Here is a 60,948-nt window from a genome sequence, read left to right as displayed (position 1 = left end):
TTATCAATATCCCGCTGTAACCTCTGACAGCCCTCCACACTATCCACAACACCTCCAACCTTTGTGTCATCAGCAAACTTACTAACCCATCCCTCCACTTCCTCATTCAGGTCATTTATAAAAATCACAAAGAGTAAGGGTCACAGAACAATTCCCTGAGGCACCCCACTGGTGACCGACCTCCATACAGAATATGACCCATCTACAACCACTCTTTGCATTCTGTGGGCAAGCCAGTTCTGGATCCACAAAATAATGTCCCCTTGGATCCCATGCCACTTTACTTTCTCAGTAAGCCTTTCATGGGATACCTTATTAAATGCCTTGCTGAAATCCATATACACTACATCTACTGCTCTTCCTTCATCAATGTGTTTAGTCACATCCTCAAAAAAAATTCAATCAGGCTGATAAGGCACGACCTGCCCTTGACAAAGCTATGCTGACCACTCCCAATCATATACCTCTCTAAATGTTCATAAACCCTGCCTCTCAGGATCTTCTCCATCAAATTACCAACCACTGAGGTAAGACTCACTGGTCTATAATTTCCTGGGCTATCTCTACTCCCTTTCTTGAATAAAGGAACAACATTCGCAACCCTCCAATCCTCCGGAACCTCTCCCATCCCCATTGATGATGCAAAGCTCTTTGCCGGAGGCCCAGCAATCTCCTCCCTTACCTCCCACAGTAGCCTGAGGTACATCTCATCCAGACCCAGCAACTTATCCAACTTGATGCTTTCCAAAAGCTCCAGCACATCCTCTTAATATCTACATGTTCAAGCTTTTCAGTCTGCTGCAAGTCATCACTACAATCACCAAGATCCTTTTCCATAGTGAATACTGAAGTATAGTATTCATTAAGTACCTCTACTATTTCCTCCAGTTCCATACACACTTTCCCATTGTCACACTTGAAGATGCCCTATTATATTAAAAAATACAAACGTAAAAAGACTGGGATTTTCACTTCTACTAGCCTGGGCAAGGTTGTATGGAAGACCAGCAGTTGCCTATGCTGCAATCCATGCCACCAATGTTGTCCAAGGGAAGGGCATTAGGACCCATAGAGCTTGGCACCGGTGTCATCGCAGAGCTATGTGTGGTTAAGTGCCTTGCACACACACGCTGCCTCAGCCAAGGCTCAAACTAGCGACCTTCAAATCACTAAATGAACACCTTAACCACTTGGCTACGCAATTAAATAGAATGAAAATCATCAGGTTCCAATGATATTGGCCAGTCTACTTTTAATCACTGTACAGGCCAAAATGAATTAAATCCCCCTCTGAGATTTACCAGAACTTTAGAAAGTTTACTGATTAAAGTAAACTCGTCTTTTCTCTTAGAAAGAGTTTGCAACTTTATCCTCTCAACTCTACCAGTACACTATATATTGGCAGTTTTCAATAATCATGTCAGTACAGAATTTGCCATGAAAGCCCAAGTTTCCTACATGTGAACAGGGATTTGCATAATAGTATCACCCGCCAACTAGCAGTAACTGTAATGACAAAGTCAATCAAATCAGTGGCTTTGTTCCAGACAGAACTGACCACTAGTTACATCTCCCTTACTCCTTAAATCAAGTGGAAAAATTAACAAAAATTCTACACTATCATATTAAACTGCAATGAGAGCTTATGCATTTGAAATTGGGGAAGTATTTCTCATCACGTTCTTGTACAGGCAAGTCAGTTTCTGAGGATATATTAAGTTTCTTTTATGTCCAAGAATGGGTTCTTCAACAGATGTCTGAAAAGTTCACGTTAGTTTCATTTCAGAATCAGGTTATACTAGCATACATTGTGACATTTCATATGTGGCAGCAGTACATAGTAACAAAAGCTATAAATTACAATAATAGATAAAAACAGTGCAAAGAGGAAATACTTTGAGGGTTCATTTTCAAATCAAAATTCTGATGGCAAGAGGAAAAAGCTGTTCCTGAAATGCTGAGTATGTCTTCAGGGGCCTGTACCTTCTCTTTGATAGTAGCAATGAGAAGAGGGGATGTCCTGTATGACTGAGATCCTTAATGATGGATGCCACCTTTTGAAGGATGCTGCTGAGGCTAGTGCCCATGGAGCTGGCACCATGCAGTGGCACTGCCATTGGAGCCGGTAATACAACCAGTCAGAATGCTAAGGTACATCTGTGGAAATTTGAGAGTGCCTTTGCTGGCATACCAACGCTCTTCAAACTCTAACTGAAATATGGCTACTTGTTCCTTCTCTGTAATTGTATATGTTGAACCTAGGATAGATCCTCAGACGTCAAAACCCAGGAACTTGAAACTGCTTGGGTTCACCACTGACTAAGGAGTTTGTACATTCATTCCATGACACATGGGTTTCCTCCCACAGTTCAAAGACGTCATTGTAAATTGTCCCGTGATTAGGATAAGATTAAATCGGTGGAATTGCCAGGCAGCGTGCTGTATGTCAATAATAAATAAAGAAAACACTTTTTGCTTACGTGAATAATTGCCACTTCACTAAGACTGCCTGCTTGACTAGCATCCACTCACCATCCTACACATTCATTCCCTCCATCTGCACACAACCAGGAAATCAGCAATAGACAACAAATTGTCAATGACACCCAAATCCTCAAAAATGGAATAAATTAAAAAACACCATTCTGCAGTTAATCTGATTGCAAGTTGAAAACAAAAGTTGCCATACTTTTGCTTTAAATAATCATAAAGGAAACCTAAAACAAATTGAAACAATAGCATCAAAAGTTGAGTAAATGTCTTAGCTGCTCCAACTATCACAATAGCTGCAACACAAATGCCATTCGGCCTTGTATATCCAAAGTGGGCTTGCACAAGAACTATCCAGTTAGACCCACTCCATTTTCCCCAGAGATGGTGAATAATCAGTTCCTTTTGGAATACTAAAATTAAATTTGCTTCTACTACCACCCTACAAGTACATTCTGAATCTTAATCAGTGCTATGTGATCCTGTAACACATTTAGCTCTATGTGAATAACCTGTATTCAACCTCCTTTACCACTCCAAAAAAATTTCATTATACAGGTGGTCCCCATTTTCTGAACATTCACTTTACGACACCTCGCTGTTATGAAAGACCTCCATTAGTTACCTGTTTTCGTTAACAGGTGTTTTCACTGTTACAAAAAAAAGGCAGCGTGCGCACGAACAGCCAAGCTCCTTCCCCGGAACTGCATTCTAGCTGCCATTGCTTAACAAGTGCTTTATCTCGATTAATTTTGTGCATCCGAGCAAGATAAGTTCTATGGTATTGGAAAAGCCTAAAAAAGCTCCTAAGGGTGTTACACTTAGCGTAAAACTAGACATAATTAAGCATTTCAATTGTGGTGAATGAAGTAAGGACATGGTCTGTGCATTCAACTTGCCTGCGTCCATTTCACACTATTTATATGCAGAGAGAATTTTGAAAGCTGCCGATGGTACTGTAGGTTCTGCTCATAGCAAAGTGGTCTCTCTTAGTCAGCATCCAATAATGGATAAAATGTGAAGTCTATTGCTTGAGTGGATTGATGGGTGTACAAAGTGTGGTGTTCCATTAAATTTTCTTATATTTAAGGAGAAATCAGTCAAATCAGTCAGTCTTTTTAATAAGCTGAAACAGAAAGCACTGGATGATGGTGATGAAAGTGTTGCAAAAGTGGAATTTAAAGGTAGTCATGGGTGATTTGAATCGGTTTCTGAGGCGAGGGCAGTTTCATTGTTCAATGTTTACCGGAGAGAGCGCTTCAGCTGGTACTGAAGCTGCCAAAAAGTTCCCAGCAGAACTGAAGAAAATAATTACAGAAGGTGGTTATTCTTGTAAGTGCTTAACTGTGACAAAACTGCAATTTATTGGAAAAAATTGCCAAGCAAGACATTTATTTCAATAGAAGAAAAGCAGGCTAAGGGACACAAGGCATCGAAGGACAGGTTTCCCCTAATGCCTATTATTAACAGCACTGGTGATGCTGCCCTTAAGCCTCTATTAGTTATCATTCAGAAAATCCAAGGCCACTTAAAGGCACTGATAAGAAAATACTTCCCATTGTGTTCCATTCACATCCAAGTGGTTGGAATAACCAAGTGTTTTTTCCTGAGTACCTGAGTGGATAGGTTAGTCCTTTTGTTGAAAAATACTATAGAGAAAACAACCTCAATAATAGGTGTCCTGTGATTGTCGATAATTGTGCTGCTCATCCCCCTGGCATTACCGAGTATGGCGGTAACATTCGTGTTGCATTCTTACCGCCGAATATGATATTGTTGCTGCAACCATGCAAACAAGGCCTAATAGCCAGAATTAAGGCTTACTATACACAAAATGTGATGCGTTTTATTTTAAGTACCATTGCCAGACAGGGCAGCTCCAAAGCATCTGAGAGAGATCTGGAAAGAATACAATATAAAATTGGCAATCACCAACATTGGAGATGCTCTCGATAGGCTAACAGTCTCAATGAGAAATGATGTTTGGAGGAAACTATGTCCTGAAGCAGTGAATGATTTTAAAGGCTTCGAACCATCAACAATACAGCAATAGAGAGTTTGGCTACCGTACACACAATATTTCTACTTTATATAGGCCGTGTATTTTTGTGTTATTTGGTATGATATGGCAGCTTCATAGCTTAAAGGTTACTGGAGAGAGTGTTTCTGCCAAGAGCGCTTCCGCCAAGTGTGCTGCTGTGAGATTTTCGCTGCGCTAGACAGTGCAGAAAAGTATTTCTACTTTATATAGGTTGTGTATTTATCATATAATTCCTGCTTTTACTATATGTTACTGTTATTTTAGGTTTTGTTATTTGGCATGATTTTGTAAGTTTTTTTTGGGTTTGGGAAAACTCAAAAATTTCCCCATATTAATAAATGGTAATTGCTTATTCACTTTACAACATTCTCACTTAAACTGTTTCATAGTAACGCTCTACCTTCAGATAGCGGGGGAAACCTGGATACGGAAAACAAATTACAAAGTGATATACAAGTAACATGTTTGAAATAAAACATTTGGAACATTGCTCAAAGCCAAAGACACATACAAAAACCATTTGCAAAATATCAAGAGTTCTGACATGAACAAAGGGAAAAGTTAGGAAGTATAAAAGAGGTTGAAATTTCAACTACTACTGTGAAATTAAGGGCGTATTTGTCAAATAAGGAATAATCAAAGAGTTTTGTTTGCAAGGAAATTGATCATTTTAGTTACAGAATAAAAACACCTGGAACTTATTTAGTACAACACTGCAGTGCAACTTTCATTAGCCCTCAAGCGTGGATAAATAAGCTTTTATTTGTCACTTTAATTGAACATTTGTAAAAACACGTGCAGTGTACAGGTATTTTGATGCTGAGTGTTGCAGACATTCCTTTATATTTTAGGCCAAAGTTGACTTGCATTATAATCCATCATTTAGAATTTGTAAAAAGGATTTTTTCCAGAAATTCTGGGTAATTACTTTTCTTGGCTGTAATATACATACAGAAACAATTTAAAGGCATTGACATTCTTGAATACTGATCAGGTTTTGGCAAGATTTTCGGTATTCACTATCTGCTTTACAGATTTTTAATACTTAAGTTTCTGTTCATCCCTATAGATGAAATGTGCTATTTTTCCAACAGACTGATACCAGCAGTAATCTATCAATTGCACGCAACAGGCTGTATATCCATCAGTAAGTCTCTTGCTCTTTCCCTTACTCACAAGCATTTTCATGTTCGTGAAAAGTAAAAAAAACTGCTATATCAAGTGAACTGAATGCATGTTTGAATCCCAAACTTAAACGTTCCATAGGATGAAATAGATTAATCTCTTTTCTAGTTTCCTAATCAACTATGTCAAAAAGTACCAGAGCAGTATTTGGTTTCATTTGACTACAGCATCCTTTACTTTTTAAAATGAGTAGAGCCATACCAGAGAGTAAATGAAAAATACTACTTATTTACCAGTATTGTAACTGTAGTATTTTAACAAAAACTTCAGAAGCAGGAATCATTATTTGTTTGTATCTTCCTTCAAGACTGATAACCATTAATGGAGTAAATCCACAGATTTGCCTTCTACTTTGATATAGACATTAGCTTCCAAATTTGTGTCAGGCGAATTCTCAAACATTTTCTGCTGCCAAGAGTGTAGCAAAAGGAATCCATCGAAGTCTGGGTTTTTAATCGTCAAAGTGCTCAAGCAATGCAACATCCGATTTAGTGGAAGAAAACACATCTGTAACTTCAGTACTGGTGCCATGGATCAATTGTTCTTCGTCCAGCTGAATGACAGTCTTAGAAGGCACAGTTTGACCATCAACTTCCTCACAATTAACTTCAGAGACAACCATTTCTTTCTCAGAGACACGAGTACTGTAATTAGAGGAGCTTGACTTTGTGTCCTGATGTTCATTCTCATATTGATGCAAATGGTGTGATAATTCAGATTCAGGCTGAAGGATCAATGAAGATGATTCTAAGTTCAAAAAACAAGGCATTAGCAGGAGAACAGAACCTTATTTCAACAAAAATAATAATCAGCAAATCAGGCAGCATCTGTGGAGAGGACAGTTAATGTCCATCAGAACTGGAAAAGAAACCAAATTACTTTAAAGCTAGAGAAGTTGGAGGGACATGGATAGGACAATCTCTAATAATTTGAGGCCAGGGATGCTGTGGAACGGTTATAGAGGTCTGCTGGTCGACAGGGGAGTTACAAAACAGAAAAGAGCAAACGCAATGAAATGTAAGCAGAGAGGGAAAAAGGAATAGAAATGTTACAAAATTGCAAAATGCACTGTACAAGGGAGAGGAAAGCTGAGATAATACCACACTAAAATGCTCAATTCCAAAACAGATAACTGGGAATTAACTGATGTTGTGCAATTATTACTGAGCCTATTATACTGCAATACAGCCATATGGAAGATGGTGTTGCTCCTTAAAACTATAATTCAGCCTTATTTTAAACAAATCTAGAGGCCACAATGAGAGTGAAATGGAAAGTTTAAGTGGCAGACAACAAGCTCCAAATCACTCCCACACACCATACACTGCAAGCTTTTAAAGAGTAAAAACACATTGCTCCAAATACAGTGCTCCAGAGTGGAAGTGTAAGTGCAAGTGCAAGTGAATCACTGCTTTGGTAACGACTCTGGATCCCTTATGGCAGGAAGTAATAGTAAAGGGAACAAGAGTTCATGATGGAAAGCACCAAAAGGTGAGTGATTTGTGGAACACTACGTACGAGCATAGAACAGTATAAGCACAGAACAGACCCTTCAGCCCACATTGTGCCGAACCAAATTAATTAAAATTCAAATGGCCAACTTATCTAATCCCATTTTCTTACACAATGTCCTTATCCTTCCGTTTTCCTCACATTCACTTGCCCATCTAAACGTCTCTTTAAAAATCTCTCATGTATCTGCCTCTATCAATACCCCCAGCAGCACACTCCACGCACCCGTCACTTTAAAAAAAAACACAACTTGCCTCTCACATCTTTGAAATTACACCTTCATCTTAAATGCATGCCCTCTGGTATTCAAACTTCAGAAGATACTGTCTACTCTATTTATGTCTCTCATAATCTTACAAGTATCAGATTTCCCATCAACCTCCGCTGCTGCAGAGAAACAGTCTAGGTATGTCTGGCTTGGGATACCACATGCCCTCTAAATCCAGGCAACATCCTGGTAAAACCTCTTTGGCACTACCTCCAAAGCCTCAACATCCTTCCTGTAATGGGGTGACCAGAATTGTATGCAATACTCCAGATGTGGCCCAACTAGTTTTATAAAGCTGCAACACAAATTCCTGGCTTTTTAGCTCCGCCTCAACTAATAAAAACAAGCATGTCATATGCTGCCTTAATCCCCTTAACAACCTGTGAAGCCATTTTCATGGCGCTATGAACTTAGGACAAAGAACCACCAGCTCATCATCACTGTTAAGCGTCCTCCTGCCTTTAAGTGTAGTGTCTCTTTACATTTGACCAAGTTACAACACATTTGGCTGGGTTAAACTCCACTCCACCTGTCATTTCTCTGCCCATCATCAGCAACGATCTTTGTCAGTCATTTACTCTATCTGCAACACCAATCTCCATATGATCTGTAAACATAAGACCTCCAGTTGGAATAAGTCTCCTCAACCACCACCCTCTGGCCTCTATGGGCAAACCAGTTCCCATGCATCTGAATCTTCTGGATGAGCCTCCCATGAGGGACCTTCTCAAACACCTTACTAAAAATGTTGGAAGATGGCTGGAAAAATGGTGATGAAATCACTCAAGTTGGCAAAAACTGAAGGATAAATCACTGGATGGGGAAGAAGTAGAAGATGAGGAGACAGGTAAATTCTATCCTTGCTTACAGGTGATGCAGAGAAAAATGATAATTGACAATTTTCCACAAGAAAAACCAAATGTATTACAAGTGATCCAAAGTACAAGTAAAAATTATGCAAGGCTTTAAGATCTGAACTGGGAATGCTTTTCTTTATCCAAAGTAATGCTGGGGTTAGAGGGTTCAATCTTCAATGGATCGATTCTAGACAATCAAATTTTTGAGAGCACACATGGAATGGGGCTTCATATTAGAAGATTTTTCATTAAACAGTTTTAAAATAGGTGTATAAAATCTAAGTGGGAAACACTGACAATGAAGCTTAATTTGGACAAGTGAGAGATGTTGTATTTAGTCAGACAAATCAGCATTGTACTTTCAGTGAATGGTAGGACCTTGGGACTATTCTGTTAATTACTACAAAAACAAGATAGAACCATAGCACAATAAAACATGGAGACAAGACCTTCAGTCCAACTCATCCAGTACTACAGACAGCATGTTAAAATGATTATGTTGTTACTGGGCCTATAAGGCTTAGGTTATTCAGAAACACTAAATAAGTGCAAGATGACCTTCGGTTTCTGAGGGGCATAGATAGGGCAATTAGCCAAAGCATCTTCCTTGGGTTCTTCATCATGTGCCATGCCCAGTTTGAGCTTTGACTATCTAAAGATCTATTTGAGATCTACAGTTTCCTTAGGTTAGAGGAGCTCAAAACTTGTGCAATAGGTTCAAAGGGAAAGGCCAAAGATTTAAGAGAATCCAAGAGTAAAGTTCTTTTACAGAAGGGGTTCCCAACCCTTCTTTATGCCACGGACCCCTACCAATAACCAAGGGGCCCTGGACCTCAGGCTGGGAACCCCTGTACAGGGAGATGATTATATCAAACTACCAGAGGAAGTGGTAGATCCAGATACAATTACATTTTAAAAACTACATGGGTATAGAAAAGGTTTAGGGACTAGCTCAGTTAGGCTACTTGTCAGCTTTATTGCACCAAGTATTTAGTAATAATTAAACAATTATAATCAATTTGAAATACAGCTCACAGTGAATGTTCAAAGTATCAAATGCTTCAGCATGTCAATAAAATCAGGGTTATGATTCAATAGTACAATTACAGAAACCCAACCAAAGCTTCAATTTCTCAAAAATCCTTAGCTAAGACTTGCAATTCATTACATTATATATCCAATCAATTTCATACTAGTCCTTCCAGAACATTTTAGCTTTTCCTTTACAGCTACTCAAACAGATCAATAAGATAGCTCTTATCTAGCAGTGATGACCAGCCAGTCACAGTTTCAAAGAGAAGCTAGCATTCAACCATATTTTTCAATCCTAATTCTACAAGAGGCAAAACTAAACTTCCAACAAGCTGGTGACAAGTGCCTGCTCCTTCAGTGGTTTCCATTTGAAATTCAGCAGCAAATCTGGCTAGGCCCAAATTCCCTACATTTTGTTGTTGCCATTCAACAATAGCCAAGTCTAGTATACAATAGAAGTCCATGAAAATTCCTGTAGGAGAAAATACCAATTTTGTGTTTTATAAATCTATGATGCTAATTAAAACATTGAAAAACTCCAATACAGTTCCATTAAATTGGCAGATGTAACCAATAACATAGGTTAGGAAGGAAGTTGAGAAGCAGGGCCTCAAAGGTAGTAATCTCAGGATTACTGCCTGTGCCACATGACAGTGAGATGGAGGATAAATGTGTGGCTGAGGAATTGGAGCAGGGGGCAGGGATTCAGATTTCTGCATCATTGGGAGCTCTTTTGGGGCAGGTGTGACCTATACAAAAAGGACAGGTTGCACTTGAATCTCAGGGGGACCAATATCATAGAAACATAGAAACATAGAAACATAGAAAATATCCTTGCAAGGAGGTTTGCTACAGCTATTGGGGAAACTTTAGGTAGTCTAGTGTAGTTTTGTGTTGTTTCATGTAGCACCATGGTCCTGGAGGATTGTTGTTTTGTTTTTACTGTGTACTGTACCAGCAGTTATGGTTGAAATGACAATAAAAGCAACTTGACCTTAAACTGGAATTGTGGGGGGGGGTTGGGAACAGAACTGAAACTGAAGAGATTGAGGACGAGGCGGTAGGCTCACAAGTAGAGAAAGCTTGTAGACAGTGCCAGAGAGGGGCTAGGCAGGTAATAGAGAAGGGATGCACTCAGACCGATGGTTTGAGATGTGTCTATTTTAATGTAAGCGGTATTATGAACAGAGGATGAGCTTAGAGTGTGGATCAGTACTTGGAGCTATGATGTTGTGGCCATTACAGAGACTTGGATAGCTCAGGGGCAGAAATGGTTACTTAGACGGAGGCAGAAGTGGGGGTGCACTGATGATCAGGGATAGTGTCACAGCGGCAGAAAAGGAGGAAGTCATGGAGGGATTGTCTACAGAGTCTCTGTGGATGGAAGTTAGGAACAGGAAGGGGGTCAATAACTCTACTAGGTGTTTTTTTTTTAAATATATAAATGGACCACCCAATAGTACTAGGGACATCGAGGAGCAGTTAGGGAGACAGATTCTGGAAAGGTGTAATATTAACAGGGTTGTCGTGATGGGAGATTTTAATTTCCTAAATATGGATTAGCACCTCCCGAGAGCGAGGGGTTTAGATGGCATGGAGTTTGTCAGGTGTGTTCAGGAAGGTTTTTTGACACAATATGTAGATAAACCTACAAGAAGAGAGGCTGTACTTGATCTGGTATTGGGAAATGAACCTGGTCAGGTGTCAGATCTCTCAGTGGGAAAGCATTTTGGAGATAGAATTATGATCACTATCTCCTTTACCATAGCATTGGAGAGAGCTAGGAAAAGCCAAGTTAGGAAAGTGTTTAATTGGAGTAAGGGGAAATGAGGCCATCAGGCAGGAACTTGGAAGCATAAATTGGGAACAGATGTTCTCAATGAAATGTACGGCAGAAATGTGGCAAATTTTCAGGGGATATTTGCGTGTAGTTCTGCAGAGGTACATTCCAATAAGACAGGGAAAGGATGGTACGGTACAGGAACCGTGGCATACAAAGGCTATTGTAAATCTAGTCAAGAAGAAAAGCTTACAAAATGTTCAAAAAACTAGGTGATGATAGAGATCTTGAAGTTTAGAAGGCTAGCAGGAAGGATCTTAAGAATTAGTACGCCAGAAGGGGCCATGAGAAGGCCTTGGCAAACAGGATTAAGGAAAACTCCAAGGCATTCTACAAGTATGTGAAGAGCAAGAGGTGAGAGAATAGAAGCAATCAAGTGTGACAGTGGGAAAGTGTGTATGGAACCAGAGGAGATAGCTGAGGTACTTAATGAATACTTTGCTTCAGTATTCACTACGGAAAAGAATCTTGGCGATTGTAGTGCACTAAAAAGCTTGAGCATATAGATATTAAGAAAGAGGATGTGCTGGAGCTTTTGGAAAGCATCAAGTTGGATAAGTCACCGGGAGCAGAGGAGATGTACCCCAAGCTACTGTGGGAGCCTCTGGCGATGATCTTTGCATCATCAGTGGGGACAGGACAGGTTCTGGAGGATTGGAGGGCTGCAGATGTTGTTTCCTTAGTCAAGAAAGGGAACAGAGATAGCCCCGGACATTACAGACCAGTGAGTCTTACTTCAGTGGTTGTTAAGCTGAAGGAAAAGATTCTGAGAGGCAGGATTTATGAACATTTGGAGAGGTATAATATTAGGAATAGCCAGTTTGGCTTTGTAAAGCCTTATGAGCCTGATTGAATTTTTTGAGGATGTGACTAAACATATTGATGAGGGTAGAACAGTACATTTAGTGTAGATGGATTTCAGCAAGGTACCCCATGCAAGGCTTATTGAGAAAGGTACCCCATGCAAGGCTTATTGAGAAAGTAATGAGGCATGGGATCCAAGGGGACATTGCTTTGTGGATCCAAAATTGGCTTGCTTTGTGGATCCAAAAGGCAAAGAGTGGCTGTAGACGGGTCATATTCTACATGGAGGTCAATGACCACTGGTGTGCCTCAGGGATCTATTCTAGGACCCTTACTCTTCATGATTTTTATAAATGGCTTGGATGAGAGTGCAGGGATGGGTTAGTAAATTTGCTGATGACACAAAGGTTGGGGGTGTGGAGGGCTGTTAGCAGGACATTGATAGGATGCAATACTAGGCTGAGAAGTAGCAGATGGAGTTCAACCCAGATAAGTGTGAGATGGTTCATTATGGTACGTCAAATATGATGGCAAAATATAGTATTACTGGTAAGACTCTTGGCAGTGTGGAGGATCAGAGGGATCTTGGGGTCTGAGTGCATAGGACACTCAAAACTACTACACAGGTTGACTATGGTTAAGAAAGCGTACAGTGCTTTGACCTTCATCAATCTGGGGTTTGAGTTTAGGAGCAGAGAGTTAATGTTGCAGCTATACAGGACCCTGGTCAGACCCCACTTGGAGTACCGTGCTCAGTTCTGGTCACCTCACTGCAGGAAGGATATGGAAACCATAGAATGGGTGCAGAGGAGATTCACGAGGATGTAGCCTGGATTAGGGAGCATGACTTATGAGAATAGGTTGAGTGAGCTTGGCCTTTTCTCCTTGGAGCGACAGAGGATGACAGGTGACCTGATAGAGGTGTACAAGATGATGAGGCATTGATCATGTGGATAGCCAGAGGCTTTTCCCCAGGGCTGAAATGGCTAACACTAGGGGGCACAGGCTTAAGGTGCTTGGAAGTAGGTACAGAGGAAATGTCTGGGGTAAGTGTTTTTTTTTGTTTTTTTTTTAAAAAAAAGAGTGGTGAGTGTGTGAAATGGGTTGCCGGCAGCGGTGGTGGAGGCAGATACGATAGGGTCTTTTAAGAATCTCCTGGACAGGTACAAGGAGCTTAGAAAAATAAAGGGCTATGGGTAACCCTAAGTAATTTCTATAGTAAGGACATGTTCGGCACAGCTTCGTGGGTCAAAGGGCCTGTATTGTGCTGTAGGCTTTCTATGTTTCTATAACAAAAAGATATGGGAGAATACAGTTGAAATGTCCTTGTCTCTACCAGAAATATTGAAACACACAGGTTTTTTTTTTAAATCAGCATTTTGTAGCTAACTGAATTATTAATCTTCTCACACAATGTCAACACTGGTTATGGAAACAGCCAAGATTAATTTCTTTGAGAAAATTTGAATAATGAAATTAACCATACAGACCTTTCCTGAACAGAAGTACTGCCAAATCCAGGCAGAATGGATGCAATTATCTCACCAAATCATTTTCCAACTTCAACAGCTATCTCAAATATCACATCAGAACAGGATCTAGTTTCCTACCTTCTCTGCCAAACAAAGGTCTCTTTTGCAATATTTGGAAAAAATTTAGAAGATTAAGGTATAATGAAAGCTGGAATGGAAAAACACTTAAAAATTCCTTAATATTTAAAACCAATTTTCAAATAAGATCACAAGCAACGTATAATTTACCAAAATATACATACAATACCATGACAAATTACATTTCATTACAAAACATACAAGAAATGTTTCATACCTTGTACTGTGTTGCTATCAGCTGTCACAGATAGTGGATCATCTAACAGAATACTTTTGTTCTCATTATTTTCTTCAAAATCTTTGTGTTTTCCTGCAAAAAAAAAGCACCATTATGTGAACAAGTACCCATGTACTCTACAACATGAATAGATCCTTGAGAATGTCTTAAATAAATTTTACAAACTTTACAATAAATGTTGCATGCCCAAAACACAACTGTGGTATAAACACAAGCTTAAAAGTTAACTGCAGTGCAAAATATCTCCAGTGATGTTGTCAACAAAATGGACAAAGACAAACTGCCCAGCTCCATTACTCTCACCAAGTCTAAAATCCTAACAACCATCTCTTAACAATTAATCTGATTCAGTAAATATGAGGCAATTTATTCATGCTTTTACCAGATCTGACTTGTACTTTATTTTTAAACTGTCTTTAAATAGCACTTGTACTTTATTTTAAACTGTCATATCTTCATATACCTTCATTCACCACTTCAAGACTTTCATCAGATAGAATTTTGCTTTCTTCTTCCAAGCAGATATTCATCCCAATGTCTGTTAAAATGATGAAGAATTGAACTGAATTGACTACTTTTTACATCCCTTCACATACCAGTAAAAATCTTTATATTACATCTCTAAATGTACAATCATAGTAATTTATAAAGTCATAACAATAGAATACACTCAATTCAGCATGGGTTAATCAGAATGATGGCCGTGGAAGATGCTGTCCCAGAGCCTGCCGGTCTTGGCTTTTATGCTGTGGTACTGTTTGCAAGATAGTAGCAGCTGGACTAGATTGTGGTTGGGGTGATGTGGGTCCCCACGATCAGGCCCTTTTTACACATCTGTCTTTGTGAATGTCCCGAATCATGGAAGTTCACAACTACAGATGTGTTGGGCTGTCCGCACCACTCTCTGCAGAATCCTACGATTAGGGGAGGTACAGTTCCCATACTAGGCAGTGATGCAGCCAGTCAGGTATTTTCAATTCAGTAATCCATTTGTGTAAACCAAAGTGGTACTAAGTTTGACAACTTGAACCTCTCTAGCACGGTTTCAGATCTTCAAACTGCACACACTTCAGTACAGTCAACTAGAAATTTCAAGGAAACCAAGTTGGAGAAACAAAAAAACAACTGGTTAAGGTAAAGATGATGATGAGAGGCATTGATCGTGTGGATAGTCAGAGGCTTTTTCCCGGGGCGGAAATGACTGTCACGAGAGGGCACAGTTTTAAGGTGCTTGGAGGTAGATACACAGGAGATGTCAGTGGTAAGTTGTTTTTCCCCCCCCAGAGTGGTGAGTGCATGGAATGGGCTGCCAGCAGATAGGGTCTTTTAAGAGACTTACGGATAGATACATGGAGCTTAGAAAAGTAGAGAAAATAGAGGGCTATGGGTAACCCTAGGTAAGTTCTGAAGTACATGTTCAGCACAGCACTGTGGGCCAAAGGGCCTGGTCTGTGCAGTAGTTTTTCCTGTTTCGATGTAAACAGAAGATGGATTGAAGTGCTATTTAAAGACAACAGGGCTTATATGGCAATGAGCTAAAAAGCAAAATCTAAGTCTTTTGTTATCTGTTAACATCAGATCAAGTGACTGACACAAGTCAAATATTAGTTCAACCAAACAAAAACTGCATGTTTAATTTTAAAGGTAATTGTCACAATCAACACAGCAATTGATAGTGCCTTGTACAATAGGGGAGATTTCTACTATGGTAGAACCCAAAATACCATGACCTCAATGTTTTTTTAAAATAGTGGGTGGGATTAAGGAAGGAAATTGAGAAATGGCAGGATTTCTTCATCACATGGAACTTTGAAAATCAGTTTCCCAAGAATTCCTAATTAGATGACTTAACTGATTAGGAAACCAACAACCCTGAACTCTGACTGACCTAATTCCTGATAGAATGTCTTTGGCCAAATTTTAAAATGTTAGTATTAGCAATATCACCTACCTTTGCATGAAAGCTCTATATACTGAATATTAAATTCTAAACTATAATCAACGTTCATAGAACAGTGCAGACCCTTCAACCCACAATTTTATGTCAACCTTTAACCTACACCATGATCAATCTAATCCTTCCCTTCCACATACACCCATCTAAGGTTCTCTTAAATGTCCTAATGTGTCTGTCCATACCATCACCCCGGCATATACCACCCACAAAATAGTTGCACACTGATATTCTCCCCCAGCCCTATACATTCCACCAATTAGGCCCACCCTCATTAGCCATCTCCACCCAGAAAAATCTCAGGCTGACCACTATCTATGCCTTTTCTCATCTTGTACACCTCTATTAAACTACCTCTCATTCACCTTCACTCCAAACAGAAAATCCTAGCTCACTCAACTTTGCTCAAGTCACGCACTCTGATGCGGCGAGTATCCTGGTTAATCGCCGCTGTACTCTTTCTAAAGTTTTCACATCCTTCAGGCAATGAGTTGACCAGAATTGAACAATATGCCTAGTGAGGTCTAAACCAGAGCTAAAAGAACTCTACATCCAGAATTGGCTTGCCCACAGAAGGCAAAGAGTGGTTGTAAACGAGTCATATTCTGCATGGAGGTCGGTGACCACTGGTGTGCCCCAGGGATCTGTTCTGGGACCCTTACTCTGATTTTTTTTTTTATAAATGACCTGGATGAGGAAGTGGAGGGATGGGTTAGTAAGTTTGCTGATGACAAAGGTTGGAGATGTTGTGGATAGTGTGGAGGGCTGTCAGAGGTTACAGCGGGACATCGATAGAATACAAAACTGGGCTGAGAAGTGGCAGACAGAGTTCAACCCAGACAAGTGAGGTGGTTCATTTTAGTAGGTCAAACATGATGGCAGAATTTAGTGTTAATGGTAAGACTCTTGGCAGTGTGGAGGATCAGAGGGATCTTGGGGTCCAAGTCAATAGGACACTCAAGGCTGCTATGCAGGTTGACTCTGTAGTTAAGGCGGCATAGGGTGCACTGGCCTTCAACAATTGTGGGATTGAGTTTAAGAGGCGAGAGGTAATGTTACAACTATATAGGACACTGGTCAGACCCCACTTGGAGTACTGTGCTCAGTTCTGCTTGCCTCACTACAGGAAGGATGTGGAAACTATAGAAAGGGTGCAGAGGAGATTTACCAGGATGTTGCCTGGATTGGGGAGCATGCCTTATGAGAATAGGTTGAGTGAACTCTTTTTTTCTCCTTGGAGCAACAGAGGATGAGAAGTGACCTGATAGAGGTGCATAAGATGATGAGAGGCATTGATCGTGTGGATAGTCAGAGGCTTTTTCCCCAGGGCTGGAACGGCTAATGAGACCGCACAGTTTTAAAGGTGCTTGGAAGTAGGTACAGAGATGTCAGGGGTAAGTTGTTGTTGTACGCAGAGAGTGGTGAGTGCTTGGTATGGGCTGCAAGCAACGGTGGTGGAGGCAGATATGATAGGGTCTTTTAAGAGACTCCTGGATAGGTACATGGAGCTTTAAAAAAAAAGGGCTATGGGTAACCCTAGGTAATTTCTATAGTAAGGACATACTCGGCACAGCTTTGTGGGCCGAAGGTCCTGTATTGTGCTGTAGGCTTTCTATGTTTCTACAGGTGCAACATGTTTCTCATGGTCAAACACAATTCCCTGATTAATGAAGGCTAACACATCATACTGCTTCTTAATCAATCTTCCAACTTGCACGGCAACTCTGAGGGATCTATTAATGTGAACCCCAATATTCCTTTGTTCCTACGCTTAAAAAAAAAATTCTGCCCTTAACCCTGTATTGTCTTCAAATTTGGCCTTCCAAAGTGTATCGCTTCATTCTTCTAGATTGAACTCCAATAGCTGTTTCTCCGCCCAGCTCTGAATCCTATCAATATTTTATTACCAAGACAATCAGGATTGCCTCAGGGATGAGTTGTAGAGATCATTAATTATAGAATTCTATTTTCCACCAGCTTTCAGTCACATCTTCCAATTCCCTTTCAGCGTTTCAAAAGGCACTTTCATTTGTAACTCCCTTGTCCGTGAGCTACAACTACTGTCCTTCTGGCACTTTCACCATGCAACTGAAAACGTAACACCAATCTTTATACCTCCTCCCTTCCTCCTCAAACTGTCCTTCCCGGTTCGTGGACCCCAGGTTGGGAACCCTTGATCTAAAGGAGTAAAGTTACCTATACATGCAAGTAATTCTCATTCTTAGTTTTACATTTCCAGCTCTGCTCTGTAGAATTGCTCCCACTGCCACCTTCAGAATTTTAGTGAAGTCACATATTACGTTTAAGTTTTAAAGTCATACTTCTAAGCTTTATAATCCAGTCCGAAATTGCCCTTTCTTACCCACCTGTCACAAACTGGTCCTCTATTAAACTGCTGTTGACTTGGGCTTCTGGCAAGTTTTGATCTTCATAGTAGTCCTCGTCATCATCATGGGATATGAGAATACGGGTCATAGAATCATCACCAATCTCCTCAGTAAGAGGCTGATCACTATGGCATTTAAAAATCTCTTCATACAGATCAATACACTGCATTGAACCCTGCAAATCTTCACACACTTTGATTGGTTCTTGTTCTGAGAGCGGCTTAAGATCTGCATCTTCAGGTTGCAGGTTTGAAGCGTTTCCATTCACACAATTCTGCACCGAAGATACTTCATTGGTAGACCTTAAATGGACATTTTTAGTATTGTCCTCAGCAAGAACTGAACTCTGCTCAACAGGTTCATTCATCTTTGACGTATGTAACACTTCTATTCCATTGGTCACACTATCCACTACTGGAGACAAATCAATACACTGAACATTAATTATGCATTCTCCCTCCTTTATGAGTACAGGTGGAATTTTAGTGTTAACTTTTTCCTCATTTTCATTTTGCATAAAAATGATAGAGCTCCCTTCATTTGATCCCTTCAAACGTGTAGGCCGCATGAGGTTATCTTCGTCATTCTGGATCCCAGCACTTGACAGCACAGGAGTTAACTGCTCGGCACTTAATGAATTGTCACATACCTGATCGCTTCCATGATGAGGAATCCACAAGTCTCTCACAACATCATTAATTGTACCACCAGCATACTGGACCTGGACATGTGATAAAAATGGAGCATTTCCTTTTCCATGTTCATTCTCTATCACAGAAATATTTAACAACTGATCTGAAAATTCAACAAGTACATCCACTGCACCATCTTTCCAAGAGCCTTTTGACAAATCATACCCAAAAAGGGAACATGGAAAACACTGGGTAGGAATCTTCAGCAGCTCCTTGGGTATCCTTTTAACTTGCTCTAGTCCAACATTATCTTCATTCCCATAGTCAACATATTGCAATGTTACCATGTTGCCATTTATATTTTTTACTTCAGCCCTGTACCAGAGGTCATCTTCAGAATATTTACAAGCACAACTGTCACCAATTGAAATGGTGGAAAGTAATTCTTTATCTGTAATACCAAATATTCCAACTTCACACATCTTTTTAGAAAGCATCTGAATTTCAGGCATTGAAAATTGGCACCAGAAATAGCTAGGACTTTCCACTGCTGTGATATATCCTTCAACAGCTTGTCCCATTAAAGGCATTTTTCTGATGTAACGTCCAAAGTTGATTGTGTTAGGCAAACTCTCATTCAATTTCTCAACACCTAGCCCTGAAGCAGTTAATTTGTTTCTCATGATATTTTCCAAGTTCTCGTATATAGCAACTTCTAATATATTATCCTCTGAAACACTGATTACTTTCACAGTGACAGTTTTGTGCAAAACTGAAGCTTTAAAGAGTTCAGTGGCTTGTTCAGACCAGCTATTCCCATCAACTGGAACCAAACCATACAATTTACATTCATAAGTCAATGCAAATTTAGGTGTTATTTCTCTCAGGTCTTCATTTTTCATAACTTCCTTAATGCCCTCCTTCAGAAAGAGTACTTCAACACTACCAGCAAGAACTTGCACTATTTCACAAGTAGACCAGTTATGGTGATTTTTAGTTTTTACCATACATAGATTACCAGCCTTGAGAGCCAAGTCATTTTTTAATTGATATTCACATTCATATTTGTTTCTTTCAAGTGATTCAATAAAAACACCATCCTCTGTTGTCTTAAACTGACACCAAAATTGCTGGGGAGACTTAACTGAAAGGACATATGCCTTGAACTTTGAAGCAGGCCTTACATCAAATACAGGACATTCAGTCAACTGCTGAGTGTATTGTAATTCACTTTTATATAAAGAATCTTTCAAACCATCAGCCAACAATCCCTGGTTGTCATAGAGGTGAATCTCCCACAATTCTCCAAACTGCTGGACAAATTCACATTGTAGCAGTGTTTTATTTGTTCTCTTTTTAAATTCAGAAAGAATAATTTTGTTTTCTCTAAAATTTGCATTCCGAAATCCAGCAAGAGAGCAAGGTATGCTAAGTCGCTGAACTTCCAAGCAATCAGCTGGAAGAGGGAAGATTTTTGAAGCATCAACAGTTGCTGTGTTACCATAATCTATATATTCCACTGTAAACAAATCATTGTGAGCTTCAGTTATTATAGCTCTATATGGAGAGCCATCTTCAGGGAACTCTGCACACACAACATCTCCCATCTTAAAGCTTCCAACATTTCTACAATTTATAACACATTCATTCAACTTTTTTTCCATTATTTTTATCTTATCTTCATTTTGGGAAAGCTGAACAAAAAAATGAGATGGATTGATAATGTGTGAAACAGATACTTCACTTTTAAATCCAGGATTCAGTAATGGAGGAACATGTATCACCTTAGGCCATGTTGTGATTAAGTTAGTGCTTTCAACAGATGTATTTTTTCCCATTTCTCCACTGGACCCTATATCTGAAGATTCTTTTGTCTGCATTGCACCTATTTTGTTGGGAATACATCTTTTTAATCTGGTTTCGTCAGTCTGTGAAGTGACTTCAGCCCTATTCTTCCATCTGTCCTGCTTGCAAACAGATCCAGTTAACTTTTCAATTTCACAGTCTTCACTTTGATCTTCAACTATGCAGCTTTTGAGAGCCAATGACTCATGATCACTCTTTGCCAAACAAGGAAAGCTCGACTTTTCACTCTTATGCTTTTGCCTTCCTGAATTACCATTTACTTTTCTTTCATTACGACCCTGCAGGCAAAGCTGTTCTCTAATTTTTGCATTAATTTGCATGTTCCCATCATATAGCTCAACAATCAGTTTTCCATCTGTCTCCTTTGCAACTACTACAGCTTTTAAAGGTTTATCCATCACAGCTTTTTTAAACCACATAACTTCAAGGGATAAGTCAGCTGGTATATCTGATAAACCACACTTAATTGCTTGCATGGGTAAGAATTTAACATCTTTTGCACTGTTGGGTATAGGAAGCAAGTCATTCTTATCAACATCTAGTTTGTTCCCATAGTCCACGAATGAAACCCGAATTCGGTTCTGTACAGGCCACGCTAAAGCACGATACCACCGATTATCAGTGTATTTTGCAAGACAGATAGGGTCTATTCCATGTGTAAAATTATATCCTTGCATCTTAGCAGAGAGTTTATTAACTTTGTCTGTAAGTTTATCTAGAACACCCAGGTTTCTACCAAGAAGACAGTAGAACTTTGTTGGATTTACAACATGACTCACATACATTTCTTCTTCACTACCAATTTTCACATCATGAGTTGAATAATAGTAAGTGTAAAGGCTTACAGAAGGGGCAAGAATGCTAGGTGATCCTACAAACTTGGCTAAGCCACGCTCGATTAATAATTGACAAGCACTTTGGAATGGAGTGTTCAAATCCACAATATTACAGAGTCCTTTATCCTCCACAATAGTCAATGCATACACTGTGCATTTCAGCTCCATGTACAAGCTTAAAGCATTATCAATAAATTCATGGAATGCAGCAATTGAATCTTCATTCCATATGAATGGATCAGGACCCATGGGCTGAATTATGTTATAGAGACTGCACCTAAATGCCTGACCCTTGAGAAGGAGAAACTCTGGTCTTATTGCACGTAGATCACTAATGGATACTCTCTCTCTATTTCCATAATCAATATACAACACATCTACTTCCATTAAAACCACTTTTCCCAGTATCAATGCTCTATACCATCTGCCATCCTCAGAATACTTTACTATGCAAGCAGATTGATCAGGCTGAAACTGATCATCATGTGTGTTGTAATATTCTTGTATTTTACTCATCAGCATCTTCAATTCATGTGCGTTTTTAGTCATTTGACACCAAAAGTCACCAGGCTCATCAATGAAAGAAACTTGTACATCTACTGTACTTCCCACTTTAAGATATTCTTGTTTATAAGATTCTGTAATTATTTCTGCTCTATCATTACCTTCAAATTCTTCCTGACCAGATAGCAGTGAGATTAGAGAATCACTTGACACCAGTTCAGCTGTATCACCATAATCTGTGAATGACTGAGCTGCATCAGGAGTCATTGGGCTTTGTTCAAATTTGTCTATTTTGTTTCCGCCAAGCATACGAAACGTTTCTCCAGATGAAAACGGAATGTGCAAATGGCCTAATACATCCAAATTCTTTAAACTTAAGTTAGAGATTCTATGGACTTGGTGATCAGCATAGCCTGCTTTTAAAATTAACTTGTTTATACTAGGTTCCCCTTCATCTTCCACATCCAACAGTTCAATCAAATATTTGTCCATCTCCTTCTCCAAGACATGAACTACAAGACGTTTTTCAAACACTGCTTTTTCAAAATAGTCAACAGCTTCTCTACTCCAAGTTCCTTCTTTAGGAAAGAGGTCAGCAAGGCAACACTTAATTGCTAAGGCAGGAAGTTTTCGATATTCTGGAAGTAAGGCCTTAACATCATGCCAACCCACGACTTCCATGTTTCCATAATCAATGAAGAAAACCCTGAATTCACCATCAAGAATCTCTGTAATAACAGCTCTGTAAAACAAGTCGTCAGCCCTGAATTTAGCACAACATAATAAACCAGGCTCAGGCTTTTTTATCAACCCTTCATTTCGACCTAATTGTCCATAGTTTTTGGCAATGCTACTCATTAGATTTTCAAACTCACAGGCCGTTTCCATGGTTCGAATCCAAAATTCTGAAGGATCTTTCACAAATTCAACCAGAACATCGTAAAATGCATTTAGTTTCAGATTTGCATTCTTGAGTACAGAGATACGTTCTTTGACTTTCGAGACTCCTATCCTTTTGTCCTCAGCGAGATAGTCACCACCACATTGCAGAGCATTCAGTTTCTGGCAACCATTTCCTATTCCCCCATCTTGGGTGCAATACCCAGAAAGAAGTCCTTCTGCTTGGGCACAAAAAGCTGCATTGATGGTGGGGCCATCCTCCTGGTAAAGGGTGACCAGGTATACGTTTTCCACTGCGTTGTAGAACTCCACCTTGGCCTGCAGCACTTTGCGCAGGATCAGCGATTTGAGCAGCTCGACGTGATGCGCCGTCCAGCCGCGGCCGTAGTCCGACACGTCCAGCAGAGCAAATGGGTAGGTGACAACAGGCATCTTGAAGTAACCGGGGCTGAGGCGGCATACGGCTCGGGCCGACACCACCTCACGGTCACCATAATCAACATAGAAAACCTCCAACACGCCGTCGGCCAGCGTGTGCTGGATGATAGCGCGGTACCAGCGGCCATCGGCGCTCTTGGTGGCGCACGGAGTGCCCAGCTTGCGGGGCGCTTCGGCTGCGCGCCCACTCTCGTAGTAGCGGTGCATGCTGTCTTGCAGCCGCTCCAGCTCGGGGCAGTGGCATCTCAGCTGGCAGAAGAAGCGGTCGGGGTAGCGGACATGGGTGACCCTCACCGCCACGGTCTCGCCGAGTTGCAGCAGCGGGTAGAAGTAGGTGAGGCCGTAGCCCGCCTCGCCGAGTGGCTGCGGCGGCGGAGGCGGCTGTAGGGCCTCAGCCCCGCCCGGAATCTGACCGGGGGCGGGGGCGGGGGCGGCGGCAGCGTCGGAGGAAGGCGGGGGCAGCAGGCTCAGGCACTCCTTGCGGAGCGCGGCGCTGGGCCGCGAAGTGGACACCTCCACTAGCAGGCGGAAGGAGGCGGCGTCGATGGTGCGCGCCAGGCCCAGTTCACACAGCTGCCTCGACACCCGCGCCACCTCCACCAGCACCAAGCGGTTGGGCAACACCGCCTCTACCTGCGCATCCAGCGTCCGCCCCTGCAGGCCGCGGAAGAAGGACAACGCACCAGGCGGCCAGGCAGTGGCCTTGCTCGCCCGGGGCCGGGCGCCCGCGTCGCGCTCCTCCTCTCCGTCGCCGACCTCTGGCGGTGGTTGTGACCGCCTCTGCTCCTCCTGGGCGGAGGCTCCCGGGTCCTTAGCCGGCACCAAGTTGGCCAGAATGCAGCAGACCACCTCGGGCGGCAAGTGGAAAAACTCCTTCTTACCTCGGTCCAGGTTGCGGGCCCGGACCGGCAGCGCCCGGCCTTCGTCCAGCATGAAGACGGTATAGTCGTCGTCCACCCGGCTCAGCACCCGGGCCCGGTGCCACTCGCCGCAGATCTCAGCCAAGCAGCGCTCGTTAGTTTCCAGAGGAGGGGCGGGCACTCCGCGCTCGGGGCCGCCGCCCAGCCGCACCGCCTTGGCCCAATTTAGGATCTCCATGTGCATCCGCTGGTACTCGGGCTGCCTTTCGCGCTGCTGGAAGCGGCCCCACAGCCTGACCAATACCGAGCTGGGTCGGGGTGGGTCCACTCGAGTGACCCGGAGCGCAAGGCACACGCCCGTCGGCGGCAGCCCGCCCGTCGAACCCATCGCAACCGCCCCCCGTGCTGAGCGGCTCTCTTCTGCCGGCTCGCTGGCGTTTGTATTTGTAAATACCCGGCGCTGATTGCGCGCAGGCGGCCGTTAGCGTTTGAAGGGCGCTCGACCGTTTCCGCGTCGATAATAACCACGCGCTCAGAAGAGGCGTCAGAAGAACGGTCCGTTTAACCGCTCTTTTTAACCCGATCGCTGCGCATGCGCCGGCTGGTTGCGCTCCCCGTAAAACCCGTGGCGGGGGGGGGAGGAGAAATCGTCACCTTCCAGCTTTTAGCCTTTCACTGTGTTTCTTTCTAATGAATTTTTTCTGTGTAGAAAGTGGTATTTTGAACACCAGCGATTCTGTGGAAGGTTGTTCAGAATCGAATTAGTTGAATTGCTCTGGCTCGCACCGGCTGCCTGTGTTATCCCAGTGTTTGATGTTTGCGCATGCGTGGCTTGGAACAGACCTGGGCTGTCATGGGACTGACTTTCCAAAGTGGGATGTGTATTAAACTCCGGAATTAGGCAATGCCTTGTGCTGCCTATTGTTAAACCTGGGCAGCATCTGACACTGCCAAGTAGCTACAGGCCTATTGCTCTCAATATCTAAAAAAAATGATAATGATAGGCTGGAGTTTGTTTTGGAGAAGAGACTGTTACTGAGTCGCTACCAAAGTGGGGTATCGTAAAGGTAGACCTACATATGATGCCCATGATACTGGGAAATAATATTCGGAAAGCTTTTACAGTAGAAGAATCAGTAGTCGTAGAGCTTTTGGACATTGAAAAAGTTTATGATTTGCTATAGAGGGAGGGGCTTTTGATTAAGCTCGGTTAGCTTGTTACTGGTGGTAGCTTTTACACCTGGCTATTGGATTTTTTTTGTTTAGCCGGTCTTTTAGAGTGAGGATGGGTGAAGAAATGTCATCAGAGTTCGCGGTAGATAACAGGACCATTCCCTGGGTAGAGTCATTAGTCCAATATATTATTTAATCTGATAATTAATAATATTGTCTGTCCTGAGTTCCTTCGGCATTTTGTGTGTGTTGCTCAAGATTTAATAATGCTTTATTGATCCCGAGTGGGAAATTATTTTGTTAAGTACAACAGCAGCATTTCAAAACACACTTAGCAATAATAATTTAATAATGTTAACTAATAATAAATATAGTATTAACTAATAGGTGCACAATAATAATATACACAATTTACCAACGTGCTATAATGTATGAAATAAAGCAGAGACTATTGGTATTTGCACTGTATTTTGGCAAGCTTGGGAATGGGTGGTGTGATTTTTGTAATGTCCTAGAGATAGAACATGTCATCAAGGTGTGCCACAGATATTAGAATGTAGGAAGCTGTTTAGGCGGTTATTAGGGAGATCTCAGGTGCCTAGTTTGCAGGATGTCCTGGCACCTGAGGCAAGGATGACTAAGTCATTTAGGGCTGTAGTGAACTTTTTAATTAAAACAGGTTTGGGAGGTAGGACCTGATCCCCATTATGGCTCCTTTAATACTCCATTACAATAAGTGGCAGTAATGCACTTTCCTGATAGGTGTGAGCTGCCATTAGCTCAAAAGAAGAATAAGATGACCATTTTTTTTTTTGCTTATGGGTCAGCCTCACCAGTGGCTTTGAGTTGAGGCTGGAAGCATTGAAGATGCGGTGAAGCTGATTGGGATTGGAGCAAAGGACTGAACCTACTGTTAGGAAATTTCTCTCAGGAAGAGGAAGAGGCAGAGACAGTAGGAAGCGAGGGAGAAGAAGGAGGCTGTGAACAGGAACTGGCATTGGGTGATTGGAGTTGTATGGAGAAAGGTGAATGGCTGGTTTCTGGGAAATGGAATAATAAGTGGCTGACTGAGGGTTGTAGTGACTTATCATTCAGCCATAAAGGCAGGAGACGGGATTTAAATAAAAGATGGAAGGAAGAATAAGTTTTTGTTGAGTTTTGAATGTGGACCTGTTTCTGGTATCAATCCAATTAGACTAATCAAGGATTTTGGGGGGGGGGGAGCATCAGGAGATATTGTGGGTGCATAACCTCTGAAATGGTCACCTATTATTTTGTTAAAGATAGTAAGCCATCTGAGAAATCTTGGGGGTTAGAAACTGGGAGGAAGGAAAGTAGTATGAATGTAGACAATTAGAAAAATTGAGGCCTATGGGTAACCCTAGGTAATTTCTAAGGTGAGGACATGTTTGGCACAGCTTTGTGGGCCGAAGGGCCTGTATTGTGCTGTCGGTTTTCTATGTTGGGGTGGAAATGGACACATCATATGCAGAGGCTCTGCAGAAAGTACAGAAAACAGACCTATTAATGTCCAGAATACAGATAGTTTAAAGACAGTGTGTAAAGTGCATAATTCTGCACTTTCCACAAAATAAGAAAGGCTTGCTATAACCATTCGTTCCATTATCTTGCATTCATGTGAAGTTAGTGAAATAGGTCAGTAACTAGAAGGATCTGATCAATCCATACCATGTTTCAATATAGGGATAACAACCACTAATTGCCAGGAAGAAGGAAGTTACCCATCAATCCATATTGTATTACAGAATTCAAAATCCAACACAAGTTTTGAGTCCAATAACTGTGTAAACATATTATAACAAACATCATCTTTCCCAGATGATGTCTGACTAGCACCATTTATCAAAAGATTCCCTGTTTGTTTATCAACTGAAGTTTTTGACTTCCATGGCAGATATGGTAAGTTATACAGCACTAACTAAAAGTAGGATATAAAAATTTTAGTTATATATTAAAACTCCAGAAAAGCATCTAAAAATAAGAGACTCAACTCTTGAAGTTATTAGTGATGCCTCACAAGGACCTCAAAGGAGTTAATGGTTTTCCTAATCTTACAATAGAATGCTAGAAGCTGTTAGCTAATAGTTAAGAGTAGAAATTTATTGAAGATTCATCAAATTATCATTTTATACAAAATAAAAGAGCTCGTGCTAAAGTTTGAAAAGTAATGAGAAGGGCAAAGAAAATGTATTGGAGAATGTACTGTGATAGCATTGGGAAAGAGATCCAGGTAGGGGAAGTTTGAGGTATGATAAAGAAAATGGGGAAGTTAGAAAACTTGATGCATTACTGGTTTTGTATGGAAGGGAGAAGGTTGTAGTTACTGGTTCTGAAAAAGCAGAGTTAATTGCAAAAACATGTCAGTGTACATAGTTCAGCCAATTTAAGTAAAGAAGAAAGGTCTTATAGAGAAATAGTTTTGCCAAGCGATCCACAGATTGCAGAGGAAAAAATAGTATGTTCCAGTTCCTGCTTAGATGTTGAATTTACGTTTTCTGAAAAAGTGCTATTAATGGTGCTGGTCAGACATCATCTGGGAAAGGTGATGTTTGTTATAATATGTTTACACAGTTATTGGACTCAAAACTTGTGTTGGTTTTTAAATTCTTCAATACAATATGGATTGATGGGCAGCTTCCTTCTTCCTGGAAATATAGCGGTTGTTATCCCTATATTGAAACGTGGTATGGATTAATCAGATCCTTCTAGTTACAGACCTATTTCACTAACTTCACAAGTATGCAAGATAATGGAACAAATAGTTATAGCAAAGCTTTCTCATTCTGTGGAAAGTAGTGGAGAATTAGCTGTATACCAATCTGGATTTCATAAAGGGAGATTGACCGTGGACTCTGCTAAGTTTGGAATCTGACAAGTTAATAAAGAGTCAGTAGTAGCCGTTTTCTTCGATGGAAAGAAAACTTATGATATGTTACAACCATAAGGTTCACTGCTTAAACTGGAAAAGATGGGGGTGGTAGTAGAATATTCAATTGGATTCAAGATTTTATGCGATAGAAAAATACAAGTTGGGGTGGGAACAACATTCATGAAGGAGTATGAGATGGAATGGGACTCCACAGGGGAGTGTGTGTAGCCACTTCTTTTTAATAATATGATTAGCCAATATTTAAGAAAATATCATTCAGACATTTCCAAATCATTACATGCTGATGTGGAAGAGAGGCAAGCATATAAATTATATAGTTAGGAAAATGCAGGCAGCTATTAATGAAATATGAGGAATGGGAATATCAGTAGGGGTTTAATTTTTCTGTTGCAAAGACTCCAGTATTTGTTTTTCCAAAAGGAACATTTACACCCACAATTGATCTCCAGTTATGTGGTAAATCTCTTAAACAAGATTCAGCGGTAAAGTTTCTGGGCATGTGGATGTGCATGTGAATAAAATTCTAGAGAAGTGTAAAAAAAAAACCTTAATGTGTTTAGGTGCTTAGTTGGGTGTGATTGGGGTGTGAGTAGGAGGTGACTTAAACAAATGTATATTGCTTTAATCAGATCTGTTTTTGATTATGCATGCATTGCTTATGGGTCAGCCTTGCCAGTGGTCAAGCCCCCTAGATAAAGTTCAAGCTCAAGCATTGAGATTATGTTGTGGTGCTATTAAATCATATCCAAATTTGGCATTACTGATTAGAAATGAATGAAGTACCTTTACTCCTACACAGGTTACAGTTAGCAATGGTTTTTTTTTGGGTTAACATAATGAGACATAAAAGTTGGTCATCCAATATTGGTAACATTAGTAGAAGGTTGGGAGCATTGCATTTGTAAAGTCTTTAGTTTTGGGTGAATTGGCACAAAATCTTGTGTTGTTTAATGTGGATTGTGGTCCCAGTGTACTCCTTTCTGTCATTTGTCATTGGCTTTTCCCTTTGCTTATGGTTGATATGGGTCTTCAGTGATTATTTATCAGTGGTACAGGAAGTTCAGCAATATATGCAAGGCAGATATTATGGATTCTTACATATCTACATAAATAGTTCAAAAGATCCAGTGACCAGTCATACAGGTGCTTCTGTTTATGTTCCAAAGTTTCAGGTAACTATTAAGATCATCAGACAAAGAATCAGTATACATGTTTGAGATGGTTGCTATCATTTTAGCCTTGGAATAAATTGAAGAAGTACACCCTGATTATGTACTTATGCTCTGATTAATTCTCAGTCTTAACACCTATTAAAATAGGTAATTAAAATTGTAAGCCAGGCATTCTTCTTGAGGTTGGACAACATCTGTTGAGGCTGCAGGATCTAGGCCTGTGTATACAGTTCGTATGAGTTCCTGCCCATGTTGAGGTTGAAGGAAACAAGGTGGCAGATATTTTCCAATAGGATTCCGCCACTAAGCACATCTTCCCGCCACCCCCCCCCCCCACTTGCTGTTTTCTGCTGGGATTGCTTCCTACATGACTTCCTTGTCCATTCATCTCTCCCCACTAATCTTCCTCCTGGCACTTATCCTTGCAAGTGGAACAAATGCTACACCTCCTCTCTCACTACTATTCAGAGCCCCAAACAGTCCTTCCAGATGAGGTGCTGGGGTCATATACTGTGTCCAGTGTGGCCTCCTGCATATTGGTGAGACCCAATGTAGATTGGGAGACTGTCTGGCCAAGCATCCATCAGAAGAAGTGGGATCTCCCAGTGGCCACCCATTTTAATTCCACTTCCCATTCCCATATGTCAATCCATGGCCTCCTCTACTGTCACGATAAGGCCACACTCAGGTTGGAGATACAACACCTTATATTCCGTCTGGGTAGCTTCCAACCCAATGGCATGAACATCGACTTCTCCAGCTTCTGGTAATGGCCCAACCCGCTCTCCTTCACCATTCCTCATTCCCTTTTCCCTCTCACCTTATCTCCTTGTCTGCCCATCGCCTCCCTCTGATGCTCCTCCCCTCCTTCTTCCACTGCCTTCTGTTCTCTCCCATCGGACTCTCCCTCTTCTCCAGCCCTGTATCTCTTTCAGCAATCAATTTCCTGGCTCTTTACTTCATCCCTCCCCCGTCACGGTTTCACCTATCACCTTGTGTTTCTCTCTTCCCTCCCCCACCTTTTAAATCTACTCCTCACATTTTTCTCTCTCCAGTCCTGCCAAAGGGTCTTGGCCAGAAATGTTGACTGTACTTTCTTCCATAGCTGCCTGGCCTGCTGAGTTCCTCCAGCATTTTGTGTGTGATTCCTTTCCCAACGATCACTTAAAAGTAAGGATATAAATGTAGTGGTGCCTTTGCTTAAAGGGGAGGTGAAAGCCGTTATTAAATAGGTCTATTGTGGCAACAAAGTTGGGATAAGGAAAAGAAAGGCCAGCATTGTTATAAAATTCAGAGGATGGTGGGAACGCAACTGGTAGATAGGTATAAAAGGAGAGAAGTTATACTTGTTTACATATTGGTTAAGTGTATACAATGTTAAATGATTTAATGGGTATACTTCCCGTCTCTTTGCTCCACATTCCAACTCTCTAGGTGGTGGTAGTGCACCTGGTGTTGATCTGCCAAATGCCATTAAACTCTGCAACAGATACTGTTGTCTTTTTTAAATGATGGATGTGCCTCACCTGCAGTCTTAAAGCCCCTAGATAAGCTCAAGTATTGAGATTGTGCTATGATGCTATTAAATCATCCCTGGTTTCTGCATTACTGGTAGAAATGGGTGAAATTGCCTTTATCTACACAGGCTACAGTTAGCATTAGTTTATTGGTTAATGTAAGAGGGCATAAAGTAGATTATCCAAATATTGGGAACATTAGAGTGCTGGGAGCGCTTCATTTATAAGGTTTTCAGTTTTGGGTGGATGGGAAATGAATGAGCACAAAATCGTGGGTTGTTTAATGTGGACTATGATTCCAGTGTACCTCTTTTTGCCACTTCTCCATAGAATTTTTTTTCCTTTGCCTGTGGCTGATTTAAGCCTTCAAGGAAAGATTAAGACGAAGATTGATTGTATATCAGGTACAAATAGTTCAGTAATATACGCAAGGCAGGTGGTATGGTTTCTTAGCTGCACAGATGGTTCAAAAGATCTAGTGACAGTTCACGTGTTTCTGTTTATGTTTCAAAGTTTCAGGTAACTATTAAGAAAAGTTAACCAAAGTATCAATGTTCACATTTGAAATAGTTGCTATCATTTTAGATTTTAAATTGGTCGAAGTATGCCCTGATTATGTAATTCTGTGTTCCAATTTGTTCCACGTTTTGATATTTATTAAAACAGGTACTTCAAAATTGCTAGATTGAAATATTTGGGACAGACTCAGTGTAACGTGGATAAGTTAGGATATCACTGTCATCACTGTAATGTATTAAGGTGCAAATTTGACTTTCTGAAAGGCATTAGACTTTTTGATATTATTTGAGATGTTTTTGGAGAAGGGGGAAATAGAAGTGAGTGTACTTCCTTGCACTTTGCTCTACACTCCTGCTCAGTAGGTGGCAGTAGTGCACCTTCTGTTGGTCTGCCAACTGATTTTAACATTACTAGAAGACTGCTGGATTGCCTTAAGTATGAATCAAGAAGCTTTTGCTTTGTTGGTTGAAGTTAATATTGTTTAACTTCAAATATTGCAAAAAATATGGTAGTTGTCTTTCTAATAAAGTGTACTTTGGGTATGTGTGTTTGCACACTGATATTGCTAAGCATTTAAAATTATATCTCGGTGTTGAGCTGCAAACTATTTAGCAGGCATTTCAATATCACTGGCATAAAATTATAACACCATGTGGTCCTTGCTGCTTGCAAAGTAATTTGTGTAAATTGAAGAAATCAGAAGTATGGCTTCCTCAACAAGACTCTTCAGGGAATTTAGATGGACAGGACTTGCCTATTTGATATAAAACTCCCCTATAAACAAGTCATTCCTGGACTGAAGTGTATGCTGCACTCATTTTGTTTGTAATAATTGGTAAAGGATGTACAATGTGTTTGTGATATTGCTGCCATTATCAATGACAGGTTTCCAAAAATTGAGGAAATTATCTTCAGGTCTATTCACCTGGAAGTTCCAATGTACTAGCCGCGAAATGAGTAATGATTTTCTTTCTTCCGCTGAGTTAAATTGAAAAACTACCATTTTGGCAGAGAAGCTACAATACTTTCTCATTTATGGTAATTGTATGAAGGTTAAGGAACCTGTGTATTTATGGCTGAAGATTACAGTTTACTCTAATTTTAATAATTAAAATGTGTTTTAAAGCATGCCTCTGACAGTTTAGTGTGTGATGACAATAAAATGTCTAGGCTTGCATATCCAAGTTCACAACTGATATACAACATATCAAGGGGAAAAATAAACTGTATTTGTGGCTTTTTCTACAAACCAGAAATGGAGCAAAATTATAACAATGGGATTCTGAACTGAAGATTGGAGACTTGTAGATTGATTCTGCTACACCTGGAGTCACATTGAGGAAGTTTTCTGGAATTACAAGATGTGCAGCTACATGAAGAAGAAACCACATCAACTGCCTTTCCCAAATGAGAAGGCCTGCTGAGTTCCTCCAGCATTTTGTGTGTCTTACCCAATTGCCTTTCCACGGATTTATTACTGAAGCACTGCACTACAGACCATCAATGGAAGCAAATCTTGTTTGTATTGTTCTGTTCAAACAGAATGTGATAGATTCCTGGAAGTGATTTTCAATAATACCATTAACACAATTAGAGAAAAAGATTATTACTTTCACCATTATTGCATTGGACCTTCCCAGTGAATATCTCTGAAGGTAATTTTCCCTATTTTTGGAAAACTGTCAATGATAACTGCACTAATATCAGAAATATGACATTGTATTCTTTACCAATTATTACAAGCAAAAAATAGAAAAAATCTTTCTACATCAATACCAATATAAAGCAATTTCCCTTGGGTCATTAGCTGATTGCCAGTACAGAAGCCACATGTGATCACCTTGCCCTGATCTTTCCTCCTTCCCTGCATTTCAGTTTTACTGATTAAGAACTACTTTACATGCCCTTTTCCTGCTAGTGAATTGCTTTCCCTGGAATGCTAGATCCACTTTGAGATCTTGGGCAGGTATTAGGATCTATGCAATCTGCATTGAATTGATATGGTTAAATGCCACTTAACCATGATAAGCTAAAGAGATAAAAGGGAAGTAAGATTTGTAAAGACTGGTAAGATGTGTTAGGTAATTTGTAAAGACTGGTAATGTGTGTTACGTAATTTTACAAATCTCATTATAACAAAGATAAAAATGCACTATTCAGTAAATACTATCACCTTTGTTCATACCTTTTATGTTCAAAGTAAAGTTTTTCTAGCAGTTGCAATGTTTACATAAAGTCAATATCTTGTAAGGAAAAGGAACAGGATTAAATTAGCTAACCTGATTATCATGACTATTTCAATGTATGTCTCAGTCCTAAGTAATAGGCTTACTTATTTTTTCTGAGACCGTTCCTCTGCCTTCCTGTTACGTAACCGGCAACAATGAATATCAATCAAGACAGGTTATATAAAAACAACCAAACATTTATTAGACACGGATAAACAATAAAACACAAACAAAAAAAAACCTTAACCGGAAGTTAACCGCTATGCAGCCATTCAACAAATCGTCACTCGGCACTGTTTCTTAAAGCGTTAAATGCGAAAACAGTTCTTAAAGCAGTAAAGTCAGATATAGTTCTTAAAATGGTAAATTCGAAAGTCCAACAGATTTATAAGTTCAATTGGGAGAGCCTTCCCTGGAGAAGAATTTCTTCATAGACGCAACTTTCCTGTTGGTTCTGCCCAAAGGATTCACAATGCAGGAAATAAACAGTTTAAACCAACCTACCTTAAATTCTAGAGAGCATCTTGCATGAACTCTTTTCTCTTTCGGCAAAAGTTATCTTCGATGCGGGTCACTACTCCTTCAATGAAGACTCAATAAGGTCGATCCTTTGTTAAACTTCTGAACGATACCAACTCCTCTCAATCCTTCGGGTCCTGACCTTCGATAAAGTCTTCACTCTCCCGTACTACTGCTGGAATAAGGTACAGCAACACATTAGCAAAAATTGCCAGCCCAGCACTATTGTACCTTGCAACAGAACGTAAGACTCCGTTTTAAAAATGAAACTGCATCATCTGAGGTCTTCCCTTATATACCCGTGGTGCACATGTCATCATGTGACCTCACATCAGCGGGAAAATTACATCAGGTGACCTCCAAAAGACCATTACATCATTCTCACAAAAAAAATCACAGATCTTGAGGTATGTAACACCTCCCTCCAAAAAAAATTTTGGTCTCTTAAAGTACAAAATTTTAACAATTAACAATTTATGCAAAAAGAACACAAAGATATAAAATTTACAACATACACGATACACACAGTCTTATCTTCCAGCACTTTACAAACTAATATACAGTAAGAGTGTTACAAATGTTAAAATACCACTCCATAAAAACAAATTTTCATTGTACATTTAACATCTAGATAGACAATCAGCGATCACATTATCTTTAGCCTTAATATGAGTGATCAAAATATTGTACTCCTGCGTTATTAAATTGGAGTTTAATTTCCTTAACAGTCACAGTGGTATGATCAAATTCACTTTTAGCTAAGTTAATAGTTAAGTTAGCTTTTGAAAGTCTCTCAAATAATTTCTCCACCGCAGTGCTTTCCATGTAGTAATTCCTGTAACTAAATCATCAATATAGGCATCTGTATCTTTTAATATCTGAATCACACTATTAATCATCCTCTGAAAAGTACCTAGTGCATTCTTCATCCCAAATGGAAGAACATTATATTCATATAACCCAGATGGGGTTACAAATGCTGAAATCTCTCTACCTCGATCTGTCAATGGAACACACCAATAACCTTTTAACAAATCAATCTTCGTAAGGAATTTGGCTTGTCCAACTTTATCCACATAATCATCTACCCTAGGGATTGGATATGCATCAGTTTTTGTCACAGCGTTCACCTTCCCGTAATCTGTACAAAACCTAATGCTATTGTCTGGCTTAGGCACCATAATACACGGTGAACTCCAATTTGAATTAGAATGCCTAATAATATCATTCTCTAACATATACTTAGTTTCTTGTTCAGCAAGTTCACGTTTTTCGCTGTTCATTCGATACAGATGTTGTTTAATGGGTTTTGCATCTCCAACATCTACATCATATGTAGCTACGGTGGTTCTTCTAGGAACAGCTGGAAATAAATCTCTATATTTAAAAATTAACTGTTTCATCTGCTCTCTCTGCTCTGGCTGTAAATGAGCTAATTTTTCATCAATATTTTCTGGAATTTTTGAATTTGGTAACCTTACTGAAATAATGTTGGGTTTAAAATGAGTTTTAGATGAATCATCCATTAAGTTTTTATCAAGATCAGACTCATTATTGATCACAACAGTCATAGTAGCATTCGCTCTCTCATAATATGGTTTTATCATATTTATATGATACAGCTGTGTTGTCTTTCTTCGATCTGGGGTTTTTATCACGTAATCCACATCATTTACCTTAGATTTAATCTCATAAAGACCATTAAATTTAGCTTGTAATGGGTTTATTTGCACTGGGAAAAGAACCAACACCTTATCTCCAGGCTTAAATGACCTCATTTTAGCTTCCTTATCATACCAAGTCTTCATCTTCTCGAGCTAATTTTAAATTTTCCTTGGCCAAGCTACAAGCTTTATATAATCTTTCTTTAAATTTTAAAACATAATCTAGAAAATTAGTGTGTACCTCTTTATTAATCCACTGTTCTTTCAACAAAGCTAAAGGTCCTCGAACTCTACGTCCAAACACAAGTTCAAAAGGACTGAAACCTAATGATTCCTGCACTGCCTCTCATACTGCAAAAAGTAGTAAATGTATACCTTCATCCCAGTCCTTTTCATTTTCCACACAATATGTCCTAATCATAGTTTTTAATGTAGAATGAAATCTTTCCAAGGCTCCTTGTGATTCTGGATGACAGGCTGATGAAATAATCTGTTTTGCTCTCAGTTTATAAACTATCTGCTGAAACAATCCAGACATAAAATTACTACCTTGATCCGACTGTATTTCCTTAGGCAACCCAAAATAAGTAAAACATTTTATAAGAGCCTTTGTCACAATTTTGGCTGTTATATTCCTAAGAGGTACTGCCTCTGGAAACCTAGATGCTGTGCACATAATAGTTAATAAATATTGATATCCAGTTTTAGTTTTTGGCAAAGGACCTACACAGTCTACAATGATTTTTGAGAATGGCTCACCAAATACAGGAATTGGTTGCAGTTGGGCCACTGGAGTAACTTGATGGGTTTACCCACAATTTGACATGTATGACATGTTCTACAAAATGTCGCCACATCTTGTCTTAAACTAGGCCAATAAAAATATTTAGAAACCTTGTTCATAGTTTTCTTTACACCAAAATAACCACCCAAAGGAATACTATGAGCCATAGCTAAAATCAAATTTTGATAGATTCTAAGAACTACTACCTGATGATTAACCTCCCATTCCTCACCAGCAGGAATTGTAGGCAATCTCCACTTTCTCATTAATACTCCCTTTTCAAAATAATATCCCATTGGTACTTTTTCAATTTCTCTATCTGGAAGAGCTTGTTCTTTTAATTTAACTATCTCAGGATCTCTATCTTGCTCTGCTATCATCTCCTTCCGAGATAAAGACAAATCTTCCTGGTTAGACTTACCACCAAAATCTTGATCAAATAATGTAGGTAAGAAAGTTTCTGATACATCCTCAAAATTCGAATCCTGATTTGCACTGTCATGGGTAACAACCTCATCCTGTACATCAGTTTTTTTAGCCATAGCTGTTGTTACAACACAGGAAGAATCTGTGTTAGAATTCCTCTGTGGTTCCTCAGAATTTGAATTTATTGTCAAATGCGCTTCAGGAAAAACTTGTCCACCTGCTAAGTCATTCCCTAACAAAAGAGAAACATCATTCACAGGTAAACTGGATTGTAGTCCTACTTTAACAACCCCTGTAACTAATCCTGACCTTAAACTTACTCTATGTAAATGTACTGGCATAAGGGCACTCCCAACTCCTCTTATATAATTTACCTCAGCAATGTCAGACTCATCACTAAACTTTAGCACACTGTCTAATATTAGTGATGAGAAGCTCCAGTATCTCTAAGTATTCTTATTGGTACTGTATTGGATCCTTCTTTCAAGGATACAAATCCTTCTGTTATAAAATTTTCATATCCCCTCTTAACTTGATCAGCTTCTGACACATCTTCATTAATATTTTCTAAACCCTGTGAATTTACAGGTGTTTCAATATGCTGCACACAAGCATCTGGGACCACTTCTTTCTCTTTCTTTTTCAATTGAAAGCAATTAGCTAGTATATGTCCAGGTTTCTTACAATAATTACAAATAATACCAACATCTCTTTTCTTCACGTCTCCCTTCATCCTTACTTTTCTCACTAACTTCAGATTTAATTTCTGGTTTTCCTTGACTCTCTGTACTATTTTTCCTTTCAAAATTTCTACCTGGAGAAAATTTATTCTTATGAATTAAAGCATATTCATCAGCCAATTTAGCAGTCTCCTGCAATGTAACAGTGTCCCTTTCATTTAAGCATGTTTTCACTTCAACAGGAATGCTTCTTTTAAATTCCTCCAGTAAAATCAACTCTTTTAATGTATTATACTCCCCATTCACATTTTTAGAGGAAATCCATTTCTCAAAACACACAGATTTCTCATAGGCAAATTCCACACAAGTTTTTTCCATTGATTTCTTCAAATTTCTGAATCTTTCTGTATACTCTACCGGAACCAACTCATATGCCTTTAATATATGCTGTTTAACAATATCATAATCCAGTGCTTGCTCAGCATTTAAAGTTGTATAAACTTGTTGTGCCTTGCCTTGAATTACACTTTGTAACATCACTGGCCATTGCTCCTTCGGCCAATTTAAACTCAGAGCAAGAGTTTTGAAATGCTGGAAATATTTGTCCACTTCAGCTTCATTAAACAGAGGAGCCAAAATAACCTCATGACGAGCAATAAACTGTTTCATAGCACCAGAAGACGGATTTCCCCTTCTTAATTTCTCCATCTCAAACTGAAATTTCCTCTGGTTTTCAGCTTCTCGTTCTTCAAATTCCTTTTTTTTATTAGCTTCTCTTTCGGCCATTTCTGCTTTAAATCTTGCAAACTTTAACTGTTCAAGATGTAACTGCATTTCCAGATTATTCATTGGAAACCTATCTAATACCTCATCCTCAAACATTTTCAAAGTAATATAATGCTCAGCGATTTTTCTTTGTATGAAAGCCTTTGTTGTATTCTTTGTAATTCCTTTAATATCCAACCTCCTAGCAATCTCCAATACCTCAGGTTTTCTCACTTTCACTAAAGACACCAGGTCAGGCATGTCCATAAACTCGTCAATATTCATTGTTGCCGAATACCACTCACACACCAATCAAACTAAAAAAAATTGGGTATTTTCCTTTTCCAAATCAGAATGGCAATTACCAGCACATAAACTCAAAATTGGAACATATCCCACAAGCCCCCACAAATTATGTTATGTAACTGGCAACAGTGAATATCAATCGAGACAGGTTATATAAAAACAACCAAGTATTTATTAAACACGGATAAACAATAAAAAAGCAAACGAGAAAACCTTAACCGGAAGTTAACCACTATGCAGCCATTCAACAAATTGTCACTCGGCACTGGTTCTTAAAGTGTTAAATGCAAAAACAGTTCTTAAAGTGGTAAAATCAGATATAGTTCTTAAAATGGTAAATACGAAAGTCCAACAGATTTATACGTTCAATTGGGAGAGCCTTCTCTGGAGAAGAATTTCTTCATAGAGGCGACTTTCCTGTTGGTTCTGTCCAAAGGATTCACGATGCAGGAAACTAACAGTTTAAAACAACTGACCTTAAATTCTAGAGAGCACCTTGCATGAACTCTTTGCTCTTTTGGCGAGAGTCATCTTCAATGCAGGTCATTACTCCTTCAACGAAGACTCAATAAGGTCGATCCTTTGTTAAACTGCCGAACGATACTGACTCCTCTCAATCCTTCGGGTCCTGTACTTGGATAAATGTCTTCACTCTCCCGTACTACTGCTGGAATAAGGTACATAAACACATCTAGCAAATTTGCCAGTCCAGCACTATTGTCCCTTGCAACAGAACGTAACACACCATTTTAAAAATGAAACTGCATCATCTGAGGTCTTCCCTTATATACATACCCGTGGTGTACATGTCATCACGTGACCTCACATCAGTGGGAAAATTACATCAGGTGACCTCCAAAAGACCATTACATCATTCTCACAAAAAAAATCACAGATCTCCTTGAGGTACGTAACACTTCCAAACTCTGACAAATATGGGCCTAATCAATCTATCAATCAAATGACAAAACAGTCTCTTCCATGGCAAGGTAATCCTTTTTATTTGGTAAGACATATTTTCTTCTGTACTTAATTCTGAAAGGCCAAGATAAAATTTGTTTTCATAATTGACTTGGTGTATCTGCACGTTAGCTTTCAGTGATTTGTGTCCATTTAAATGCCAACATTTCTATGTCTTATATGTTTCCCCATTATGTTTCATTTGCTGTGATCTCATCTATTCATTTATTTATCTCTCCTTGAAGCATTTTCACACTCTTCTCTCTCCTTTGTATCATCACAAAAACTTGGAAATATGACATTAGGTCCCATCAGCCAAATTATTGATATAACTAGGGTGAGAACAGGTCAAATAGGTTTAAGATGATGGGTAGAGGGTGATTTCACTTCTGTCTGTATTCTACCATGGCTGTAGACATGCCAAGTGGGCTAGAATGTACTAATAAAGTGCTAAAAACTAAGTTAATATTACCCATGGACACATTTTGTATACAGCATATCTGGGAAAAAGTGGATAAAAGGCATTGAAAGAATCATGGAACAAAGATATGGTTGGTGAAGCAGGCTGATATAAAGAAATCAAAAGACAGTAACAGAAATAAATGGAATCAGAGCCTCTAGGGATGTGATGGAGTGACATCTTGTCTGAAAGAGTTAGGACAGACTCCTCCATATAGGTGCATGGAAAACTTCCCAAAGGAATTGGCAGCTAGGGTGAATATTTTATAGGTGTATAATACCCAAAGATTAAGTGAACAGGTATAGATGAAGTTAGCAAACTTTTTTTAAATGAGAAGTTTTAGCAATCTCATTTATGTAGTTTTGCCACCCCTGTCTGTTAAACCATTGAAGAAATAAGGGAAAAATTAATTTAGGTCTTCCACAGCTTTGGCTATTGTTACCTTTCTGATTGTTTTCTCTCATTATTTTATGCACAGAAACTCACAAGGCTATCAGAGTATTTCATTGAATTTTAGTGAATTAAGTACGAAATGAAACATTTTAGTAGAAGTTGATAGGTGGCCAAATATCATGAAGATTAAATATATTAATGGCAATGAGGGCCATTGGGTCTGTAAGCATAAAATGCACAAAACACCAGAAATAGTTAAAGTATCAAACATTACTGGAGTAATTGTAACAGCCAAGATGAATTAGCCAGCAGCTAAAATGTGTGTAGTTGATTGGTTCTTTAATTAGTATTGATGGGAATCCTTTCTGCTGCTGAATTTACTGTATTCAAGTACTTGAGACCAGCTATGACATTAAGCTAAAAAAAAATTGTATCAAATCAGTATTGCATTCTGTTTAAAGTCATGCCCTAATTTACGGCAGACTTTTATTGTATGTGTTTCAATGTCACCATTACTATAATGTCTGAAACAATTAACTTCATAAATGTGCTTTCAGGTTTTATTACTGCATCCATAAGCAAAGGCATGTTAACAGTAAGTAGATATGAAATTTGATATATATTCACCACAGGAGGGCAGTGTATATCAGCCCAGGCAACAATATTCAATCCTATTCCATCTAATATCTTAGGTTATAACAATACAAAAAGAGAGTATTTTCTCAGAGGTCTATGCCTGCTTCCATGGGAGCAATCCCATTAATCGTATTTCTTATTTCCCTTGCTGCTCCAACTTAATTTCTCTCGCACACCAGCTTATCAACTTTCCTATGAATCCTTTTGCAATTAACCTATTTTTTTGATGATTTACAGCAGCTGGTTAACCTACGACATGCCTTTGGAGGAAACTCACAGAACAATGGAAAACATAGAAACTCCACAGGCACCAGCTGAGGTCAGGATTGAACACTGGTTCCTGGAGCTGTGACGCTGCGTCACTAATTGCTGTGGCATTTTGCTAACTGGATCTCCTACTAAATGATAAACAGATTTTGGATCCATATAGTTAATCATTGCAGATGTTTGAGTATTTTGGTTTCCTGTTTAATCAATAATTTATCATTTTTGGTTAGCATGGATGAGTTGAATTGAAGAGTCTGTTTCCAGGCTATATTACTCTATGGCTATGATTCTATATATATAAAATGTTCTTTAATCATCGAATAACTGGTGTAATAGTTAAGAGTAACAAATTCGGACTTGTAGATCTGTAACTACATGCAGTCAATGTTAGGGCCCTGCTTTGGTCGGAGTGGTTTCTTAGATCTTGTGCAGTCAAATCTAGCTTAGAATTCGGAACTCATTTGGTTTCAGTAGAGATTCCAGATGTACAAAAGGAGGCAAAGGGGGTGATAATTTTGGAGATAATTTTGTCTTAGTTTACTGTTTTTTTAATTGAGTGTTTTCATTTACAGGCAGCTTCTGCGTAATGTAAGGGTTCTGTTCCTGAGAACTGTGTGTAAGCCAATTTCTCTGAAAGTCACATATGCCCATCTTCAATAGTAACCCATGTCATATTCAATGAAATGTATTATCACTCTTGAAAAATACTTAAAAATGTATGACAGTTCCAGTGGATGTCCACAACAAGATTTGTTTTAAGGAAATGAATAAAAACAGTAAATACAGTGGTTATTGTATATCAAACTGGCTGTTAACAATTGAGCCTTCCTTCCCGGTCTTTGGGAATCTGAAATAGAATGTAGAGAAAAAATTCCCTTGCAAGATAATGTATAAATCTCATCAACAGAGATTGCAGTATTGGAATTATTCCATTATCTATGCTACAAAGGATCCTCACACTGATTAGAGGCAAGCTGTCTATTCTGAATAGCAGAGAGTTCAGTTCAGAATTCAATCTTCTGCAATAAGAGGAAGTGTTTCTTCTGTATTAAGTGAAGCTCATTTGTTATTATTCAGTAACTGCTCCAATTTTAGAGTCATAGAATACTATTGCACAGAAACAGGCCCTTTAGCAAATCATTAATTTGCCTAGTACCGTTGACTTTCACCAGGACCATTACCTTCCATACCCCTCCCATTCAAGATCTTAAAGATCTTGAAGATCATAAACCCATAACATACAGGAGCAGAAGTAGGCCATTCAGCCCATTGAGTCTGCTCCGCCATTCAATCATGGGCTGATCCAATTCTTCCAGTCATCCCCACTCCCCTGCCTTCTCCCCATACCATTTGATGCCCTGGCTAGTCAAGAACCTATCTATCTCTGCCTTAAATACACCCAATGACTTGGCCTCCACAGCCATTCATGGCAACAAATTCCACAGATTTACCACCCTCTGACTAAAGTAATTTCTCCGCATCTCTGTTCTAAATGAACATCTTTCAATCCTGAAGTTGTGTCCTGTTGTCCTAGACTCCCCTACCATGGGAAATAACTTTGCCATATCTAATTTGTTCAGGCCTTTTAACATTTGGAATGTTTCTATGAGATCCCCCCTCATTTTCCTGAACTCCAGGGAATACAGCCAAAGAGCTGCCAGACGATCCTCATACGGTAACCCTTTCATTGCTGGAATCATTCTCGTGAATCTTCTCTGAACCCTCTCCAATGTCAGTATATCCTTTCTAAAATAAAGAACCCAAAACTGCACACAATACTCCAAGTGTGGTCTCACAAGTGCCTTATAAAGCCTCAACATCACATCCCTGCTTTTATATTCTGTACCTCTAGAAATGAATGTCAACATTCACCGCGTTCACCACCAATTCAACCTGGATGTTAAGGACTCCTAAGTCCCTTTGCATTTCTGCATTTTGAATCCTCTCCCCATCTAAATAATAGTCTGCCCATTTATTTCATCCACCGAAGTACATAGCCATACACTTTCCAACATTCTATTTGATTTGCCATTTCTTTGCCCATTCCCCTAAACTATCTAAGTCTCATTGCAGGCTCTCTGTTTCCTCAACACTACCCACTCCTCCACCTATTTTTGTATCATCAGCAAATTTAACCACAAATCCATTAATCCCATAGTCCAACCTTAAGTGTTGAAATCAAACCCACATCCAACACTTGCGCTGGTAGCTCACCACACATTTGCATCACCCTCTGAGTAAAGACGTTCCCCCTCATTTTCCCCTTAAACTTTTCACTTGAACCCATTATTTCTAGCTGTAGTGTCACCCAACCTCAGTGGAAAAAAAAGCCTTCTTGCATTTACCCTATGTATACCCTTCATAATTTTGCATACTTCTATCAAATCTCCTATCAATCTTCTATGCTCTCAGGAGTAAAGTCCTAATTTATTCAACCTTTCCCTATAACTCAGATTCTCAAGACCTGGCAACATCCTTGTAAATTGTCCCTGCCCTCTTTCAATCTTATTTACATCTATCCTGTAAGTAGGTGACCAAAACTGCACCCAATACTCCAAATTAGGCCTCACCAGTGTCCCGTACAACTTCAACATAACATCCCAACTCCTGTGCTCAATTCATTGATTTATGAAGGCTAAAGTGGCAAAAGCTTTCTTTACACTCCTATCTATGCTACCACTTTCAATGAATTATGGGCCATTATTCCCAGATCCCTTCGTTCTCCCACACTTCTCATTGCTCTGCCATTCACTGTGGAAGACCGACTTGGATGGTAATACCAAAGTGCAACACTTCACATTAGTCTGCATTAAGTTCCATCTGCTATTTTTCAGCCCATTTTTCCAGATTCTATTGCAATCTTTTGACAGTCTTCCTCACTATCCACTACACCACAAACTTTGTGTCATCTGAAAATTTACTGACCCAGTTTACCACATTATCATCCAGATCATTGAAAGAGATGACAAACAACAACAGCCCCAAACCGTGATCACACCACTAGTCAGACCTCCAGTCAGAGAGGCAAACTCCTACAACCACTGTGAAGCTAATGTCTAATCCAGTTTGCTACCTCATCTTGAATGCCAAGCAACTGAACTTTTTTGACCAACCTCCCATGTGGGGCCTTGTTAAAGTCCATGTAGACAACATCCACTGCCTTGCGTTCATCAACTGTCCTGGAAACCTCCTTGAAAAACTCTGTAAGATTGGTTAGGTGTGACTTGCCATGAACAATGTCATATTGACTATCCCTAATCAGTCCCTGTCTATCTAAATACTGATATATCGGTTCCCTTAGAATACCTTCCAATAACTCTCCCACTACTGATGTCAGGCTCACTGGCCTATAATTTCCTGGCTGCTTTGTGGAGCCTTTTTTAAACAACGGTGTCTGAGGGAACACCTTACCAGGCCTTGGGGATTTATCCATCCTAACTTGCCTCAAGACATCATACACTTACTCCAGTGTAATCTGTATAGGGTTCATGGCCTCGCTACTGCATTGCCTCACACCTATAGACTCCTATAGAGTTTTTCAAGGAAGTTATAGCCAGGGTGGTAATAGGGACAAACTCCCTCTACCTATTAAATGCTCCCAATGGTATGCACCTCAAATAGCCTCTGAACACCAGGTCCAGCTCCTGGCCTTCCCATGTGGCTTAGCTACTAAGCCCAGCAGAACTATTTCTCCTGAGAGGAAAAGGGGCAAAGGCGGGAGACTGGCACCTTAAAACCAGTTGCTTCAGGCAGATGAGGCTCGTCAGCCTAGGAGAAGGAAAACTCTGATCTCAAACCTTTGCTGCCTTGCAGCTATACCCACTCAGGAAAGGCTTTAGAAGTAAGCCCAAGGGAAAAATCTGGAGCTGGAGTCCCCAAGGCAGTCCTACGTTGAGCTCAATGTTGGCTGGCAACTCCAGTGACGCTGCTGATACCAAACTGTATCAGTCTCTGCCGTTCCTTTGGGTTCATTAGATGCGTGGAGAGGGGAAGCTTGCTCTCCATATTGTATTGCCCAAGCTTGCGCATCTAAACAGCTAGGATGCAATACCCATGGTCAACTTTGACTGGCGGAGGCCTGGCTCAGATAGACTCTTGTGTCCATTTCCTGAGTAAGTACAGATGCAAAAAATCCATTTAAGATCTCCCTCATTTCTTTTGGATCCATGCATAGATTACCACTCTGATTTGCCAGAGGACTAATTTTGTCCCTTGCTATCCTTTTGCTCTTGATATATCGGCAGAAGTATTCTCTGTCTTCTTCTAGCCCTCCTGATTTCCTTAAGGGCTCTCTTGCATTTCTTGTACTCCTCAAATACCTCATTTGTTCTTGCATGCATGTACCTGCTGTGCCCCTCCTCTTTTTCTTAACTGGGGCCTCAATATCTCTTGAAAACCAAGATTCCATAAACCTGTTATCCTTGCCTCTTATTCTGACAGGAACATACAAACTCTGTACTCTCAAAATTTTGCTTTTGAAGGCCTCATATTTACCAAGTATACCTTTGCGAGAAAACAAGCTATCCCAATCCATATTTGCCAGATCCTTTCTAATACCATCAGATTTAGCCTTCTCCAATTTAGAATCTCAATCTAAGGACATGACCTTTTCCATAATTATCTTGAAACTAATGGTATTATGATCACTAGATGCAAAGTGTCTACTATGTAAACTTCTGTCACATGCCCTGTTTCCTTCCCTAATGAGAGAACTAGTATCGTATTCTCTCTAGTTGAAACTTCTATACACTAAATAAGGAAATTTACCTGAACACATTTGAAAAAATCTTTCCCATCCAGCCCTTTTACAGTATGGGAGACTCAGTCAATATGTGGAAAGTTAAAATCACCTACTATCAGAATCTTAGGTTTCTTAGGAATCTTAGGTTTCTTGCAACAGTTTGTGATCTTTCTCAAAAGTTTGCAGAAGCTTTTTAAATCCCACAGACTGTTGTTGAGTAGTCCATAATATAATCCAACTAATGTGTTCATACCTTTCTTATTCCTCAGTTTATCCCTCCCACTAATACAACAGAACCTTGGTACAGTGAAAAGTCAGTCCTGCCCTTCCTGCAACCAGTTCTCCCTTTGGCTACATCATAAATGCACATGCTGATCCATGCCCTAAGCTCATCCACCTTTTCTACAATACTCAGTATTGAAATATACACAACTCAGAACATTAGTCCCAACACCTCAACCTTTTGATTCTTGATCTTGTATGTAGGGTTAACATCTTTCTCCACAACCACTCCACTATCTGTTCTTGTGCTTTGGTTTCTATCCCCCTGTAACTCTAGTTTAAACCCACCAAATGCAGCATTTGCAAACTTTCTTGTTAGGATATTAGTTGCCTTCCAGTTCAGATGCAAACTCTCCTTTCTGTACAGGCCCCACATTCCCTGGAAGAAACCCAAAAAACATTGAAGCCCTCCCTTTTGCACCAACTCCTTAGCCATGTACTAAACTGTGTGATGTTTCTATTTCTGGACTCACTAGCATGTGGCATGGGTAGCAATCCTGAGATCACAACCCCAATCTTTGAAAGTAAATCTCTAATACTATTTCGATTACCAAAGTGGTAGCAACTCAAAGATAAACCTTCTCACTAAAAACTGTATAAAGCTAAAAGCAACTGGCAGCAGCAACACTTGAGAGGAATCATACAAACAAAACCATTAGTGTTACAAGTTTTATTCCTGTTAATTGTCCTCCCTGCTACACCTTATCCCCCTTTTACTAATAGAATCTCTCTTAATGTCTTCCTGAGCTGGATGGATTTCTCACCCTACAGTTTGTCAGTGCTTCAGATGTACAGAGCTGGAAATCTGAACCTAAAGCATTACCAACTACTGAAGGAGCTACAGCCTCACTCCAACAGCATAGATTTTAATTCCATCTGTTACTCAATGAAAAATATAAATGTTTGCAATTAGATTGTAAATATCTAAGAATTAATACTTGCAAAGCTACCCGTTTTGAACATTAGTGAACTGCCCATTTTTTTCATGTTTAATTAAATACATGATTGTACAGTATTAAAATACTGCTGCTTAAAAGCACCTAATAAAGTATCAGTTTACAATTCAATCGTGAGGTTCTACAACCTGAGTGTGGCCTCATCGCGACAGTACAGGAAGCCATGGATTGACATATTGGAATGGGAATGGGAAATAGAATTAAGATGGTGGCTACTGGGAGATCCCACTTCTTCTGGCAGATGGAGCGTAGGTGCTTCTCAAGTTGGAGGAACAACACCTTGTATTCCGTCTGGGTGGCCTCCAACCTGATGGCATGAAGATTGATTTCTCGAACTTACAGTAATGACCCCCCCCCCCACCATTTCCCATCCCCTTTTCCCTCTCTCACCTTATCTCCTTGTCTGCCCATCACCTCCCTCTGGTGTTCCTCTTCCTCCCATTTCTTCCATGGCCTTCTCTCCTAGTAGATTTCCCCTTCTCCAGCCCTGTATCTCTTTCGCCAACTTCCTAGCTCTTTACTTCACCCCACCCCTCCTGCTTTCATCTATCACTTTTTGTTTCTCCCTCCACTCCCCCCATCTTTTAAATCCACTCCTCACCGTTTTTTCTCCAGTCCTGCTGAAGGGTCTCGGCCCAAAATGTTGACTGTACTCTTTTCCATAGATGCTGCCTGGCCCGCTGAGTTCCTCCAGCATTTTGTGAGTGTTGCTTGGATTTCCAGTATCTGCAGATTTTCTCTTTTCTGACACCTCCCTTCCCTTTCTTGATCTCACTGTCTCTGTGTCTGTGGAGACAGTTTATCCACCGATGTCTGTTAAAAACCCATGGACTCTCACAGCTACCTAGACTACACCTCGTCCTACCCTACTACTTAAAAAAACGCCATCCGCTTTTCTCAATTCCTCTGTCTCCACCACATTCTATTAATGAATGAAGATGTCCTCCTTTTTCAAAGAAAGGGGCTTCCCTTCTTCCACCATCAACACTGCATCTCTTCCATTTTACCCACGTCTGCTGTTACCCCATCCTCCCACCACCCTACCAGGAATAGGGTTCCTCTTGTCCTCACCAGTCTCCGCGTCCAGCACATAATCTTCCAAAATTTCCACCACCTCCAATGAGATCCCACCACCAAACACATCTTTCCTTCCCCCCCAACCCCCCCCCCAGTTTCTGCTTTCCGTAGGGATCACTCCCTATGCGACTCCCTTGTCCATTCATCCTTCCCCACTGATCTCCCTCCTGGCACTTATCCTTGCAAGCGGAACAAGTGCTACACCTGCTCCTACACCCCCTCTCTCACTACCATCCGGGGCCCTAAACAATCCTTCCAGGTGAGGTAACACTACACCTGTGAGTCTGTTGGGATCATTTACCGTGTTTGGTACTCCCAGTGTGAACTGTACATCAGTGAGACCCGACATAGATTGAAAGACCACTTCGCAGAGCATCTACACTCCTTCTGCCAGAACAAGTGGGTTCTCCCAGTGGCCACCCATTTTAATTCCACTTCCCATTCCCATTCTGATATGTCCATCCATGGCCTCCTCCACTGTTGTGATGAGGCCACACTTGGGTTGGAGGAGCAGCACCTTATATTCTGTTTGGGTAGCCTCCAACCTGATGGCGTGAACATCGATTTCTCAAATTTCCAGTACTGTAATGCCGCCCAGCAACCCCCCCCCCCCGCCACATCTCCCATTCCCTTTTCCCTCTTTCACTTCATCTCACCACTCAACTTCCCAGCTTTTTACTTCATCCCTCCCCCTCCAGGTCTCACCTGTCACCTGGTGGGTCTCTCTCCCCTCCACCCACCTTTTAAATATACTCCTCAGCTTTTTTTTCCAGTCTTGCCAAAGGGTTTCACACCGAAGCGTCAACTGTACTTTTTTCCATAGATGCTGCCTGGCCTGCTGAGTCCCTCCAGCATTTTGTGTGTGTTGCTCGGATTTCCAGCATCTGCAGATTTTCTCGTGTTTATTCTTCTGATAATATTTGTTTGCTCCATGACAGAAGCGTAGTGCATGGCAAGCTGCCATCCCAGTGCCACTTACTTAGTTATTGACATAATACCTACAAACTGCTGAAATTAACTTCCCACCACAATGAGATTTCCCAACAAATCGTCCTTAATGTAACCAGAAAGCAGCTGTGAACACAACATATATTGCTTTTATTGCTGTACTTGTCTGATCTTTAATTGGCTTAATGAATTATCACTCGTCTATCACTTTCAATAGCACGTTTCAGAAAACCACTGCAGGTGCTGTTAAATTTGAATGTGAATTAAAATGTTGCTTTACTGGAAGATTAACTTATTCAGATTGTTACTGTAATAATCTTGGGAACTGAAAGTGGTTGAATGAAATAAAATTTGCAATGGATGGTTTGAAACCTTGGCATCCATTTCATTTCAGAGATACACATTCAAATCTAAATTCTGCCCATCACAGGACATTTTGATATACCTTCACTTCCACATACCATTATAATCCATGCTTCTAATCATAACTTGAATGTTTTATGGTCTGAACTCACAGCTTGGTTTAAATTCACGAGACACCTTATGTACCACCCACTTACCCTTTCCTGCTGGCCGGACCTTGTCCACTATGGCCCATGTTTTAATTTGTAATCCTTCCATTTAAATCCCTCAGTGATCTGATTCCTCCCAAACTCTGCAACCTCCCCAATACTGTAACCTCTACCTCCCTTGCAAAGGGTTTAGTTGTTAATTAAGTGGCATGAATGTGGGTTTTCTCTCCGCCCAATCATGTAAACTTTTCCTACCCTGTTTGCAGTGACCTGATCAGCATTTAGTTCTCTCCCCCACCCCCCTCCAACAATCAAATCACTAAAGAAAACAATTAACGCCAAATTGCTGCTTGAGGGATCTTACTGTGGACAAATTTCTTCCTCCCACATTTGAAGCCAAATGAGAGGTCACAAAGAGTGCTTTATAAATAGAACTTCCTACTGTATCTAGTGATATCCCTGCAATTTTCTTGTGAAGCCTCAAAGTGCTAAAGATTAGTTTATTATAAACTAATTGTTGACAGTTGTTTGAATACTTTGTCACAATTATCAAAAATTGCAAAACCAATCATTCAAAGTGGGCGGGAGAGTGTGAGTATGAGTGAGGGGAGTACAAGAATCCAAAGGTCAGAGATCTGAATGTATGCCTCAAGAATTGGGGGGAACAAAATTGGTTTCACTTAATGGGGTACTGGGAGCAATACTAGGAGGGGGAATTAGAGGAAGAGGGATAGCTGTTTTGTTGGAATGAGATTTGATTGAATCAGACTGGGACAGTGCTTCGGTGAGACAAATAACTCAGCCTGTTGTAAAAGCTTCAAACATTCTGGTGAGTGGCAATTTATAAAGTTACAGAGAAAGGATATTCAGCAATTGTAATAATGAGTCTGTCAGGAAGGGACAGCCATACATAAAAGCACACCTCCACGTAGAAGCAGAACAAGGAAAAATGGTGAGTGAAAGCTAATACAGCTCTAATTGCATTCATAATAATTTAGATTAATCAATGATTGTGATCGGCTTGTTCCATTAGAGATACAGCTGCAGAGTGACTAAGGTTGGGCATTAAATATTCGGAAATGTATAATTTTTAGGAGCAATAGAAAACACAGAAGTTGAAGTAGGATAGCTCTCATATTGAAACCAAGAAGAATCAAGTGGATGGAGCTAAGAAAGAATTACTAGTGTTGTCTATAGGCTCCAAATGTTATAAAAGGTACATGTAAAAAGAGTCATACAATTATCATAGAGGTCTTAACGTACTGTATGAATAGACCAAGAAAACCAAATTAGCAACAGTAATGTGAAAAATAAATTCATAGAATATACTGTACAAGAGTTCTTTTTCCAGATCCATATCAAAGTATATGTATTATCAAAATACATATATGTCACCATTGACAACACTGAGATTTATTTTCTTTGGGCATACTCAATAAATCTCAATAACTATACTCAATAACTGTTACAGAATCAATGAAAGACTGCCCAACTAGGGTGTTCAACCAGAGTGCACAAGACAAACTGTGCAAATACAAAAAGGAAGAAATAATAATAAATAAATAAGCAGTAAATACAGAGAACTTGAGGTGAAGAGACCTTGAAAGTGAGTCCATTGGTTGTGGAAACATTTCAATGATGGGCAAGGAAAGTTGAATTAAGTTATCCCTTTGGTTTAAGAGCCTAATAGTTGAGGGGTAGTAAGTGCTCCTGGAACCTGGTGGTGTGAATCCTGAGGCTCTTGTACCTTCTTCCTTAAGGCAGCAGCGAGAAAAGAACATGTCCTGGGTGGTTGGGGTCCCTGATGATGGATGCTACTTTCCTGTGACAACGTTTCATGCAGATGTGCTCAATAGTTGGGAGGGCTTTACCCGTGATAAACTGAGCCGTATCCACTAATTTTTGTAGGATTTTTCATTCAATGGCATTGGTGTTTCCAAACCAGGCTGTGATGCAGCCAGTCAATATACTCTCCACTACACTACTATAGAAGCTTGTCAAAGTTTTAGAAGTCATGCCAAATATTCACAAATTCCGAAGAAAATAGAGGCACCGCTATGCTTTCTTGGTAATGGCACGTAAGTGCTGGGTCCAGGAAAGGTTAATTATTACAGGAACCTTCAGGGAAGGGAGCTCATAACATAGAATTTTATGTAAATAGTTTGTTCAAGCTGAAATCAGGGTCTTAAATTTTAAAGCAAACAATGCCTTTTTTTGTTACCAACTGCAGAAGAAGTCTTCCCTTGTTACAAGCTGCGAGACATCAGTTCCACAGATTTATTTAATAATGATCATTGATTGTGCAAGAAACCCATAACTAAGTAACAGCTAGAATCAAGAAACAGAACCTTTAGATTATATAAATTTATAGACTGTTTTCTCATTAGTACAACCAAGGGATCAAATGTTCTGCATTTATTTCAGTTCTGTTAAATTGAGGGAGGAAAAACAGAAAACCAAAAAACACACAGTAGGCGTGTTTCCAGTACAGAGCTGATGCAAGTTCACCTCTAATTAATTATTTGATGCTGAATCTGCCGACAGTCTGCAAAAAGGTTTTTGTCTTCTCCAGATCATGTTGCAACCCATAACTGCCCAAAATGGTTGGAGTTTATTAACAAAATTCACAGAACAGTACAACACAGTACAGGCAATTCAGCGCATGATGTTGTGCCAACCTCTTAATCTACTGTAGGATAAATCTAACTCTTCCTTTCCTCATCAGAACTTTCCATTTTCCTTTCCTCCATGTGCCTACTTAAGAGTCTCTTAAATGTGCCTAATCTATCTGTCTTCACCACCACCCCTTATAGTGCGTTCAACACACCCACCACTCCCAAAAATTCATACCTCTGACATCCCTCTATACTTTCTTCCAATTACCTAAAGTTATGCTCACTACTGTTAGCCATTTCAGCCCAGGGAAAAAAGCCTCTGGCTGTCAACATTATCTATGCTTCTTATCTTCACATCTCTATCGAGTCACTTCTCATCTTCATTCACTTCAAAGAGAAAAGTAGCTTGCTCAACCTATCCTCAAAGGCGCACTCTCCTATCCAGGCAGCATCCTGATAAACCTTTCTCTAAAGCATCCAGACCAAGCATAAAACTCAAGTATGGCCTAACCAGAGTTTTATAGAGCTGAACATTATCTTGCTGCTCTTGAACTGAATCACCAACAAATGAAGGCCAACATGCTTAACCAGGAAGTTAAGTAGGTTGGCCTTCATTCCCTTCCTGTTTCCTCTTTTATCTCCCTCCATGTCTCTTTCTTAACCACTCTATCAACCTAGTAACTCTGTAGAGCCCTGTCTGATCTTTAGTTCCCAAACCTTAACTATGCTTCTTTCTTCCTCTTGACTAAATGCTCCACATCTCTTGTTGACCATGGTTGCTTCAGCCTATCATCCTTTTCCTGCCTGAATGGGAAAAACTTATCCAAAACCCCATGCAAGTTCTCTATTGTGCGTTTCCCGGAATATATCTGTTCCTAATTTACGCTCCCAAGTTGCTGCCTAATAGCATCATAATTCCCCCACCCTCAATTAAACACTTTCCCATAATATCTGCTCCTATCCCTGTCCACGGCTATGGTAGCTGTCACTGAAATCCTCACACACTGAGAGATCTGTCAGCTGACCAGGTTCATTGCTGAGTACCAGACACAGTATAGGCTCTCCTCTAGTCAGCCTGTTTACATTTTGTGTCAGGAACTCTTCCTGGACACACCTAACAAATTCTGCCCCACCTAAATCTTTTACACTAAGGAGGTGTAATCAATACTACAGAAGTTAAGATTACCCATGACCATAACCCTGTTTTTTTTAATCGTTCCAAAATCTGCCTCCCCTGCTGCTCCTTTTGCTATTGGGAGTCTACAGAATACTCCCAGTGGAGTGATTACTCCCTTCCTGTTCCTGACTTCCACGCACATGATCTCAGTAACCAATCCCTCCTTGAAGTCCTTCCTTCCTGCAGCTGTGATACTATCCTTAATTAGCAATGCCACTCCCCGCTCTCTTTTTACGTCTCTCCTGATCTAAACTCCAGAAGATCCAGGAGCCATTCCTGGCCTTGTGATAGCCAAGACTCTGTAATGGCTACAACGCCATACTTCAATATACTGATTGCCCTTAAAACAGATACACTTCAACCTGTACAACTGACCGCAAAAATGCCCTATTCACTTTTATTTTTCTTCACAGTCTCTCCACGTGCTGCATCTGTCACAACCAGGGGTCGTTTTTAAAAGAGAAGTAAGAGTTTTTTTTCCAGTTAGTACGTGGGTTATATTTTCTCAGTGGCGCCTTGTGTGTATGCAGTGTCCTTGGATTGTTTATCTAATTGTTTTAGGACTAGCTCTGGGTTTTCACTTTGTTTTGCAAATGTTTCATTTGGTTTCATGGGGATTCTAAGCTCCCTTTGTACTTCTCACTTTTATTCAATTTGGGGTAATTTAATTAGAATCAGAATCAAGTTTTATTTCACCAGCATATGTCGTGAAATTTGTTAACTTTACGGCAGCAGTACAATGAAATACATCATAGATAAATACAGAGAAAAAACTGAATTACAGTCTTCTTCTTCATGTGCCTTGCGTGTTGCACGCTTGGGCGATCATGCCTTTCCACATCGAACAATCCCATGTAGTCAATGATATCTCGCGCAGTTAGATCTGTTAGTTCTTTCACAGCGTCCGTATATTTTCTTCTTTGCCTTCCTCTTCTGCATTTCCCAGGCATAGGGTCTTGTAATGTAAGGCATTCTGTTTCTCCCTTTCTGATGACATGGCCCAGGAATTTAAGTTTTCTCTCATTTAATGTTGTCATTAAAGATCTTTTTTGTGTGGGCATGTTGGAGTGCTGTCTCATTGGTTACGCTATCTCTGTATGATATTTTCAGCATTCTTCTAAGAAACCACATTTCTGTTGCTTCTAAGTTTCTTTGGAGCTCTGGGGTTATAGTCCATGTTTCGGAAAAATACTGCAAGATTGACCAGATGTAACATTTTACAGTAGTACAGTAAGTATATATATATATGTGTGTGTGTGTGTGTGTGTGTGTGTGTGTGTCTGTGGCGCGTGGCCAAGTTGTTAGGGTGTTGGACTAGTGATCTGAAGGTTGTGGGTTCGAGCCTAGGCCGAGTCATTGAGCAAGGCACTTAAACACAAAATGCTCCAGTCAACCCAGCTGAGAATGGGTATCGGCAGAAATGCTGGGGGTTAACCTTGCGGGGGGGAGTCTCGTGCTCTCAGTCGCTTCACACCATGGAAACCAGCATAAGCACCAACCTGATGGGCCGCAAGGCTCATGGCAGACTTCAATGTATATGTGTGTATATGTATATATCTCTCTCTCTCTCTCTCTGTATTAAATAGTTAAAATAAGCAGTACAAAAGAAAATTAGCATGGAATGTCTTACATTCCTCCAGGGTGTATTTCAGGGAGGCATTCCAACCCCTCTTAGCTTGGTTTCTTGCCTGGTGAAATTCATACTGAATTCTGTGTATTATGACTGATTTCAATTCTTCAAGATTCTGGCAACACACACAAAATGCTGGAGGAACTCAGCACACCAGGCAGCATCTATAGAACAGAGTAAGCAGTCGACATTTCGGGCCGAGACCCTTCATCAGGACTGGATGAAAAGCCTCAGCCCGAACCCTCAACAGTTTACTCTTTTCCACAGATGCTGCCTGGCCTTCTGAGTTCTGCAGCACTTTCTCTGTGTGTTCCTTGGATTTCCAGCATCTGCAGATTTTTTTGTTTTTGTCTTGGAGATTCTGTACAGTTTGCCTGTTAGTTTTGCTGGTAATTTCTGTAATAAATCTTTAGTTTTGTTTGAGTTGCCATTGTCTCCGTGATTCCTGCACTTGAGTCCACCAGTGACCCTTACAGAACCGACCTTTACACCAACTGCACCATCCTGCAGCATAACACTCTGGTTTCCATTCCCCTACCAAACTTAGTTAAACCCTCCCCAACAGCTCGAGCATATAAAACTTCCCAGAAATCATGGAGGACTACATTGTGATGAGTCAACTCAGCCCCATTTGATATTACAAAAGCCCTGTATGGGTTGATTTCAAGGGGAGTATAGCACTAAGCAAGAAAACTCTGAATGCCATGTTGATAGTTCAAGTGCACTTTTGGTAGTGTAGGAACCTTATTATAAACCTATAAGTTGAAAGGACCATACTATTAGCAACTTTCCATTTTATGGGAACCATTCCAGAAGATGGCACCTTCTGTAGCTATTGTCTTCATATTCACTTCTTCAAAATCTGAGTATGCAGATCCTCAGGTACTGGAAACTTATTTGCAGATGACATGAATTTCTCCATTTTTTTAAAAACTGGCTAATGATATACAGCTCATTCTATCTAGACATGTACAGTACGTAATAACATTATGGTACCATGAGCAACGTATGCTGTAATCACAACAAATTGTATTCATTGCCTTGAATGCAGAAAATCATTCTACTGTGTTTCACATAATTCAAAAACAGGCACTGGGCTAGAAAGGGAACTTTTATGAGAGCTGACCAAAAGGTGTAGTGTAATTGGCATCAGAATGAATTGGAGCAGTCAAAAACAAAAACACATTAAATAAGTCTTCTAAGCCATAACATTTCAATTGTTGATTTATTTTACTATAACCATTGATTAAGTAAAGCACACATATCTTAATAGCACCATAAAATTAAGTAACAGCATTTTTAGGTAAGATAAATCAATAAGACTGTTTTCCATTAGTGGATGTAAATCTTTGCAACAAAAAGAATACTGCTCTCATGTCTTCTACATTTATATCAGTTTTATCAAGTTGGAAATGAATGTTTAAAAAACTCAAATCACAAACAAGAGAAAATCTGCAGATGCTGGAAATCTGAGCAACACACACAAAATGCTGGAGGAACTCAGCAGGCCAGGCAGCATCTATGGAAAAGAGTGCAGATGACGTTTCTGGCTGAGACCCAGGATTCTTGGCCCGAGACGTCGATTGTACTCTTTTCCATAGATACTGCCTGGCTTGCTGAGTTCCTCCAGCGTTTTGTGTGTGTTACTTTAAAAACTCAAATTCAAGTTACTAGTTTGGACCTAATGCAAATTCATTAACAATTAATTATTTGATATCTAATTTGCAAGAAAACTGGCAAAAAATCAACTTGGCTTCTCCAGGTCACTCAGCAACCTGTAATGTTATAAAAATTTTTGAAACTATTATTTTATCAAATATTTTTAGAAATAATGAAACCAATTAGTATTTATTCTCAGTATCCCAGAGGATTAAGAAATGGGCACTGAATATTTTATTTCTTTCTGAATTATTTTATTAGACTATGCAAGGTGCAGTTTGAATTTAAAGCAAATGCTGTACAATTTTTATCAACAGGATTCATCAGAAACATAACAAAAATCAAAATATTAAATTATATAGATAGGCTCCATAAAGTTTTGACATAATCCCCTGAGATTAGAAGAAAAGGTAGCAAATTAAAATGTTTAAAATAATCAAAGTGTCGATATACTAGATACAGGAATGGAACCAATTCCTCTCTTGGGGAATCCTGGAATCAGGGCAAATAAAATTAGACTTAGAACTAGGCTATTTTGAAGTGAACTATTAGTGAAATATGCATAATTTCCCCTAGCACCTTTCTACATTTGTGAATAATGTGCCATAGAGTAATTGTATCTTAATACACCACCACCTCTGACACCTCATTAGAGCCCCTCTCAGTGTAAAGCACTTACCCCTCAGGTCCCCTTTAATATTCCTACTCACTTTAAAACTACACATTCTAGTTGATATCCCAGCCACAGGAAAAAAGATTTATTTGGTTATGATTCTCATAATCTTATATATTTCTGTTAGGCCAACACTCAGCCTCTTTCAATCCTGGATTTAAAATACAGCCTATACAATCTCTCCACATAACTAAAAAGTTCTTCAGATCATGCACAAACTTGGTGACTCTCCTCTGCAATTATTTCAACATAATTGCATTCCTCCTATAGTGCAATAACTAGAACTACACAGTATTCACTTAGTATGTTTTAACCCCTATTTTGTAACATCCCAACATTATATTCAATGAAAGGCAGTATGCTAGATGCCTTCTTCACTAAATTATTTATGTATGTTACACTCTCAGGGAATTTTGGACTTGAATCCCTAGGTGTCTCTGTGAATCAACATTCCTTAGTGTCCTACCATTTACTATATTTACTATCACTCCATTTAACTTTCCAAATAGACCACCTCATACTTTTTGGGATTAAATTCTATCTGCCAATGCTTAGCCCAAATTAGTTCAGAGGCCATTTGAAGTGCAGGTCATTCGGAGCATTTAATACGTAGTGAGAGCTTGTCCCCATTACCACCCCCAGCTACAACAACCTTAAGAAATCACTCCTGATATAAGGTTGACATAATTACCTGGCTTATTTCTGCTTCCTTTCCTTAATAAAGAAACAATGTCAACTATCTCTCATTCTTCTTATACCTCACCTTTGGCTAACAAAAATGCAACAATCTTCATCAGGGCCCCAGCAATTTCTTCCCTTTATTTCCCATAGGATCCTGGCATATATCTCATCCAGTCTTGAAGGTTTTTGCACTGTTCTACATTCTATGCCATCCTACACACCTCATGGTCAAAACAACAAACTATGCCTCCCTGAACTCAACTATCCATTGTGCCTTTCTTCTTGCTGAATGGAAAAAAGAAATATTCATTTATGACCTTGCCCATGTCCCCGAGCTCCACATGTCTGTTCCCAGTCTGGTCCCAAAGGGGGCACATTCTTTCCCTAGCTGTCTTATTGCTGCTAGTATATTTACAGAATAATTTGGGATTCTCCTACATCAATTACAATCACTAGATTACCCTCAAGGCAGAGAGACAAATAGTTGAAGTTAAGGTATGCTGAAATCCTGATATGGTTGAATGGTGAGATAGGCTGGAGGGACTGAATGTCTTCCTCCCATTTCTGTGTAAATGGTGTTTAAATTTAAAGTGCTTGATTGATATTTTGTTTATTTCTGCTAACAATGTCGCATTGAATGACAAAAAGGTTTATAAACCATGGATAATGGGTTACTATCTGGAAGTAACATACATAAAAGTTGCTGGTGAACGCAGCAGGCCAGGCAGCATCTCTAGAAAGAGGTAGAGTTGACATTTCGGGCCGAGACCCTTCGTCAGGACTATCTGGAAGTATTTGAAATCATTATAAAAGATAAAGATTAGTTTTATTTTTCACATGTATATTGAAACATACATTGAATTGCATCATTTACACAAATCTGTGAGGATTGTGCTGGGCAGCCTGCAAATGTCACTACACTTCCAACATAGCATGCCCACAGCTCACCAACCCTAACCATACGTTTCTGGAATGTGGAGGAAACTGCAGCACCCAGAGAAAACACACGCAGTCATGGGAAGAATGTTAGTGTAGCACTTGCATTGTAATAGTGTTACACCAACTTCTACACTACTGTGCCACCTGTTATCAGTTATCTATATAGTATAACTCCTCAACATTGAGGCGATATCAGATTTCTCTGAAATTAAAGTTAAGGAAAACATGGAAAATCCACACAGACTCTAGCCTAGATCAGGAATGAATCCTGATTCCTGCAGTTGTGATGTAGCATCAGTAACTGCTGTGACAATTTGCTATTTGGAGCTTGGAGATAAAAAATATTGCAGAAATTTGAGTAGTTTAGCTTCCTATTTAATGTAGAGTTTGTTGTTGTTGTTAAGTGCCATCGAGTCGTCGTCGACTCATGGCGACCCTACAGATAGTTGCCCTAAATAAGTTTTGATCCTTGCAAAAGTGGCTCATTGTTGATAACGTTGCATTCATAGCTGTCCTTATCGTGTCCATCCATCTGATTGGCAGCCTTCCTCTCTTCGGTTGTTCTTCCACCTTGCCAAGCATGATATCCTTTTCTCAGGGAGCTGTTTCTTTGCATGCTGTGGCCAAAGTACAGCAGGCAAAGTCTTGTCATTGAGGACCAATTTGTTTGCTCTGTGAGAGAGCCACGAGATGATCCAGTGCCACAATTCAAAGGCATTGATACACTTCCTATCCTTCTTTACCGTCCGACTTTCAGATCCATATAATGTCATTGAGAACACACGTCAAATCTTTGTATGTAGAAATAGATCCCTGTTCCCAAGGATCTTCTCTAAATCCTTCATGGCTGCTCTTATATTCCATCTGGGTAGCCTCCAACCTGATGGCATGAACACTGATTTCCCAAAATTCTGGTAATGCGCCTCCCCCCCACCTCCGTCTCCTTCACCATTCCCATTCCCAGTTCCCTCTTCCACCTTATCTCCTTACTTGCCCATCATCTCCCCCTTCCCTTTCTTCCATGGCCTTCTATTGTCTCCTATCAGATTCCCCCTTCTCCAGCCTTTTATCTCTTTCACCAATCAACTTCCCGGCTCTTTACTTTACCCTTCTCCCTCTCCCAATTTCAGCCATCACCTATTACCTTGTATTTCTTCCACCTCTCCCCCACCATCTTATTCTGACCTCTTATCTTTTCTCCCCAGTCCCGATGAAGGGTCTCAGCCCGAAACACCGACTATGTACTGTTTTCCATGGATACTGCCCGGCCTGCTGAGTTCCTCCAGCATCGTGTGCGTTGAAACAATTGTTCAGGCCATCTTTGAATTCTGGTGGAATATTTTGAAGATCTTATTTTGGTACTCTCGTGAAAGGCTTGTGCTTCCTCAACTTTATCTTGAGTTTTCATATTATTAGTTGGAAAT

General features: G+C 40.0%; 1 protein-coding gene across 1 annotated transcript; it reads right to left on the bottom strand.

The window, feature by feature from the left end:
* Positions 1-5,280: 5,280 nt before the first annotated feature.
* Positions 5,281-24,906, bottom strand: tdrd6 (tudor domain containing 6). The gene is made up of 4 exons (XM_063036931.1): positions 18,198-24,906; positions 14,341-14,415; positions 13,857-13,949; positions 5,281-6,463 (listed from the first exon to the last, which is right to left on the bottom strand). Exons 1-4 carry the CDS (start codon positions 24,640-24,642, stop codon positions 6,168-6,170), a joined length of 6,909 nt encoding a protein of 2,302 aa, XP_062893001.1. The 5' UTR covers positions 24,643-24,906; the 3' UTR covers positions 5,281-6,167.
* Between the last annotated feature and the right edge of the window lie 36,042 nt (positions 24,907-60,948).

This window comes from Mobula hypostoma, chromosome 2 (assembly GCF_963921235.1).
Source record: "Mobula hypostoma chromosome 2, sMobHyp1.1, whole genome shotgun sequence".
Taxonomy (NCBI): Eukaryota; Metazoa; Chordata; class Chondrichthyes; order Myliobatiformes; family Myliobatidae; genus Mobula; species Mobula hypostoma.
The sequence above is the reverse complement of the archived record's forward strand: the minus strand, read 5'-3'. Positions and strand labels throughout refer to the sequence as shown.

Bases quoted from the DNA above. Each gene is read 5' to 3' on its own strand.
- tdrd6 (XM_063036931.1), bottom strand. From the start codon at position 24,642: ATGGGTTCGACGGGCGGGCTGCCGCCGACGGGCGTGTGCCTTGCGCTC. The intron at 14,416-18,197 runs GTGGGTAAGAAA...TCATTTTAACAG, and splicing joins AGAGGACCAGTTTGTGACAG to ACATTGGGATGAATATCTGC. The intron at 6,464-13,856 runs GTATGAAACATT...TTTTGAACTTAG, and splicing joins TGATAGCAACACAGTACAAG to AATCATCTTCATTGATCCTT.